Genomic DNA, 64,445 nt, shown 5'->3' with positions numbered 1-64,445 from the left:
ATATTTGTATATGTACAAATATAATTATATATGTATATATGTATATTTAATTAAATATAATATATATAATATATATGTATATATGTTTTTAAACATATGTATATGTATATTTATATGTATATATATTTAAATAAATATATATGTATATAGTATATGTATTTATATTTTACATAAACATTTATATATTTAAGTGTATATATATATATTATATTATGTGCATAAATATGTGTATATTTATATCTATAGATAATTATATATATATCCCTATATATATTTATATTTATATTTACATATAATTTTATGTATATTATATATATTTAAATATATGAGAATATATTTAAATATATGTATATATATATATTACTATATGTTTATATAAATATTATTTATATACATTTATATATATATCTTTATTTATACATATATTTATATAATATTATGAATATAATATAAATATATGGATGGAGCAAACTCAAGTCAATCTCAGTCAAAGGAGTGATAACAAGGAAAGCTCTTACTATGTGAGGAACAACATTTGACCGAAGTCAACAGCTCTTCCTCACTTAGAAAATTCTCTAAGTACATCACAGTGAAGACATAGCACTCTTGAGGCGCAACCTTTGACCAAAGTCAAAGTTCGTCCCCAAGAGATGAGAGATAACAGGGGAAGCATTACAATGGTGGAGCAAGTTCATATTTGCCTTAGAATTTCTCTAAGTCACCATATACCTCTTGCACACTCTATGGCGCAACATTTGACCAAGGCGCAAGGTTTGACCCGGGCGCAACATTTGACCCAGGCGCAACGTTTGACCCGGGCGCAACATTTGACCGGTCAAATGTTGCTCCTCTACTACCAACTTCCCTTGGCACAACTTTTACAACTTAGAATTCATCTAAGTCATGCACACAAGGGAACACTGTGAAGGCGCAACCTTTGACCAAAGTCAAAGGCGCAACCTTTGACTTGTCAAAGTTGGCGCTAACAATTCTCTTGAATTGTTTTGTTCTAAGTTGAAGAACTCCACAGGGCACAGAAGGAAATCCCCTGGAGCGCAAACTTTGACCAAGTCAAAGTTTGCGCCTCCAATTCATTTGTCCAAGGCGCAACTTTCACTTGGTTGATTCTAAACCAAGTCCCAGCCTAAGGAATGCACTGTGAGGCGCCACTGTTGACTGAGGTGGCGCCAAGTTTGACCTCAAGTGGAGAAAGGACATACTTGAGCGCAACTTTGTGTTATATGTATATATATATATACATGTATATGAAAGTTGCGCCACCCCTGATACACACTGGAGTTAGATTTATTTTTATAAATCGAATCCGTCCAGGACGAACTCAAGTCGTCCAGGACGAACTCGTTAACCATGGTTAGTTTATGAAAAGCCTATAAATATGTGAATTGTGTTCTCACAATTTACACATCATCCTTCGGGATGGATGGCCAAGTGCTATGCACAAACTCTCTCAAATATACACACACCCTAGCCTAGTTTTGTACCATAAATATTTGTAGTGGATAGGGCTTGTAATATTTAGAGGAGTGGTCATTGTAGCCAACCTTCGGGTTTGGATTTATAGCACCTTCGAGGTATTTATCAATATACAGATATACCTTGGAAAATATTGTGTGTTGGTTTAATATTTTCATATCCTCAGAAATCGACCCAATAAATATCCGGAACACGAAACCCATTACAGGACTGCAATTTATTTATCCGCAAGATTCGAAAGAATTTTAAATTGTAGTGAGTATCGTATTCAACCCCCCCTTCTACGATACTTTGGACCTAACATGAACATAACAAATAAGAAACAAAGTCAGAATAATAGAACAACAAGAAGAAATTCACACAACTATATAAACACACATTCTAAACAATCAATCAATTAACAAATAAAAACGGACACATAATTACACATCAAAGTTTAAATATATAAATGGCTATATATGCGTATTATCCCATAGTCATACGGTGTATAAAACAAATAAAATTTACATTAAAATGCTTATTAGGTGGAACCTGGAAATACTTACACTCAACAATTAACCAAGAGCTTACAAATATACAAGTTGATAAAAGTGAGTTGTCTAAGCAAGGTGTATGTTTTTTTAACTGATGGGTATAGACCTATCCGTTAATAAATTTTTACGATCTATAGCATTTTCTCTTTCTTTTTAACTTTAACTCCTCACCACTTTGTAAATCCTATCTACTTAAAGTAATGTGTTATTATGACCCTTTTTTTTCATGGAACTGATTTTTGTAGATACAAAAATCAAAATTTGCATTGCCTAGGTATACAAAAATCAAGATGTCTTGAACCAAGATGGTGAAATCAGACCAAAAGATTATATTTTCATCTCTTTTATCACTTTTTTGGCCCATATAAAATTCATAAACATAATAAAAAGATCACAAATAATAGACGAAAACAACATAAGATATGATATATGAAGTTAGTAAACAATATATATATATTAGGAGCAATTACGTAGCCCACACTATTGATATATAAATAATTATAAGGCATAAAGAACGTGCATATTAAGCACAAGAGAAATTCACTCGGCGAATAAAAGAGGATACTGGCTTTAATTAGGATTATGCAATAAAATTTCTCAACAACTTAATATATATAAAAAAAACCCAATCTTAGGAGCAACAGAGCATACACACATTTTAATGCAATACATGTTCATGCTTTGTATGGGTATGCTGCTATTTGCCGTTACCCGAAACTATTTTTATTAGAAAATTAAAATGTTATAGTATTATACTCTAATATACTATAGTATTATATAAATTTGTGATAGCATGATCTCAAATATGTTGTCTATCTCAAAATTTGAGGACGGTACCACAAATGAAATATCGCAGTTACATACATATATATATATATATATATATATATATATATATATATATTTATATATATATATATATATATATAGGGATAGGATCAAATAAATTTTTTTTTAAGTTACAAACTTACAAACTTTTTTTTATTCTCCCATCGTGTTAATCCTTAGTTATATAAAGTATCTATGTTGAGAATTCTTCAAAAAAAATCATAATTTTTAAAAATAACGCATAAATAAATCGCGTTTTCAACAAATTTATAACTGGGGTTCAACATCGGGTGTTGAACACTAATTATCATTGTGTTGAATATATCTAAAAAGATGTTTAAACTATACCTCTGGGGTTTGGGTAGGGTCTAGAAACATAAATATTAGTTATATAACATGTTTACCTTAGTTCTTACATTTAAAAATTGGTTTACGTACTTCTCCACCACTATTTTAATCGATGTTCAACAAATTATGTTAAAAAAATGTTGAACTCAAGTTATATATGTGTTGAACAAAAAAAGTTTGTAAGTTTGTAAGTTTGTACCAGAACCCTCCCCTATATATATATATATATATATATATATATATATATATATATATATATATAGCATAACTAAACAATACCTAAGAGAATCCACAATGCATAACCCATTTCTGAGTGTCATTTATATGCCACGTATGAAAAAACTGTCCTGGTCAAGAAGACATGTATTGTCTTCCAATGCGAGTGCCATTTACCACTTTCAGTAGGCCCTCTTTAATTGATTTTATAATATATTTAGTTCATTGTTATTATGTACTCAAACTAATAAGATGCATGTGAATCAATATAATATATATATAAAAAGTGTGTGCAGGAAGTGGCTCGGGGTCGCCTCGCCGGTCCTGCCCACTTTTTCCTCCTCAGCTCCAATGCAAAATAATGAAAAATCAGCTGGCCAGTTCCATTTCTCGCGGCCCGAGGCGCAAAGTGACCCCCGCTGGGGGTGCTCTAAATAGCTAGACATTTGATTAGACAAGTGATAGCTAGGCACAAAATTAACATTAACATTAGTCAATAGGGTATAAAAATTAAAGCAACATGGAAGCAATTGATTAATATGAACTATGACAATACATCAAACTGTGTAATGTTGATTGAAATAAATCATCTGTGTCTTCACTCTTTAATGTTTTGTTGGAATAGATAGGATAAAACGCTACTTCGTATAGTATTTTGTGATATATATTAAATAAATTTGTGTATATATTGAAAGGACAAAACACTATTTTGTTTAGCATTTCATTGGAATTAAAAAAACAAAACACTATTTCGTGTAGCGTTATGTTATTGGAGTAAAAAACTATTACAATTATATTAGTAAAAGATACTCAAAACTTATTTTACATAAAATGATATTTTGGACATTAATCGTCATATTTGTGATACTAAATTTTTTTTCACTAATTTGTAAGGGATAATAAAAGACAGATGGAGATGGGAGTAAACCGGACCGGCTCCAACCGGACGCAGAAATTTTCATATATAATTTATTCGAAAAGCTATGGTGATAAAGTAGTAGTAATCTGATAGAAAAATCCTTTAAAATGGGGGCCTAAATTGCAAAAAGTAAGCTGTGTGATTGCTGAAATAGTACCCATTCGATGAGTGGAAAATGGGTATACATGTTGATGAAGGTGCGATGGGCAGCAGTGATATTAGGATTGTTGAATATGGTAGTGATCATATTGGGAATCATATTGATATTCAAGATGGTGGAGGGAGAGAGATGCAGCAAAAGAGATGTATTGGCAATTGCTGGAATATGGTTGCTTTGTTTTCTCAGAATTATTGCGATGCTTCGTACTGCTATTGCCCAACGTGCTACTGCTCTTCTTGTTGTTTCCCAGACGGAGACTCCCATTGCTGATGCCCTCATTCGCCACCAAAAACGGGTAATTTCTCGGTTCTAAAAGTCGGTGATTAATCGCCGATTAATTTCAGTTCCGTAACTCGCTGAACTGATTAAATCTCTGATTAATTTCCCATAATTCAGTTAATTTCCGATTAATCCTCGTGTAACTTTAATGATAAAGTTCGAGTACTGCTTATTATGAAACTGGGTAATTCTTATAATTATAGTTATAATAAGCCTGCCTGCTTTATTTTATTCTTTGTTTGTTATTATTAAAATCCTTCCTTCCTTGTTCATCTTCACTGTCAGATGCGATACAAGAGATGGCTGTGGTGGACTCGTGCTGCTATGTTTATTACTGTCTTGCAATTCATCGCTGCTATTTACCTCTTCTTTCGCCTTTGGCAGCATTTTTCCCAACCCCCAACCGCGAACACTTGTACCAGCTCCCATAAACGTCTGCTCGTCGTCTTTATGATTGTGGTGTGTTTAATTGTAGTGCTGCAGTGTCTTGCCGGATCCGATGTTCTTCGATGGAGATCTTTTTACACTACTCAAGATCATGCATGGAAGACTCATTACCAGGAGGTCTTTGATTATGGCCTTCGCGAGGCTTTGTGCTGTATGGGACGTGCCAAATACTTGTATAACTACTTAACTCTGCTCTCAACCTTTACCTTTTAATTTTTTCTAAATCCAACTATTAACTGTTCATTTAGAACCGTGCTGGAGGAAGATGAAGTGTATTCAGTTGCGCAGTTACTGGGTGATCTTGTAGCTTATCGTGCCTCTGGAACTGGCCATTTAGAACTTTTGGCAGGTTTGCATAACTTTCTCTTCAACTTAATTGATTGACTACTTTTGGCAGGTTTTTCATAACTTTCTCTTCAACTTAATTCATATCAACAAAACACAGAGATGATATTTAACCCATTTCCTTTGATCACCCCAAAAAGGAGAGCAAGCATTAAATGGGAAAGTTATGTAAAATTAACAAAAGTTTGTTGTTTTATTGCTTGTTTTTAACTATGTATGCATTATGTTATATAGCCAGAGTTAAGACTTTAGCTTTTTAATAATTACTCTTGTCGATGTCTCAGACAGAGGGTGAGAGAATAATAACTCTTCCAATATGTTGGCGGGAGTAACCTAAAGGGAAGTTAGTAGTGTTTGTGTGTGTAAACTTAGTGAGAAATCAGAGTTTGAAATCAAGTCTTGCAAATTCTGTCCAAAATAGAATTTTTACCAATTATACTCCTGCCGGATTTACAAATTCTGGTTAAATTTGTAATCATTGTTCTTGAAATGTTTGAAAGTCATTCAGGATTCATGACTTGGGTAAGGGGAAAATTAGAATATAAACTATAAAGAGAGGTCTGGATGTGCAAAGAACCAAGCTAAGGGGTCATCTCTAGTTGGAAGAATTAAGAGCTAATTAAATGCTATCTATCTAATAGAGAAAAAAAACCAGATTAACCTTTTTTAAGTATCCTTATATCACGTCTATTACATATTATTTATCATATCTCTTTTCTAATAATAAGATATAATTTTTTTCCTATATTTTGCCATTTAATATATATATGTGTATAACCACAATTTAAGCATGTTTTAGTTTTGAGCAAATATTAACGTCTTCGATATTTCTAAATGTTTCAGTAATATATTAAAATGAAATTATATGAATTTTTAAATAGCAAATCTATTTTTTCATGTTGACTTGTTTTTTTATGTATTTTAACAAAACAAAATTTTATTCAGAAAAAGGAAAAAGTTATACTCCCTCCTAACTAATTCTGCCCACAATCAGGAATCCACCTTTAATACTCAAATAAGTAAACTGATAATTACCAAAAAGTTGTATTATTTTTCATATATATATTAACATAATTAATACTTAATTTACCATATTTACTAAATGTGGACAATAATGATGGGACAAGCAAAATAGGAAATGAGGGCACAATGAGTGGGAGGAAGGAGTAAAATTTTTTGGGAGACTTAACTTTTGTCAAAATATTGAATTTCAGGCATAAAAAGATTCTTAAATTTATTTTTGTTGAGAAAAACATTTGGTACACGACACAAGAATTTAGTGTTTGGTTTCAATCTTTGATACACGAAATACGAAAGTACACGGACATGAAATTACACGGTGATTCTAGTGTCGGAAATGGCTTTTCACTATATATACAGTTATACACGAAAGTACATAAATGTACATGATATAAATATGTTTTTATATAAAAAGTGTAAATTTAAATGTATATAATATATATACATCTATAAAGTTGTACACAACTTGTATGCAAATATAAAGATTTAATATATATGTTATAATATAATAAATAAAAATGTATTTTAAAAAATATTTTAAAAAATTTTATTATTATATTTATATTAAATGTACACGAAAAGTACACAATATGTTCTAATGAATATGGGTTTGAGATCAAGTGCATGAACCGTAAACGGGTCGGACATGGGTTCACTTCCAAGGACACGAAACATGAAAGTACACGATACGAAATATACGACACGATACGTGTGATAGGTCTATTACCACATATTATTTCTTTCTGTATCATATCTCTTTTTTAATTTATGATATTTTAATATTCATCCCTTATTTTTTACATCTAATATATATATATATATGTGTGTGTGTGTGTGTGTGTGTGTGTATAACCACAATTTAAACATCTGTTAGTTTTGAGCAAATATTAACGTCTTCAATATTTCTATGTGTTTTTACCAATATTTTAAAATGAAATTATATGATTTTAAATAGCAAAACTTTTCACGATGACTTGTTTTTTTTTTATGTATTCTAACAAAACAAAATTATATTCAGAATAAAAAAAGGATAAATGTTATAAATTTTTTTAGGAGACTTTACTTTTGTCAAAAATATTGAATTTTAGGCAACTCTTAATATTTATTTCTGTTGAGAAAATTCTAAATGCTACAAATCAATCCAAATTAACTGTTACTCTTTTAGTTGCACAGAAAATTATAGTCTAAAAAGAAAGTTAGTCATATACTTATGTACTTGTGGTTAATAGCATTGATGATATTATGTGGATACACTTAGTTTTGGAACGGTTATAACTAAATATATTTTTTTAATATTAAATTTTTAGTTGAGTTTATTCAAATTCTTATTTTTCTTAAATTGATATCTTTGAATAATAAACTTAGAACTTAATATATGAATTTCATTTTTTTAAAAATTATGTATTACTTCCTCCGTCCCACAATACAAGTCTCTTTAAGATGAAATTTTTGTCCCATAATACTTGTCTACTTTTTAATTTCCAATGGAAATATGTTGACAATATTCCAAAATTACCCTTCTTGACAGTTGTATAACAATTAATGAGGGTTGGATAAGAGTCTACATTAATGCATTTATTAGGGGTACAAGTGAGAAAATATTATCTAATTAATGATTTCTTAATATGCGTAATTTTTCGAAAAGAGACTTGTATTATGGGACGGAGGGACTAATATTTTTATTTCGTAAGACTGTATATTTTATTTAAGTCAAAACCATAGTAAAAGTTAATGGTGTAAAAAGCTCATTTAAAATTATGAAATATAAATTTTTTAAGTAATTCAAATATAAAATTCTAGTGTTTAACAATATATATGCTGAATGAGTCAGATTATAGCTCTGTTGGTCCGAGAGAACTTTTTCAAGGTGAAACAGCGTGAAACACAATTTTTGGTGTTATTTAACCTGAGTTAAGCAACTGAATGTATGAGGTTAATCTAATATCCCTTCTACTCTAGCTAATAAGACTTTTACATGAAAATACTTATGATCTAATAGTTATAAAAGTAAGATCAGCACATTCCCATAAAAAGTGTGTGATCTCATAATTTTCACAAATGATTAATACTCTGTAATTTTGTATATAATAAACAAAAAGATGGAATCAAATTTGTGCGGCATGCATATCACAATATAATTATTTGCAACAGTTGCAATTACAATCTGAAGATTAGATTCAGATACACTGTATTAGCTTATTCTTGAATATTCTCATTTTTTTTAAGAGATGTTCTTGATAGATTTTTCAATGTTCCAATCTTCACAATATATAAAATTATAAATACTTGATATGCATCACAATATCTGGAATGTAGGCCTGGCGTTGTTACAAAGGAATGATCACATCACTGAAATTCATCAAGATATGGTTGAGGCACCGGAAGAGCGTATTCACGAAGCTGTTGTTTACCATCCTTTTGCTGAAGCTGCATACACGGTCTTGTGATATTACATTCCTTATAGGTATTCTGGAAGTAGTTTGAAAAGCTTCTAAGACCAAAGTACTACATATTGCAGGGTCTGTTACTTGATTTTGGTAGAAACCCTGTATTATTTCCATGTGCATGGGCATGGCTTTATAGACAAGGAATATTGACTCCTTGGACCCGCAACAGGTCTGTACTTAATTATTCATGGTCACCGTACATTTATATAAAGATTGATGATACCTAATTACTGTTTGCATCCTTCATAGAGTCTCCTTTCCAGGATTTATAAAAGAGATTTATTTTTTCTTCAAAAGAGATTTATTTTTTGGCTTTCACTTATATGGAATTTCAAAATCTAGATTTCTTTTGTTGTTTTTCATCGCTGTGGTCTTTACGATTCTTCTTTTCTTTAGGCGACCAGTACTTGAAGGTGATAATTGGTGGCGGGGTCATGCTGCAGCTTTCTTGAAAGATCTTAACTTAACACCAGATGTGCTTCGGAAAGGACGTGTCAATCAAGTGAGATTTTGTGGTTTTGTGTTATCTTGTTTAGTAATTATTTCGGATTTTGATTCTGAGAGAACCAAGAGCTTCATATATACGTGGATAGATTATCTAGTACCATAACTCACTATATTGTTGTATGTAGATGTGAGGCATCCTCATTAACCTCTTGCTCCATTTTCCTGCATTAGTTCTGACATTCTTGTTGATTTAAGAGTACTTCTATTATTGTTTGTTGCTATGGGCATAGTAATAAGTCTTATACTATTTTCTATAGACACATTTTAACTATGTTGCACAGAGGCGCCAAACAGGTGCTGTACCCAAGTTTTGGGATGTCTAGGGTCCCTTTGATGATTTAGTGTCCCTTACAAAGAGATACTCATCTGGTCCTAGAAACTGGTGGACGAATTTTGGAGCTGAAACTCCTTTTCTTTAATCTTTGTATAATGTTTAATATTTTAGATGTTAAATATTACCTCTATTATATTTATAGGGTCCTGGTCCCCGGCAATCACAGGCTGGGGAGCTCTTAAATAGCCTACTGATGTTTAGCCGTTGGTGATGTATCCAGCGACCAGGAATATAACAAAAAATTTGCACGTCCAACACTTTTTAACACGGTCAGCTAAAAAAAGCGCCGGATGGTAGAAAAATTTGTTATAATCTTGCCTGTTGGATAGATCATCCAACTGCTATAAATCAGTAGGTTGTTCAAGAGCTCCCCAGCATGTGATTGCTGCCCGCCCCTGTATATGTTCCCGTACAGTCTGAGTGCAACATAGCATTTTAAAGTAGTATTGCTTACAATGTGACACGTAGAATCAGCAAAATGATTCTGATCATCCGAACCATACTAGTGTTTTTTTAATAGAGGCAGCTCAGATTCTTTTCCAAAATTGCATTATGAAGTTCAACCAAAAAGTGTTCAATATTTTTGTTCTCAAGCTATTCTGATATTTGTTTTTATATATTTTCTTATTAATCCATGCTCTCTGTTTATTCTTTATTTTATCGACTAGATGGTAAAGTGTAAAGCAGCTTACTTTGTTGTCGTACTTCATCATCTAAAATGTGTTGTGATTGCTGTTCGCGGGACTGAAAGCCCAGAAGACCTTATAACTGATGCATTATGTAGGGAATGCAATCTTACTACAGAAGAATTAGATGGTTTGAGCAAGTAAGTTTCTCCATTTACTGCCATACCTGTAACTGCAGGTCTACCTTGTTTGTCCATGCCTCTCTTTTTTCTGATGAAGTGTTTCTTTGCAAATTTTTATTATGCATATTCTTCTATTCGTGATTTTACATCTTAAAAGAAACACGGGGTTATCAAGCATGGTTACATCTTGTCTGATATACAAAATGGACTATAATTGTTAAATGTTCATTTTAACAAATTGATCTCCAGCTGATATCACATCTTGCAATTACAATGTTACAATATGTAGGGGAAAAGACATATTTATATGCTTGTTATATTGGCTATTGACTCATAAAAGATACGTGGACATCATCATGCAACAGTTTCATAGGCTTTTCTGATTGTTGGTTTTAAAGATTTTTTGAGCAAATCTCAGTTGGTTATAGGACGGTTATCTCGCTCAATCACATGCAGTAATGCACCTAGCCTCTCCATCTTATATAATATAAATACAAACAAAAGTTTTTAAAAAAATTAAACTGAATAACTCCAAAGGTGGCACCATGTAATATTCAGGCAGAGTATAAAAGGAGGCATGACCAAGAGCATACACTAGTCTATACAACTCGAACTCGGCAAGTATTCAGTTAATTCTGTTTCTCCCTTCAGTGGCTTGAGTTGTCCCAGTTATAACTATAGCTGGATTAATAAGAATTTCTATATTTACTTATTTTAATGTCAACTTTGATTATCTACAGTATATATGTGCTTTTATCATTGAGATTTTTTATTTATTGTAATTAATCTGTTTTCGTTGTAAGCATGGTAATGAGGCAGGAAACTCTACTTCAATACCCACCCTATATAGAGTTCCTTGCTCCATTCCTGACCGTTCTTGCAAATGCCTATGTCACATCCCTTCCCCCACTTTTATGCCTAATTTCTCATGATTTTGCAGTTGAGTTGTATAGCTTTTATTCTTTTACAATGATCAATTAAATTAAAATGGAAGACCATGCACAGGGTGCACAAAACTAAAATTAGTAAACAATATAAATGTTTCACTCGATCTACTTGCTAAACAGATACAATGTATGTGGTTTATATCATAATATTTTACATTTTATGTTTTCTTCTATGTGTTTTTTTTCTGTTTGTCCTCACTTGTTTTCAGCATTGAGTCAGGCATCACCAGGATTTAGGTCCATCTTTGTCACACTATGGACACTCCGGGGTAGTTGAAGCTGCACGAGATATCTTCATGCAAATTGAAGGTAAATAACCATAACTGTGAAAAAGACAGTATATTGTGTTTTTTCACTTCAGATCCTTGCAGCATTAAATCTTATTCTTTATTTTGAATGCACCACTTAGTGATGCCAAATTGCCAATATCTCCCTTTGTCTGCTGGAGATTCTTATACTTGTTTCAAGTCTTCAACATCAATAAAATTAACTAAAGAAATCTCAAGTTGTGAAACAAGGGCTTATCATATACCCGTAGAAGTAACTATAATGCTGAGAATTACATAATGAAAATGAAAAAGATATTATGCTGAAAATTATTTAGTGAAAATAAAATAGTACCATGCTCAGAATTACTTTCACAAAATTCAAATAGTATTATGCTGAGAATTACTTTGGGAAAAACAAAAGAGTATGTTCCTCTCTATGCGAAGCCAAAATGATACGTATGTATATAGTTGTGATTTGTTTTGCAGTTTTTTTGCTTAGTTGATAATTCTCAAAGCTTCGACAAATCTGTGTGAACCCCTTTATGTCAATTTTGCAGAAGAGTAGACTGTGTATAATTCCGTGTCTTCGGTATTCATAACATTGAAAAATATATAATGTGGTATGTTATTTATAAAGTTGGCCAAATATGATCTGATAATTTACATTTGTAGGTAGTGCAGCAGGTTCGGGTGGATTTCTTTCTTCGTTGCTGGGAGCTGGTTGTGAGTGTGAAGGTTATGAGATTCGTATAGTAGGACATTCCCTTGGAGGAGCAATAGGTGCATTGCTTGGGTTGAGGGTATGTGATCCTTCTACTTATAACTGATGATATCATAGATAAATTGTTTTTCTTTGTTCATTTTATCTTCACGAGTGTATCTTTTTAGATGTAGCAGCTATCTGTTCAATTGTAAAATTCATCTACTAAGTAGTCATGTGTAAACTTCATGGACTAAGAAGTCATCAACTCCAGTTCTTAAATTTTATAATGATAAAGCATTTACTCTAAACATCACATAATGTGTATTCTTTAGCATCTTTCTTGCAGTTGTGTTAGACATTCCTTAATGAATATGTATCTATCCTGATTGTGTTCTAAGGGCTATGCTTTTGTTTATTATAATTTATATATTCATATAAAAAGTCTAGGTTTTGTTTAATTGTTAAAAATATGATGGTTAATATTATTAGAGTGTACTTTTTCCATTCAGGAGCTCATCATGTTTTTCATAATGTGGCAATAATTGGACAAAGTTATGTCATTTGTAGCATTCTGCTATGAACACTTTGCCTTAATATTTTTGAAGAGACATTTCTAAAACACTTTTGCTTGAAACAAAATTACCATTTTGCATTAGGAGCATGAGATTGATTATATTTTTTAATGTTCACCTAAAAAACTTGATATTGATATGACAAAGCCTTGCAAAAGTTTGTTTGGGCTGTTTATTGGAACAACCTCTCCCCTGGAAGTAGTAGGGGTATTTTTTTTTTGCTTCTATCTAGGAGTAATAGGGGGTAATTTCCGTGTACATTTCATCCTTGGAACTTACTTGTGAGTGGTATAAACAATGTTTGCTTGGTTTTGTTTACTCCTGAAGTGTGTCAGTGTATATAAATACTTGTTTTACTAACTTAGAGAATTGGCCATCTTAATTTTTGTTGACATTGTGTACCTTTGTTGACAGCTATATGATCGATTTCCTAGATTACATGTTTATGCTTATGGACCCCTTCCTTGCATGGATGCAGTAATAGCAGATGCATGCTCAGGATTTATAACAAGGTGCAAAACATACTTTTTTCCCTCTATTTATGCTTTTGTTTATTTGGGGGTGTGTAGCTATCTGATGCCCATCTATATGGATGTTTTTTGCTAAACTTTCAGCTAGTAATACAAGTGTGTGTTTGTGTGTTTATGCAGCATTGTATACCAACATGAATTTTCAGCACGCCTTTCAGTAACATCTATACTTAGGCTTCGTGCATCTGCACTTGTAGCATTATCAAGCAACTCAAACACTGATTGTACTGCAATTTATAGACTTGCACGCCGATTTCTTGGCGAGAACAATCAACTTCGAGGGGACAACAGATTTTCAGCTTCAGATTTGACTGCAGTGGTAATGAAAGCCGAGGAGAATAGGGGCATTCATCACTCCGGTGGTAACAATGTGGAATCCTATCTGGCTTGCTGATATAATATAATCAATTGACCTTGCTACCAACTACTCGGTGGCAATTAACAAGCTAGTTCTGTAATTTAAAATGTAAACTTTTGTTTTTCTTTATGTTTATTATTGTTGCAGGGAGCATGGAACGGGCAAAAGATATATCTCATGGGAAAAATACTAAGATGGAAAATAGTTCTTGTGATGAAATTGATTGCAGTTCCTCTCATAGTTTTATGAAGCCATATTACCAATCCTCTGCCGATATAGTTGAGGACCCAGTCTCTCAGTTTATAGAAGATGTGCCATCAGCACCTGAAGATATTCCTGATTTGTTTTTACCAGGATTAGTCATTTATATAGTACCAGAGAGGAACAACTTAGAAACTACCCTTTGGAAGCTTTGGACAGCTCAAGACAATGAATGCAGCTATAGAGCTTATATAGCAAATAAAGATTCATTTAAGGATATTATTGTCTCACCAACTATGTTTCTGGATCATTTACCTTGGAGGTACCCATCACTTGCCATATTATATTATTTACTTGGTTAACAAATATACAATATTAGTCCTTTTTAATATTTCTTTTTGCTCATTATGTCAGATGTCACTATGCGTTGAAAAAGGTACTTGACACGCGGCGCTCCCAACTTATACCAGATGGATCTCAAGTGGTATAATTTTCCTTTTAGATTATCGTAAATGGGTTCAAATAGTTCTCTTTATTGTGTAAAATTCTGCCTTTGACATTGGTGAAAACAGTTAAGATGGTGCTACTAATTGTTTTCTCTGAGTACATAGTTTGTTAATGATGTCCTTGCAAGGAGAGATTACTGAGCATGGTTTAGAGATGAATTATCCCATACAGGTTGTAATTGAGCATCAAGGGAACCATAATTTGTGAAACAGCTATACAGGACATCTCTGCGTGTATCTCTTTTAACGTGGAATCCATCTTTCGACGTGGTTGTACTTGGCGGGGGTGTTTTTTTTCCCGGTTATATACTCTCTTTGTCCCATTCAATTCTATACATTTTTTTTCACTTCTCGACACGCACTCTAATGCTCCTATAAAGTATAATTCTATAACTTATTTTTATAAATTTCTTTTTCTGAATAAAAAATTAATGTTATATTTTAATTCAGAAAGAAGAAATGGTTAAAATAAGCTATAAAACTATACTTTGGAGGAGCATTGAAGTGCGTGTCGCGTAACTGTCCTCCAATTATACAACTTAAGGGGACGGAGGGAGTACATTTCACAATCTCATACTCCCTCCGTTTCAAAATGGATGACGCTTTGACTTTTTGCACGTAATTTAAAGTCCCTTGACCATGTATTTATATTTACTATTTTTTAAATTTTATTTTTTTAAATAAAAGTGTATAGTCAAAATTTTAAAGTATAATTTTTTTAAAGAAAAATGATGATTTTAGGTGCTTGGTCAAAACACTTTGAAATGTGTGCAAAAAGTCAAAGCGTCATACTTTTTGAAACGGAGGGAGTACTTATTAGTTGTTCATCTTTTAAGTATATTATTGGATTTGTGAAATGAACTTTATTAATCATTCTAATCTCGAGGATGGTATCCAGGGGTGATGACCCCCGTAAAATTTCCAAGTTAAGAATTTTTTGCGGGATATTCTCTATAATATACCTGTGTAGTTATTCTGTTAGTATCACCCTATTTTGTGACTTCCACACATGGTACATTCCTGGTATAGCTACACACTTTTGTTACGGTAAACGTTAGTCGCTCGTTAATTTCCAGATTATGCTAGCTTTTAGCATAATAATTATGTTAACATATACATACATACATACATACACACACATATATATATACACACACATTAAACATTGCGAGATCAGGCTGTTTTTTAGTGTGACGATCCCAAACTCAGTAAACATGTTGATCAACAACAATATCTTCCCTCCTCATCTTAACAAAACCTAACAACGCTTTCTGAAAAGCACGATTTTATGGCAAAAAAGCACCATTTTTATTATATCCATCAATTATACTTCCTCAAAGATCATGCAAGCTTCACCCATAAACCTGCATGTGTATTCATATCGACTAAATTACTATCCACAAATATTTCATCACTAAACCCACTTTTCAATGCAGGACAATATATTTGCTTCCCTGTTCTTACCAACTCAACAACATTACATGTCTAAAAAGTGATGAATTACATCCATAACTTTCAAAATCTAAGAAAGCTTTATATCGAAGCTGTCAAAGAGACCAAGTTTAATTAAGGCATTTTGTCATATAGTTGAGGCATTTTGCCAAACAACTTGATTACAAGTCCAGATTGTCACATCTGCAGTACATTGTGAGAATATGATTGTTGAGGAATGTGCCTATACAGTGAGCCTCGGGCTATTAATTGGGCGTGCAGTTGATTGCCCTTATGGATTTGTTTGATTTTAGCATATGTTTGTATAATGAGAGCTAAATCTTTTGGATCCTTGTTAAGATACTTGTTTAGATATTGAAATGAGGGACTACTTAAATATTGAATTTTCTCATTTCAACTTCAACAACATTAATGAGTTGGTTAAGAAAGACTTGGTGGGAGGGTTGTCAAACGCTCAATATACTCTTGACGGACTCTGTGATGCTTGTTAGAAAGAAAAACAAAGAAGGAACATCATTCAAAAGTAAAACCGAATCATTAATTGATGAACCATATCACTTGCTACATCTTGTTCAATTTAGACTAGTAAATGTCATGTCAATCCACAAGAAAAGATACACTCTAGTAATTGTTGATGAGTTTACTAGATTCACTTGGGTTTACTTCTTGCATAGGAAAGATGAAACTCCTCTAGTATTACTAGATCATTTAAGACTGATTAAAATGGCATAAAGTATAAAATCATTCATTTGGGTTTACTTTTTTGCATAAGAAAGATGAAACTCCTGAAGTATACTAGATCATTTAAAACTGATTAAAAATGGCAAAGCATAAAGTCAAGATACTGAGAAGTGATATTGGAACTGAGTTCAAAAACTAAGTGATATTGGAGTTTTTTAAATAAAAAGTACTCACTAAAAAATTCTCTGCTCCGGGCACTCCTCAACAAAATTGACTAGCAGAAAATAAAGAATAAAACTCTCATTGAATTTGGAAGAACTATATATGAAGAAAAAAAATCTACCAACATACTTCTGGAAAGAATTAGTCAACACAACATATTATACTAAAAATATAGCTCTCATTAAAGGCGTTGTGTACCTCCTTATCAGAAGATTAAAGAAAAGAAGGAAAGTCTCAAAATTTACATGTGTTTAGCTACAAATATTTTGTTCTTAGACCTCATCTTAAACAACTTGGAAAATTTGAAACAAAAGATAATGAGGGAATCTTTATTGGCTATCCCGTAACAAAAGACTTTAAGGACTACAATCTAAGGACAAAGATTATTATGGAATCTATAAATGTATCTTTTGTTGATAAGAATATTAAATTGATGAAGATACTTGATATTATGAAATTTGGAAATAAAGCAACCAATGATGGGCCATAATCAAATACTGATGAACCATCAGAAACTGATGAAATATCAAATAACGATGATCCATCAAATCATGATGATGTTTCACAAAATCTGGTGATGGGACTGAAAATGCATATGTTGCGGGGAGTAGCAACAAAGTTTTATCAATACTGATTCTAATCAAACTTCAGAAGGAGATTAGTTAGGAACTGATTCAATTCAAGATCAGTCAAATAATGACAACTCACCTGAAGGATATATCGATGAGTAAGGGGGAGCTTCAATTGATTCTAGCTCTTTTAAAGATAAATCCAATACAGGGCGAGTATCTAGTTTAAGAAACTAGTTACCATAATCTAGGAATGAACACAGGATCACACTCTTGATCTCATTATTAGGAATCTTGACACATGTGTTCAAACTAGAAGTACAACACAAAATGATTGTCTATTTCACACCTTTCTATCAAAGGAGGAACCAAAGAAGGTTGAAGATGCACTCAAGGATGATGATTGGGTAAATCAATTTTAGGCACAAATTACGTGAATATTTAGAAACAAGATTGAATTTGATGGAACTGTAATTAGGAATAAAGCTAGAAAAGTTGCAAATGGATATTCTTAACAAGAAGGAATTGATTATATGATGAAACATTTGCTCTTGTTGCAAATCATAAACTGAGACAGATGCATCCATATTCAAATTGTGTTGGACAAACTGTCCCAGAATCCTTAACAATTCATTGTATTGTTCAATCAGCGGTCTAGAATCAACCATGTTATAGTTCATACAAGTACTGACCAGAAACTTCTTATTGGAAGCATCTTCTGTCATGTACTTTGATTCAACAAAATCCCATAATTCTTTTGCTGAGTTAACATTTTGATATACATCAAAAACGGCATCAGACATACCGTTTAAGATGTGACCGCGACAGATGTAGTCATCATTTTTCCATTTGTAGCGTTTCCTTGTCTGTTCAACAGTTTCATCCTCAATCATTTCTGGCATTTGAGTACTCAAAACATACACAACCTTTAGCGTGGTCAATGAAAAATGCATAATCTTTTGCCATCTTCTAAAATCCCAACCCTCAAACCTGTCTAGTTCTGCAAACTTGTTTGTCATGTCTTTTGCAGATTCCCCATTCGTCATCTTTAGAATAAAATAACTTCAATCTTTATTGCAGATATGTGGTAGTAACTTGGATTTTTTTAAAGTCGTGTGAACACTTTCAGATTGAACTTATTTGTGTTTCACCAAATAATTCAATCGGATAAAGTCAGAAATTCTACAAGAAGAGAGAATGTGTTTGGTTGTGTATTTCAAATAAACCATTACATGAAATGATCAATGCAACATCTATATATAGATGTCAACAGATGTGTCTTTTGACAATAGACACATCTTAATTCAGATAGATTTGTCTAACGGCAATAGACACATCTTATCACAATAGATGTGTCTTGTGTCAATGAACAAATCTAATGCCAATAGACACTTCTTTTCCAATAGATGTGTCTAATGCAAATGAACATGCCACATAAGTAATAATACTAAAATCATAATAAACTCGAACAAAGCGTACACTCCACTCTCCTGACTTGTTCGATGTAACATTATGATTACATTGATCAACTATTCAATTCAATTACACTAAAATATCCAACATGATATATGTTAATAACAGTATTTTATTGTTAATATTAACTGATTATAAGTTATATTTTTCATATTTTCATTTATAAGAAAAAAATTATTTATTTTGTATCAGTTGCATGATAACTTCATGTTTATTTTTGGAGTAGAAGACATAGGAGTTAAGAAAATTCACACTTTTATTTTTAGAAGTTATACATCTATTTATAAGCACTTTTAATGTTAATATATGTTATTAATACTTCCTCCGTTATAATTTACATGTCCACTTTAAAAAAAAATTGTTTCAAATTAGTTGTCCACTTCAACTCTCAATACAAAATCATATTTCTAAATTCATTTCTACATCACATATCTCTTATTTATATTTCCTAGATCAATCTCATACCGCATATTATGATCATTTAACGCAATTAATTTATAATCATCCACTTTTCTTAAACTATGTGATTTTTTGAAAGTGGACATTTAATTTGAAACAGAGGGAGTATTAGTTTTACTTTTTTTTTTTGAATATCAACTAATTATACATCATATCAAAAATGATAATGATGAAGATTTTGTATTATTGTACATCACAAGTATTTTGAATATTTAAAACTAATTGAAATTTTTGAATAATTTAAGAGTAAAAGACCTGAATATGTTGTAGACTTGTAATCATAAAGGATGATTTTTTATTATTAAATTCTTCTCAAGTAATGATAAGTTCGGAATTATAAAAAAAAGGACCCAAATCAAACGTATATTGGCTTATGATACTTCTGTACACATAGGTAGGGCTTAGCGAAAAACCGATTTAAAACCGAAACCGAGAAAAACCGGAGAAAACAGATCCGAAAATAATCGAACCGAAACCGAAAAACTAAAAATTGATCCGATTTAAATGGTTCGGTTCCGATTATACCTTCCAACCGAACCGATAAAAACCGAACCGAACCGATTATTAAAATAATAATTAAATAATAACTATTATATATAATATATTAATAAATATATAATATATATATCATATTTAAAAGGGCATTATGTGAGGGGCTGCCTCTCTGTTAGAATTCCCCAGTTTCGAAAGACCTATATTCCAGTCACGTAACGCTTTTCCCATGCTAATATTGCTGGAATCTGCTATAAATTTACGCAGATTATACAGGCCAGTAGCATGAGCATTATTTCCTGTGTTTTAGGTGTAGCAAGATGATAGTTCCTGTGTTTTTGCTCTTGTTGATGCTACTTGTTTTCAGGTCTTGTTTTCTAATTTTAATTTTTGTGTTTTAATATGTGTGGCGTGGGCTTAAATGGTTGGAATCATTGTTTCTGGATTGCGCGGTTCATTTTGTTTTTCAATTTTGTACTTGTCGGTTTTTTAACCGAAACCAAGCCGATTAGAACCGAACCGGGTTTTTAAAACCGAAACCGAATCCGAACCGACGGTTGCGGTTTTCGATTTTAAAAACCGAGGATATATGGTTGCAATTCTGATTTTATCCTGAAACCGAGCCGAACCGGCCCATGCTATCCCCTGCACAGGGTTGATCGCTTTTACAAAACGGGAAAAAAAAGGAAATAAAGCCGTATCTGATGAGTTAGAGTCATCTAGATTCTTATATTAATCTTTGGGTCACGTCATATTTATCTAAAGTTTATAATCTCTTGGTCACATTTTAATATATAGTCTGTAATAATTTTTTATTTTTTTTTTCTAAATAAAGTTTGATATTTAAAATTTATTCAGAAAAATATTTATAAAAATTATAGAATTATAATTTATAAAAACCTTAGAATACAGGCAAACGAGCTTAATAAAATTATAATAAGTGGGTGTTTGTTTAGCACTTATAAGTCCAGCTTATGGGATTATAAGTTAGAAGTACTTATTCGTACCGTTTGTGTGATAAGTCAAGAAGCACTTATAAAAAGCTAGGAATGCTAGCTTTTGTTTCAGGGTTTCTACTTCTTTATCAACCATTTTAATCACTTATAAGTCTTAATTTGCTTCCAACTTCTACTCCAGATTTTTATTTTAAGTAATAAATACTTATTTTAAACTCACCCAAACGCCCCCTAAGTAATTTCTTAAAAAAATACTCCCTCCAACCCAAATTAGATGAGCCTTTTGAGAAAAAAATTTATCCCAAAATAGTTGAGCTTCTCTCTTTTCAATGAACATTTATCAACAATCTTCCACTCTCACCCTCTCTTATTTATCATTTCTAATGTACCACTATCTAATATACAAAAGAAGTCAACAAAATAAATATGGGTAAAAATGGAAAAAAGAGCAATCATTTAATACTAATATGTGTGAAATGAGCAAAAAGTTCATCTAACTTGGGATGGAGGTGGGACTATTAATAAGTAATGTATGGTGGCGCTAGAACAAGTCAAACACATTTATCCATGTGAAATTCAATACTTACAAAAAAAAAAACTTTTTCAAGGGTGAGATGAGAGTCCATACTCGAGAGACACAAACAGTAAGAGACAGATACACAGTGCAGGAATTATGGCATGAAAAAGATCAAAACTGCATTAAACAACCTCATTTACTCCTTCACCTACACTCGCCAATTTTCAGAAGCTGCAGTTTCTTTGCCTTAACACACTCTCTCTCTCTCCCTCCCTTTCTCTCTCCCTCATCTTATGCACCCTTCACTCAATAACTTCACTTTTTATGTATAGCAAAACCAGAACACAAATGTGGAAAAAATGAGCCAAAAGTGATGGATGGAGTTTACATTTCTAGCTTAAAAAAATGCCCATAAGCTAGTTTTCGATCCAGAGTGTCTGTTTCTGTTGATATTAAATCCTAAATAAGACGAATGATCTTGGGTTTTGACAAGGCTGCTGTCTTATTATTAGCTACCGGTGTAGGTGAATATTCTTGATTTTCTCATCTTTGTGAAATGCATTTTCTCTCCTCATACTTTGTTGTAAAAATATTGTATTAATTTCAATTTTTTCTTCTGGGAAAAATATTGGGTTTTGTGGAGTTGAGGTTTGACACTATTTAGTTATGGACTTGTGTAGTTGTTTGTTAGATGATATATTCATATGGGTGTCCAAGATTTATACATGGAAAGCTAGATTTCTTGCCCAAATGCTCATATTCTTTGTGTTGTTTTGTAACCTGTCTAGAGTGGTTGTGAGTCTAGGCTCCATGTCTTCAGTTTCTGTTTCTTATGGAGAAAAGGGTCCTGTTTTCTGTGGTATAAAATCAGATGGGTCTCATCTGGTGACTTGTTTTGGTTCGAATCCGGCTATAATTTATGCAACTCCTTCGAATCTGCAATTTATTGGTCTTACTGCTGGTAGTGGATTTGTTTGTGGACTTTTGATGGCTTCTAACCAACCTTATTGTTGGGGAAATAGTAATTTTATCGGGATAGGGGTTCCCCAACCAATGTCTGAAGGTTCGCAATACCTGGAAATTAGTGCAGGTGATCAGCATTTATGCGGTTTGCGTATACCTTTAAAGGGTAAACATAGGAATGTTTCTCTAGTTGATTGTTGGGGGTATAATATGACGAAGAACCATGTTTTTTATGGGCAAACTCAGTCTATTTCAGCTGGTTCGGAGTTTAATTGTGGATTATTTGCACAGAACAGAAGTGTTTTTTGTTGGGGTGATGAGACTAGTAGTAGAGTGATCAGTTTAATTCCTAACAAGAGGTTTCAGAGAATTGCAGCTGGTGGGTATCATGTTTGTGGGATTTTGGAGGGAGTTGATTCTCGAGCATATTGTTGGGGAACAAGTTTGGGTGAACAAGTGGAAATATCTTACACAAACTTAGCTGAACATAATGTGGACTTTGCTCCAAGTGATCCGATGCTTGCTGTTGTGGGCGGGAAGTTTCATGCTTGTGGAATAAAGAGTTACAATCGTGAAGTTGTTTGTTGGGGCTATCTTATTGAAGGAAGTACTCCGCCTCCCAAAGGAGCTAGGCTATATGGTATCACTGCTGGTGACTATTTTACATGTGGGGTTCTTGCGGAGACTTCTCTTAGGCCTGTTTGTTGGGGTTCTGGACTTCCGTCTTCGCTCCCTTTAGCTGTTTCTCCTGGTTTTTGTAAGCCTAATCCTTGTGTACCTGGTTATTATGAATTTAATAATGGCAGTGCACCTTGCAGAACTGGGTATCGAATTTGTCTGCCTTGCAGTGAGAGCTGTCCTGCTGAAATGTATCAGACATATAAGTGCACTTTAACATCTGATAGACAGTGCGGATATAATTGTTCTGATTGTACCTCAGGTGAATGTCATGCAGGCTGTTCTAGTTTAACTTCTGCTACTGGAAAGAAGAATTCAAAATATTGGTCCCTTCAACTGCCAGTGATCATTGCTGAGGTTGCCTTTGCTGTTTTCTTGTCAAGTATAGTGTCTTTGACTGCTATTTTATATGTTCGTTACAAGTTAAGGAACTGTCGATGTTCCTCCAAAGGACAAAAAATTAAGAAAAGTAATGCCAGCTCTTCTCCAAGAAATCGTGGGAAGGTGCAGCCAGATGTAGAGGAGATTAAGATTAGGAGAGCACAGTTGTTCACGTACGAAGATCTTAAAAATGCAACTCATGGCTTTAAAGAAGAATCACAAGTAGGAAAGGGGAGTTTTTCCTGCGTCTTCAAAGGAATATTGAAGGATGGATCGGTAGTTGCAGTTAAACGAGCTATTATATCTGCTGACATGAAGAAAAATTCAAAAGAGTTCCACACCGAACTTGATCTCTTGTCAAGATTGAATCATGCACATCTGCTTAATCTACTTGGTTATTGTGAAGAAGGCGAAGAGAGACTTCTGGTTTACGAGTACATGGCCAATGGATCATTGCATCAACACCTTCACAGCAAGAACAAAACCGTCAAGGAGCAACTAGATTGGGTTAAGAGAGTCACTATTGCTGTACAGGCTGCTCGAGGAATTGAATATTTGCACGGTTATGCCTGTCCCCCTGTGATTCATCGAGACATTAAGTCTTCAAATATACTCATTGATGAGGAACATAATGCTCGAGTAGCTGATTTTGGCCTATCTTTGTTGGGGCCTGCGAATAGTAGCTCCCCTTTGGCTGAGTTACCCGCAGGCACACTTGGTTATCTTGATCCAGAGTATTATAGACTGCATTACCTCACAACAAAGTCCGATGTCTATAGCTTTGGGGTTTTACTTTTGGAAATTCTCAGTGGTCGAAAGGCCATTGACATGCAATTTGAAGAGGGAAATGTAGTTGAATGGGCCGTTCCTTTGATCAAATCAGGAGATATTCAAGCGATTCTAGATCCAGACTTGACGCCTGCAACTGATATGGAAGCTTTAAAAAGAATTGCAAATGTGGCTTGTAAATGTGTCAGGATGAGAGGCAAAGAAAGGCCATCAATGGATAAAGTAACGACAGCACTAGAGCAAGCTCTTGCTTTGCTAATGGGGAGTCCAAGTATTGAGCAACCAATTCTGCCAACTGAAGTCATTTTGGGAAGCAGTCGAATGCATAAAAAGTCATCACAAAGATCATCAAATCAGTCGGTTTCAGAAGCCGATGTGGCAGAAAGTAGCGAGGATCAAAGGAATGAGTTCCGGGCTCCTTCGTGGATTACTTTTCCAAGTGTTGCTTCTTCCCAGAGGAGGAAATCTTCCGTTTCGGAGGCAGACGTTGATGGGAAAATAACAGAAGCTAGGAATATAGGAAATGTAGGAAGCATGGGTGATGGATTGAGAAGCTTGGAGGAAGAGATTGGACCAGCTTCTCCTCAAGAAAACTTGTTTTTGCAACACAACTTCTAATATGAAGTTGGTTCAAGGAAGAAATATCAGGACAAGTATGGGAGAAAATTAGAGTAATGTAATCCCCTTGATTACATATATATTATTAGTGTCGCCTCCACTTTCGCACGCATCTAATAATTCGTAACATTCACTTTTGTATTCGTAATATTTACTTTTGTATTTGGTTCGCAATGTCTTCTTCACTGCCTGACTCGTTTTTTAACCGAGTTAGGGGCACATGCCCAAGAATTTTTATTGAATAATTATATAATTTTCTACAATTGAGTTTGAGCTAATAGTTCATAGGCATAGATGAACACATAACATGCCACAAGTTCTACAATTGTGTATAAGCATTTCTAATACACTCTTCAAACAAGGTCTGGCAGGAGTATCAAATTGTACAAACCGCATAAACGCCGTACAAGTAGGGATGGGCGTTGGGGCATATCGGGGTCGGGGAGTACTATTCCCGCCCCCGATCCCCGAATTCAATATCCATCCCCGACCCTGTCCCGAGCCCCGAATGAGGATTCTTTTCATCACCAAAACAGGCACCACCGGTATACTAAATAGTACTTGCAATATAGTAATGATCTACACTTATGGTAAGTCATCACACATCACCACAAGAGTAATCCACTTATCATATCTGGTTGTGTGTTCCTTTTGTCTATATGAACCCCAAGCACTCACCAAATTTATAGCATTTCAAAGTTTTGAGCTTACACTATTTAGGCAAGTGACAGGGTCAAAATCAACTAAAGGGCTTGATCTAGTGGTATCCTTCTAGTCTTGGTTACGTCGTTGTAGTGTTCAAACCTCTAATATTCAGCCAGGCTGTGTGTGTGTGTGAAGCTAGCAAAGACAAGAAAAACAAGGTTGAAATTATGTATTTTTTCGCATTATGTAATTATATATTTTTAAAATACAAATTAATAATTAATAAATTATATATGTATATTCTAATATTATATTGTATATAATAATTAAGAAATAGAATGGTACACTACTGACTACACAATTAAATCTGGCAATCGTGTCGTGTACTTTCGTGTTTCGTGTACTTGAAGGTGAAACCCGTATCCACCCGAAATGAATTCGTGTACTTGAATGTGAAACCCGTATCCGCCCGAAATGAATTCGTGTACTTTTGTGTCGTGTTTCATATATATATTATATAAAATTAAAAATAAAATTTAAGTAAAATTTATTAGTAAATATTATATTCATATGAAATATGCATAAAATATTTTACATTTCCATATATAAATTTAAATACAACTCTATAAAAACTTGTAAATATGTATATTTTTGTGTAAAATATATATTTTTATAAAAATAATATTAATATATACATAAATTCTATAACTAGTAAATTATAAACATCTTTATTTCGTGTATTTTCGTGTAACCAAAATGAAAACCCATACCTGATACTAAATATATCGTGTAATTTCGTGTTCGTGTACTTTCGTGTTTCGTGTACCGCAAATCAAAACCCATATCCGTATTTTTCGTGACGTTTCGTGTCGTGTTCACGTGTCAAATTGCCGGGCCTATACACAATACAGTAATACACATTCAGTTTGGGTCATTTGGGCTTCTGATATAGTTTAAACTATTAAAGAATAAAACCTAGCCCATTAAACTCTACTCCATCAATTTCTTTCCATTCAGTCATTCACAGCCCCTCTACTAGAGTATAATATAAAATAAATGAACTATTGCCATATTTGAGACTCCATATAAACAACGGTTTTAAAAAGGGTTTTTCATCAGTAAGACTATCATTGATTTGTTTAGGACGGAGGCGATATTGATCAGTCTTCATCATATAAAGCATTTTTCTAGTCATGGAAGGTAATTTCTAGTAATTTTTAGTAATAAGTATTGATCTACTTATTGAATATCCCCAACCACTTTTAGAGCTCTCCAGAAAGGGGGCCTAGAATCCACTTACGTTTTCAACAATTTATATAGGGAACCCATTGAAAAATATTTCTGGGCCCGCCATTGATTTCTAGTAAATGTTCTGATACTATTTATGTTCTGCTATAATATTATCATAGATTTCATCTTGATTAAGAAGATTGAAGATTGTCTTATTACTTAATTTGATCTACTTATTGTTTTGAACTCTTTAATTGTTGAAAACTTAATCTTATTAATGAACTTTGATTGTTGGAATTTTTATACTTTCAGTTTTTATAGAATGTGATTGAAATCGTACATATTGAAATTGTTTGATAAGAGAAAAAAATGAGAAAAAATATATAAAAAATAGCACGGCCAAATGAAATTGTTGGACTACTGGACGTAATATTAACATATGCAGAGTCCGCTATTAAGTACTAACATATACAGAGACCAGAGTCCACACACGGAGCAACCTAGAAGTAAAACAGAGTGAGACACAGGGTTGGGTTGGAACATACCCACTCAAATGGCATGTAGGTGTCGGCCGACCCATTGTGCAGATTGTGTTTGTGTTTATATGTAGCAACTGCAATTTTGTGTTACCTACACTTGTCACTTGATACGAGCTCTCTTAAATTGATGATTAATTATTGATAAATTGTAATTTTGTGTCTGATGTTCTTGTTAATAAATTTGCACATCTTATAAATTGATTGTTTGTTTTATTTAAGTTTTTATGTACAAGCCTTTATTAATTTAATTATTGATGAATCCAAATTGAATGCAGGAGCCGCGATGACTTGTTCTCATATTTTGTGTCTAATGTTATTATTCAAAATTTTACATACATCTGATATCAGCTCTAGATTAATTTGGAAATTGATGTCTCTACATAGTGTATGTGTAGATCCAGGCAGGAAGTTTACAAAGTTACATATTTAATTAAACTCCTATTTTATATTTTCTAATACAGCAGAAAAGAGGCGAGTTCCTTCTCAAGTAGTTGAGTTGGCGGATGTGAATGTTTTACTCGTTGGGCATGAGGGTGAGTTGGTGTTAATCAATGACACTTATTTATATTTTCATTAGCTATTTGAACTCTCTTGTAACCTGTTTGTGACCGCTATCGATTAACCAATTACTTTCATGTTTGGTCTGCAGGTGCTGGCACATCAACATTTTTTAACAATTTTCTTAAGCTAGGTAAAAAGGATAAAAGTAGTCAAAGCATGTGAGACCTTTTTCGATATCATGACTAAATTAAGTAGTAACAGATTGTTGATCTAACTATATTCTTATGTCGACATTGTATAGTTTTTTTGTTGACATAATTGCATAGTCAATAATTCATAATTTTGTTACACTATAGTAGCGCATAGAGGATTACCTCTTTGAGTTCTTATCTACATATATGCTAGTTTAGTTTGAGTAAATTAGTCTGTATACATTTTTTATCTTCTCAATACCAATCACTGGTGGATAACTTTGGCAGTGTGGTTGGCCTTCTCGGATCTCACCTAAAATACACAATTTTAATAGTCATTATGTGTTGCATTTTTCTGTGATAGGAAGCAACCATGTGTGGAAGTGCCCGACAAGCTGAGTTTTTTTATTTTTTATTTGTAGTGTAGGCCACGGACGAAGCCAGCAAACATATGTAACGGGGGCCAAAAAATTTTCAACAACACAGTGAAATATTCGATAAAATAAATAATAAAAATACTACTAAAAAAATTATAGTACAATTCTAAGTTCTTTCAAATCACGAAATCAAATATATAATTGCATCGGTACAAATATATAATTGCATCGGTATAAATATGCATCGGTACAAATATATAATTGCATCGGTACTGTAATATATAATTATAGTACATGAAGTCTTATTTTAAAAAATAAAATAAAATAAGACTTATTGAGGTTTGTCTTTAACACATACCACATTCCATAATCTAATTTTTAAAGTGGTATAATTGCATATATGCATATTTTTGTTTATTTTTATTTTTAAATTTAGTCTAATTATTTATAAGAGAAATTTAAGAATTAAAAAAATTATTTTACAATACTAAATATTTTTTAGGGGCGGTCAAATATTATTTTAGGAGAGCCAAAATTTTGTATTTACATAAATATATAGATAAAATACAATTTTTTAAAAATTATATAATACATATCTTAATATATTATGGCAACCCTGGGGGGCCACGGCCCCTTCTAGCCCCTATGTAGCTTCGTCCCTGGTGTAGGCTTTAGTTAAATGTGCAAGCACCATTTTTTAAAGAATTTTTATATTGGTCTGGTTTTCACCATGGTCCAAAGGTGGGTGTCTAGGTAAGATTTGTTGAGTTTCCCTCTCTTCTCGGGCACAGTGAATGGGGATAGCCGGACAAGGGACTTGTATTGTTTTTTGGCTTATCTGTTGTTCTCTAGATGTTTAGGATTATTTCACCTTTTGTCTTCTGAAATACAATGGACATGCGTTATGTTTTTAATTAGTTTTGTTTTGATGCTAGGCACATGACACAAACTATTCGGTATTTTGAAACAAAGACAATGAGAGGCTACATTTCTGAGCACTTGGTACGTACGTTATTCTCTATATTCAACCTTCAGCTTTTTGTGATTAGATTTTTGATTAGTAGTTATAGTGGTGTTAGGTGTGTGTATGAGACAATAAGTAGTCTTTAACCGAACTAATTATACTTTGGCAGCTATTTTTAAAGTGTGACCTTATCTTTTAACTGGATTTATTTGCTTGATATTTTGTTAACCACTTCTTTGCATAAACTTAAAGCATTGCGAACAATGTTAACTAGAAAAATACAAATGATAATAATACATATATTACCATTCACTTAACTTGTGTATCTTAGCATACATACTTATTTATCTATTTACTTATCTATTCATAATTGTAGAGTTGGTATCACCATGTGCCCGATTTGATGAGTTGGGGATCTGGAGCTGGCATTGCCATTCTAGTGAGTATGCTTTTTATGTACCTATTTGAGTAACATATTGTTATTTTGTGTCCTTACCTTTTTCTTTTTCTTTGTAATATAGGTCATATCTGGTGCCGAAAATGATCCTCTTTCTGATGAGGAGAAACTGAAGCAAATAGTACAACGTGTTTACCTTATAAGGTTCTTAGGTATCCCCAAAATTGTGATAGTGATCAACAAAATGGATGATCCGACTTATTCACTAACAAGGTTGATTTTTTGTGTGATCACATCCTAATGATTTTCAGCTTGTTCATTACAAGGTGCCTTAGTATGTCCAAAGTTTTGTTTGTTCATTATAAATTTTTACTTCTCAGGTTTATGGAACTAAAAAAAAGTGTGGTAGATGTTTTGAAGCGTGCTGGGTACGATTATAAGAATGGTAATAAATTACTTTTTTTTTTGTGCCATTGTCACATGCTCTTATTTTTTAGTGTTAGTTTTTCATTTGTTGCAAGACTTATTTAGTATTTTTTTTTCCTTGACATTTTGTAGATACCATGAGTGTTCCTATATCAGGAAAATCAGGTTTGAACATCCAAACCATGACAAGACATTTGAGGTATTCAGGTAAATGCCTCTTTGAGACATTAGCTACTATTGATGTATCCCAATTGGCCATGAGAGTCACGTCTGATCAAACATGGTATGTGGCTTTTACCCCTTTTTAATGGGTAGAGTAGCATTCAAACTCCCTTTTTATGCTCTTGTCTCCTTTATCTCCTCTCCGACTATTATGTTAGATTATCCGGCCGTGGTAGGTGGTGGGGGTAAGGGGCCTAGTCATCCATTGGTTGGTCACCAGTTATAATTATATTTTTGGGATTAGTGAGGGATTGGTAGTGGTTCTTATAAGGGAATTATGTGATTATACGATAACATGTGTACTAAATGTAATGCTCTCTATGAGCAAATCTAGCACTCCACAGTCAATTATGTATTCATGAATAACATTTTAGAATATTCCTAAACTAGACAAACACTACTCTTTGGGACTTAAATTGAAAAAAAATAATGTGTTAGTTAGTTAGAGTTTGAGAAAGGAAATCTAATACTTGGTGATTAATGGGGGACGAAGCATTTTTGGTAATCAATTTGTATACTCATATGCTAGTTTGAGTATTGGCAGTTATGGCTATAGACATGGCCCCTAAATTCCAACCCCTCCAGAACAACTATTTATTATTTTAGTTTTGAACTCGGCTTATTTGTGGATGGTCTTCACAGGTCCCCCAAGGAGGTTGAGGAGTTGGGCCTCTTTGAAGAATTGTTCAAGATTGACACATCCATAGATAAAGACCAAACTGACCAAAGTAAAGCAACATTATGGTATAGGAGAGCTAAAATTGCAGGGAAGCTTCAGTTGTTTAACGGTGAGTCACTGTTATTTCTCATTATCAATATCGATATATGGATTGGTCTCTCGTTGCAATTTAATTATTTTATTTCTTTTGTTTAAAAGCATTTCAAGATGCGGATAAGGCAGTGGAATGCAATTTAGATTTGTCTAATAACCCGGAATACGGGGAAGAAGTCAATGATCCTTTTCTGTACAAAATTAAAGGGTAATACTCTCTAATGTTTATTTTATGTTGCAAATACACCTAATATCTAGTTGTTATAACTTTTAGTTGTATTAATTTATTTGATTCTGGTTGCTGCAATTTTTAGTTGTGTTATTTATTTGTTTATGTTGTTCAAGGGATCTTCATTATTCAAGACAAAGCTTCGATCTTGCCCGTGAAAACTATCTTCACGCATATGAAATTTTTAATAAACAAAGATGGAAAAAAGCCGTTGAAAAGTTACAAGAACTGATATGTACTTCTGAATTACTACAATCTGAGGAAGAGGAAAAGCTTAAAACTCAAACGAAGAAGAAAGGGAAGAATAAAGGGGAGAAGAAAGAAGAGCTTCTAGAGGAGAATGAAGAGCTTAAAGAGGAGAAAAAAGAAGAGCATTTTGACGAGAAGAAAGATGATGAGCTTAAAGAAGAGAAAAAGAAAGAGGAGATTGGCGAGAAAAAAGATGATGATTCTATTTTGAAGATATCAATTGTCACGGACTTTTCATTGGATGCAAAACCACAAGACGGTGTTTATTCTGGGTACAAGATTCGTGCTGACATTTCCTTGCCTATTTCTATAATTCGGTGTTCTGATTATCAGAAACAGAATTATCAGAAACTATTGTCTTTAGGAGACATTGGCCCTCATGTCTTGAGTATTCATGATATGTATGATTTCACAATTGAGGAAGAGTCGTCAACCTTTTTTGTAGTTCAACCCATCAAATCGGTTGATTACTACTACTTTTTGAAGTTTGAGGATTTTCGCAATCGTGTCAAAATCGATGAAGGTGATAAAGAAAGTATTCTAACTAAATGGTGGCTTTTTATCCAACCTGAATTCCAAAAAAAAATTCGGTACGTGTATTTATTCTCCTCTTCTTATTTAATATTAAAGTTGTATAATCATCTCTCATTTGAGTAACTTTTACAATGTATTTACAGGGATATAGTCTATGGATTGATTTTTTTATTTTTGAAAAGACAAAAATGTAAATCATCCATGTATGTTATGAATGACGCTGACGGTAAAGTGTTGCCATCAATGGATCCCAATGCAAGTGATGGTGATTACCTTGATGATTTGGTGAAAAAGATGAAGTCCATTGTGAAACAACCACATCTTGGCCACAAGTCTGCATCGAAATGGCTTCCGATTGATTTGGTCCATCTTTTCAATTCCTTTTCTAAGGAGTGCTGTATGTTTTAAAATTGTCAAATTTATTATATGTTTAGTATATTTTTTGTTGATAAAAATGCTTTGAGCTTTTCCGTAACTGAACATATTTGTTTCTAAAGTTCTAGTGCCCTTTTTATAATGCATTCTGAAATTACTCGTTTAAATTGCAGGAATCACGTTCCTATGTGGTGGTTGCTTGATCATCAGTATTTTTGGTCACCTGATAATTGTGTGGACTTTGTTATCAAGCTGAGAGGCTTACTGAAGACGCCCCTCATGCATAAATTTCGTTGGGAGTTGCAATATGAGATGATGAAAGATGTTGGGGGATTTTGGGCAGATCATATTCCTGATGGCATACTGAAAGAGATTTGGAGAAAAGGTGACCCCAATCAAGATCCGTCTGAATCATCGACATCAGATGCATCGTCGACATTAGATGCTCCGAAAGAATCAGATGCACCATCGACATCAGATGCTCCGAAAGAATCAGATGCACCATCGACATCAGATGCTGTGAAAGAAGATGGGTGGATAAAAGTTGCTCCATATACACAACAGTATGATATAGTGCGATATATGACAGCAGTTTACTCACATTATAATGATGATGAATATTCAGCTTTTCGACCCGGAGGGAAGGTAAGCACATTTGTTATCGTACATTAAAATTGTTGACTTTAAATGACAATTTTCAAATCGAAAAAGTAATGTGTATATTTTGTACAGACTGTTGACAATGTAGAGATTGAGCAACAATTAAGAGTGTGTTTTCCAAAGATCTATGGACAAATCGCAAATGCATTATATCGTTGTCCCAAGACAAAACAGTGAGTGTTTATCTATAACAATATCAATACCAAATACTAGATTTTTTTGCATAATGTAGTATTATTGCTAAATTTTTCTATTTGTATTAGGTATGACAACTTTGAAGGTAAAGTTTTGAAGGTGTTATCTCGTCATCATACAGAATAAATGGTGAGTTGAAATATTAATAAATTATTAATAGAGAGTAAGTATAAAGAGTATTGTTGAAGTTGACATGTTAACCAATGTACTAACTTGCTAGGAGTCGCGTAACTTATATTATGACTCTTGAAGATGCTCTTATAGAAGGTTCTAAATATCCAAATGGTAATACTAATACAGTCTGAAATCAAATATAGCAAATCCTCGAATTTATTCTAATAACTGAATCTAAGGCCTGGGAGACACTCATCCCAATCCCCGCTTACCTCTGATTACCTGCAAACAATGATTACCTGCAAACAATATGCGTGAGCCAAATCTTCAGTTCTCAAAGCTTATATATAACCTAGTGGTTTGGGTTTTACCAACACAGTTTTTAATAAAAGCTTTTGAGTAAAATGAAACAAGATAACAAACAAGAAATAATAATTCCAAAGAAAAGGAATTTGAAACGAAACTGAGAATGCATACTATACTATTAGCTACACATGGAGCACAAAGGGATCACAATTTTAAGAAAATGACACAACAATAAATACCGAGTAATTACAAATAAAATGGATCGTACCTGAATAGTGCTCCTAAAATTATAGTTCTTTAACCAAATCTGGATAAAAATTAAATTACTAATATTATTAGCACCAGGACAAATATAGCCTTTCTTATGCATTTTAGTCACCCTTGGCAGTAAATATTAGTACAAAAATTTATCTATGTCTTGTCTAATTATATTTATGTAATATATAAATCAAGACACCGTCGGTTAACAAATTTTTAGTATCTGACCATCTAACATAACATTTTGTATTCGGATTGATTAAACCTGTACAGAATGGTACATTACAGCCTTGTTAATGTGCCAGCTAATTAGATTAGTAAACTATTTAACGTAGTACCTGTTATTTTACACCAACTAAGAGAAAGATTGTAGAAGGGGGGGTTGAATACAATCTTTTACAAGTTTAAAAGATTCAAGAATAATATACTAAGAACACAGTAAACAGAAAAACACCAAGTATTAAAAATACGGGTGGATTGAATGATCCACCCGTGAGATTTTATATCGAAGAATCTGTGGATTGTTTACAATTCGCACAGCTGCTGGTTCATCACTCAAACAAGTTCTAACTCTCAGATTTTTCTCTCAAGTAATTTGAACAAGTTCAACTGATGCTACTAACTTGGTTATATACTCCAAGTTTTACAAAGCTTTTAGCTAGATTACAAAATGCACTCTAATCTAAAAACAATGCTGCACAACTTTGTCTTATGCATGCTTTCTGAGATGTCTTCATCTTTGACCATCATCTTGATTTGATCCAGATTGCACTGCATGAGATAAGTATGTTTCTGCTTCTTCTTTATTTTCCTAATTAGGCTTCCATGTCTATTTTAGTGTAATTCGATCCATGTGATTTGTCAGACTTAAGCTCTAGTCACTTTCAACTGCTCTTTGCTTCATCAGTTGAAAGTTCTGGTTTCTTTCAACTGCTCTTGACTTTATCAGTTGAATGCCCGGCTCATCAGTTGAATGAATTACAAACTCCATCAGTTGAATGCTGTTCCAGTCTCATCAGTTGAATTCCTCAGCATCATCAGTTGAACACTTTGTCTTCAGTTGAATGCTTGATTTTCATCAGTTGAAACATCATCCAGTCTTCATCAGTTGAATAGTTACATCTCATCAGTTGAATATCCTTCACTTAGATAAAATTACATGGCATTGGATATTTACAATTAGCCATCCTATTCTACCCATCCGTTGATAATTCCCAAAGACAAGAAATATAACAATTACAACTGAAATTTGATAAAGATTCTAAGTAAGACATGTTACAAAATGTTTATGTTATCATCAAAAATTATTGATTCCTAACAGTACCTAACCAAAACTAAAAACTAAAATAAACTTATCATTTGCTAAGCTAATCACAAAACGGGCAAATATCATTAGTCAATATATAAGCTATTAACACAAACCTATTTCTTTATTATATAACTGCAGAATTCAACAAAAATTGGTAGAAACTTGTAAGCTTTAGAATTTTTACAGTTAATTATGACAATCATAACAATATTAATAACAAAACCCTAACTTGTGATTGGTTTTTGAATATAAGTTGATTAGGGTTTTGTATTCATAGTAGTTGGTGTTTTGGATTTGTATTCTCTAAGTTGATTTTTCTGATTCGTACCATATGAATTGTGTGTCGTAATTATTGGGCTTTTTCAATATCCAAGCCAAGTTCATCAGACCAAGTTAATTGATTAGGATATAATTAGTGGCAAGAATTTAAATCAACTCAATGGTCTTGCGGTGTGAACATAGAGTCATATGAAACTCTACTATCTTCCTAGTGTAGTATGTAGACGATTCAGTTGTGATGTGTGTGTGGAAGTATCTTTGTATTGCACCAGTTTCATCTCTGAATACATTGAATATGGGGTTTTTTGGTTGATGAAATCTGATAATAGTGCCTATATATGTAATCTGTGTGATCGGGGCTATTGCTTTAGAAAAGTAGCTAGATATACTCTTTACGCACAATTACTACGTCTGACCACATTTTTATAAGTAAGAGTGGTCATTTGATTAATAACCATGAAGATGGCTGAATAAATCCTATTTAATGATGATGAAAGTTGCTCAAAAAAACAGAAATTGTTTGCTGATTGTTTCAACTGTATTTAAAGCAAAATATGTTGTGTCCTCATTGTAGTAGCTTTAGCTTATTCATGTATGCGTCTTATGCGGAGTTCTGATCAAAGAATGCTAATTCAACCATCTACAGGACTTGGATATTTCCGATGTGACAGTGTTGATGAACCAACTTGCTGACCAGATTCTTAAGCTCGTATCAAATGTCGAGGTTCTTGCAGACAGACATTTTTCTTTTACTTAGCTTGTGCTCTAGGTGCTATGTAAACATGTGGACTTGTGCAGTATTTTAAATCATTTTGTAATATAGATTAGAGCCAAGACCAAAGACCTTTTACAAATTTTATGTTATCTTAGATGTTGGATTAAAGTTGCAATTGTTTTGGTTGTAGCTAGAATGATATCAGTGTTGAAAATATTATTTGTTTTGGTTAGTAGATATTTAGTTTTACAATTTGATTTTCCCCTCATTATTTAGTTTAGTTCCATTTAATAATTATATAACGAGAATCAGAGTTGTGAAAATTTGAGGGTGAAAGACAAGAGTACCTGGTTTTTTTTAATGAAACTAACGAAAATAACCAGTTTCCGAGCGCTAACAAAACTACCCGATCGATTATGCATTTTTGGAAGGGTTATTTCTTAATACGCATTTCAAAGAGGAGTATAATGAGATGTTACGCAAGTGCCAATGGAGTAATGCTTATTATGCACTACCCAGTGGAGTATTACTATTTTATTAATATAACTCTATACTAGATACGCTGTTTGAATTGCTAGCAAATTGTGGCACACATCTATTTTTTCTTACACGAATATGGGGGTGGGTTGTATTACGCAATTGCAATATGGGTATCTCAAATTAAAAAATTCTTCAACAATTATTTTACTTAATTTAAAATTCAAATTATTTTTATTACTTAAAAACAAATTTAATTAAAATTGCATTTTTTTAAAATTTAAAATTTTTAGTTAAAAAATTGAATCTGGTGGCCCGATTTTTAAACGATGATATGGGCTAAAAATAAGCCCTAAAGATACAATTAATGTTGCATTAATTAGACCCAGCCTGGTCTAAAGATGAAGCCCATTAATGAGGCCCGAACCCCCAATTAAATATTAATTTCGTAATTAATATTAGGGGTTAATTAACAGCTCAGCAATAAGAGCCAAACAAGGATGTTATCTCTAAAAACAGTAGCCTCCAAGGCATACATTCATATAAGGAAACAAACTCCTACAAGTTAGGAGTCTAGAACCTTCTCCTTGGCGGTGGCTTGCCCACCAAGACACCTAAATCTACTCTAATTCTAAGGCTTCCCAAGCCTATATAAAGGGTCCGACCCCTCATTCTCAGAACTACGTCTTGGCTTGATTCTCTAGCAATACAGAGATACGTAGGCATCTTGTGAGGACTGTTCAGTCTCGAAACATAAGAACAACCATTAAAGCTCGAAGCTCACTAACCCTAGCATTAAATACGAGCGAACTCTAACCTCAATTTCAAACCCTCGTTTTATTCCACAACATTTGGCGCCGTCTGTGGGAAGACAACATCAACCATGATGAACACATGAAGAACACTGGTGACTATACACACCACCACTAGCACTTCTGTTAGTTCTACGGAACAAGGGTCTGTACCCCTTTAAATAAATTCCCAGATTTCGGGTTCTAAACCCCAAGGACGAATCTCCAAAATCACCGAAACACATGTCGAGGGATCGTAGCCCATAGGGATGAATCTCAAGGCAAGGAGTTGAATCTCTTTCAATGGTTGTTTCCCTTCAGGAATACGGCCTACCCCCATGAAGCACAGACCTCCACCATTGTGACTCTCGCAAGAGCGAATATAGCCTACGGGCTACCTGTCCACCCCTCAAATGTAGGAGGCATTAGAGGAAGTGGTTATGCGTATCGAGTGCACAAGCCAAATAAACCCCCATGCATCACAGGCTTAGGCCCTGTCTATGAAGGAGGGTACGAGGATTATTCTGAACTCTATACCGAGGATTCATCATCTAAGAATGAATCCTCGAGGGATTACATGAAGCGGATCACCAAGGAAGCCTTGAAGGTCCTGAACCTGGATGATAGAGTAGCTATCAAGGTAGAGGAAAGTGTAGGGGAAGCCTCAACCCCTGCTGAAGGCAATAGAGGTAGTGATAAGAAGTGAAGGTGGTCACGAGTAGAATGTTAAGGATATATATCCTCGAACAAAGACTCTGACTCTCCCTAGAAGAAGAGCAATCAAGGACCGAGGTTGATTCCTCTTCCAGCTCAATAGCATACCTTTCATCAACCTCTATTTGATTCAAAGAGAGTTGAGATTCAAACTCCTCTTTTTCACATTCTCTGGCCACCTCTTCAGCTTTTGCAAATGAGTAGTGAGGATGGCCAGTTCCAATAAACAGCTTCTGGCCTTCTCTGTAGATGATGGCAAAATGAGCTTTTAAAGCCACATCTGTATAGTCTTTGTAACTTTTGATCTCTTGGCCCAAGAGCTTGTATTCATTTTTGTCAGGCCTGGCTAGTGGAAAGTAGATTGAGCTTGAATCCTTTCCAGGCTTGGAGTAACCACAATTGACTGGAGATAGAATGGCCTTGAACTCATTCAAAAATGATGGCTCACCCTTCTCTGTCTTGGAAGGAATAACAATCTCAGGTGTAATCACCCTGAGAATTGTAGTTGTGGTTGGAAAGGAGATTTGAGCTGTAGTGGCTGTAGAAGGTTTCTTGCCTAACTGAGCCACTCTCTTTGCAATAGAGTCTAATTCTTTCATCCTTGCAATCTTTTGCTTTTCTCTTTCAGTGTGGAAAGGAGGAGGAATTTGACTGATCAATTCTGCAGGAGTTGGTAATTCTTTCTCCCCCTTTTTGTTAGCAGCAAGTGTAGGGGATGGACTGGGAAGTGAAACACCAGAGGCAAGAAGAAGATGTTGAAGAAGTCCAGTCTGAATTCTTTGATGCTGTAACATCTCATCCATTCTAGAGTTTAAGATATAGACATTTCCTTCCAGAGCTTCCACTTGCTTTTCCAATTGGAGTTGTTTTTGTTCAGATTCAGAAAGAGCTGATTTGACCTGAGCTGGAAGCTTTTCATCAATTTGTTTGGTCAGATCAGTCTTAACAGAGGCAATGAGAGAATTGAGATGCTCTATCTCATGCTGAAAGTGGAGAGATTGATATTTGTGAAGCTTGAGATTGTCCAGAGCTTGACTGGCAATTGTGGCAGAGATGGCTGGAGAGGAGGATGAGCTTCCAGATTGTGATTGAAGAATGGTGGAGGCTTGCCTTTCCAGCTCCATGCTAACAACAGTGGCATTGGCAGACTGCATGGAGAGCCATGAAGGAAGAGAAGTTGAAGGTTGTTCAACAAAGGATTCCTCAAGAGCATCATTGAGGTCTTCATCACTATCATCATAATGAAAATCATCTCCAGCATTGGCAGGCAGAGCTGTAAATGCCTCCTTTGCTCTAAGCATAGAAGATGTAGTGTGAATCAGATTGAGGTGCCTCTCAGCTGCTTGATTGTCCAGTCTGGCAAAATCTTGAATGGAGGACATCCCATGAGTAAAAGTCTCAGGGTCTAGTGAAACACTATCCAATATGGATCTGTATTCAGCTTGAAACTCTTGTTCACTAAACCCTTCATTGACACCTGCATTTCTCTCAATTTCTCTCTTTTCTTGCATCAAGGGCTCCCCTTGGCTCACCACACCACTTACCTCTCCCTCACTTACCCTTACTAAAGGGTCACTCTTATCCTCTCCTTTTTCCTGGCTAGAAGAAAATGCCAGACTCTCCACACCCTCTCCTTTTGCCAGCTCACTAGGCTGCCTCTCCACTCCATAGCTCACTCCACTCAATCCTAGAAGTGTTTGTGCTACCATGTGATCAACTGCTATAGAAAGAGGTAAATTAATTGAAGTAGCAGCAGTTGTCAACTGATGAGAGACATCAGTTGAAACATGAGTAGAGGAGGCATTCAACTGATGAGAGCTGTTAAGCAGATCAGTTGAAGGACAAACACTGTTCAACTGATGAGGGAGATCAGTTGAAGAAAATGAAGAAATAGGTTTAGAAGCTGTGATAGTTGAGTCTGTGGTGATTGATTTTAAAGGAAAATCCACAGAACACACTGTCACAGAAGAAGGAAATGGAAGAGAAAGATCCAACAAATCATCAAAATGATGATGATCAATCTCAGATGGGGGCTTCTCCATGAAATCCAAAGATGGAGAATTTACAAGTGTGGTGTGAATTAATTCCACATCCACAGAAGAGGTTGGGGATTGTGTTTGAGTAGTAGAGATGGTAAGATCATAAATATGGGTGATTGGTTGAGATGAAGAAGGGGGCTGTGACTCCACATTTATTGGAGTCACATCAATCTGACTTTGAGAAGTTAAAGGCATAAAATCCAGAATGGATGCCTGTGTGTGTGCAGAGTGCTTAAGTTTGTCACTTCTCATCTTCTTTCTCCCATAAGCTTTTATTGGTGAAGAAGTGGTGTCCCTCCCCCTTTTTAACTGTGTCCCTGGTTGAGGACTATTTTCAATAGCAACATCCTTTTGGGAGGATGCTGCTAGGGATGAGTTTAATTCCATATTAACATCTACAGTCTTTTGGGAGACTGCAGAGTGGCCAGGCTGGTCAGCACACACCTTTCCTTCCTTATTCTTAGGGCTTCTTTTATGTTCACCCTTTCCCTCCCCCTCACATCCTCCAATCACACTCCCCTCAGGTTTGTGTTTCTTGGATTTTACAACAGATGCCTTTTGGGAGGCATCTGAGGTTGGTTTAGAAGACTTGGTTTTAGAAGGTTTTGCCACTTGTGTGGACTGTTGATGGGCCTCTTCAACAGCCCTGATGGCAGAAAGCAAAGAAGTTGAGGGTTGAGAGAGAGTAGTAGGAAAGCCATGTACCTCCTTTTCTTTTCCAGCCTCCATTATTGGCAGGTACACCACCTCCAAGGAGGGGTATAAATTCATCCTAAAGAGGTCTTTAAAGACTCTCTTTTCCTGCACAAAACTGGGAAGCTTGGCTTCCTTGTTAGTAATAACTAGCTTTTTGTTGAGATGATTAGCTAGCATCATGAGAAATCTGACATAATAAATATTCCTAGGTCTACCAGTTTTATCACCTAGTTTCTCCCCAATTTCTTGGATCATCAAACCACCAAAGTTGAAATATTCATTAGTTAGGTACATGTAAAGCATTTGTAAAATCTGGGAAGTAAGTGCATTGAAATTACTAATTTTACCAGAAAATGCCTTAATAAAAGCATCACATAAATAACTCCATTCTCTCCTAAGACCCCTTCTTTCTATTTTACCTAAGGCATCAGTTGGCAAAACATAATTCATGGCATAAAGTAAATTAACCAACTGATTATCACTAGGCAAAGATAACATCAGCATGCTTTCATAACATCAGCATTGACAGAATGAATTTCATTATTGACAGAGAAGGTTAGAGTTTCATGCTCACTATTAAACTCTGCAGAGGTCCACATCTCCTCCACTATTTCATGGTAGATGGTAGGAGCTTCAAGCATAGCATAAGAGAGCTGGCTTGACTTGATGAACTCCATCATCCTGTGATACTCCTTCTCCTCTACTGCCTTGGTATCCACAAATGATGCGAAGTTGTTCTTCTCATAAATGGACCCACTTGGTGCAGTATACTTCTTCATTGGTGCCATTGTAGTTACAGAGAAAGCTTGAAGAGAAATTAGAACTTGCTTTTGCACAGAGAGAGAAGAGAGCTTTGAGAATTCGAAAGAGTGAGATGAAAAGAAATGAAAATAAATTAAAACACTTAAATACTTTCTCAGGAAATTGCTGTGATTGGCTGAGAAATTACCGTTGAGAAGAAATTACTCTTATTGAACTCTACAAAAATTACACACACGATCGTGTGTATAAAGTAGGAGAGAGACAAAATAAATTTCAACGGCTCAGATCTGATAATACTTTCAACGGATGAAATAAGCGCCTCTTTAAACTTCCTATTCAACTGATGAAGATCAGTTGAAAGCGTCTTCAACTGGTGTCATCAGTTGAATGAAAAACAAAGCAAGAGGATATTGTTTCAAACATCAGTTGAAACAATTTCACTAGTTCATCAGTTGAAATATTATAGACTTTATCCAGAATTATAACTAATTCAATTTTGATAAATCAAAATTAATCAAATTCTGGCTGCCAAATTACAGAAAAATTCACTCTAAATTAGGAGAAATTTAACATACCTAATTTACTTACCAACCTTGTGAATGTGGATTCATCAAGAGGCTTTGTGAAAATATCTGCAATCTGTTCTTCACTTGGAACAAAATGCATTTCAACAGTACCAGCCATCACATGTTCTCTTATGAAGTGGTATTTGATGTCAATGTGCTTGGTTCTTGAGTGTTGTACTGGATTTTCAGTTATAGCAATAGCACTGGTGTTGTCACAAAATATTGGGATTTTTGAGAGATTTAATCCATAATCAAGTAATTGATTTCTCATCCACAATAATTGTGCACAACAGCTTCCAGCTGCAATGTACTCAGCCTCAGCTGTAGAGGTTGATACAGAATTTTGCTTTTTGCTAAACCAAGAAATCAATCTGTCACCAAGAAATTGACAGGTGCCTGTTGTACTTTTCCTATCAATTTTGCATCCTGCAAAATCAGCATCTGAATATCCAATTAGATCAAATCCAGAGTCTTTAGGGTACCAAATACCAAGATTTGGTGTTCCCTTAAGATATCTGAATATTCTTTTTATAGCAATAAGATGTGATTCTTTAGGATCAGATTGAAATCTAGCACAGAGGCATGTAGAAACATAATATCTGGTCTACTAGATGTCAAATATAAAAGAGAACCAACCATGCCTCTATAATTAGAGATGTCCACAGATTTCTCATTAGGACTTAACTCTAATTTGGTGGCTGTTGGCATGAGAGTCTTAGCTTCTTTGCAATCCAATAAATCAAACTTTTTAAGTAGATCATAGATGTACTTAGTTTGATTTATGAATATACCTTCCTTTACTTGTTTAACTTGTAAACCAAGAAAGTAGGTGAGCTCTCCCATCATGCTCATTTCATACTGACTTTTCATTAGATTAGCAAACTTCTTGCAAAGTTTCTCATCTGTAGAACCAAAAATTATATCATCTACATAAATTTGAACCAGAATAAAGGCACCATTTACATTTCTGTAAAATAGTGTTTTATCCACAGTTCCTCTGGAAAAATGATTATCTAACAAGAATTGAGACAGAGTGTCATACCATGCCCTTGGTGCTTGCTTTAGTCCATAGAGTGCTTTTAATAAAAAGTAAACATACTCTGGAAATTCTGGATCTTCAAAACCAGGAGGCTGACTGACATATACCTCCTCTTCCAGTTCACCATTTAGAAAAGCACTCTTGACATCCATTTGATAAACTTTAAAGTTTGCATGAGCAGCATAGGCCAGGAAGATTCTTATTGCTTGCAGTCTTGCAACTGGTGAAAAGGTCTCATCAAAATCAATTCCTTCAGATTGAGAGTATCCTTTAGCAACAAGCCTTGCCTTGTTCCTGGTGACAACTCTATTCTCATCCACCTTGTTTCTGAATACCCACCTTGTTCCTACAATTGTTCTGTTTTTAGGTTTGGGTACCAGCTTCCATACATTGTTTCTCTCAAATTGATTTAATTCTTCTTGCATAGCAAGAACCCAATCAGCATCTTTGAGAGCATCTTCTATGACTTTAGGTTCATCCTGTGAAAGGAATGCACTGTACAAACACTCATCTTGAGTTGCTCTTCTTGTTTGTACAGATGCATTTGCATCTCCAATAATTAGCTCAAAAGGGTGATCCCTTGTCCACTTTCTTTGTGGTGGAAGTGATTGTCTTGATGATGTGGCTTCATTATTGAAGTTCAGGTTTCCATGTTGGAAAGCTCCCCCTAAATTTGACATCTCATTATTTCTAGACTGATTGAAACTTTGAGACATTCTTTCAACTGATGATCCTTGAGGTGTTTCAACTGATCCCTCCAATGTAGTTTCAACTGATGCTTCAGTTGAATTTCTAATTGCAGTTGTTTCTTGCACCAGAGAGTCATCAGTTGGAATATTAATTCCAGGATTAAGTCCAACATTTTGAATAACATCATCATCATCATCACTATCATACAGATCACCTTCACCTTCATTTTCAAATCTGAGATTATCATGAAATCCTTCATCTGAGAATCCTTGAATCTTCTTATCATCAAAAACTACATGGATTGATTCCATAACAATGTTGGTTCTCAGATTATATACTCTAAATGATTTTCCATCAGAGTATCCAACAAAAATAGCTTCATATGCCTTGGCCTCAAATTTTCCAAGATTTTCACCTTGATTTCTTAGAACATAACACTTGCATCCAAATACATGAAGAAAGCTAATTGTTGGCTTCTTTCCTTTGAAGAGTTGGAAGGGAGTTAGATTATGAGGTTTGGTAATTAGTGAAATGTTTTGAGTGAAACAAGCAGTGTTCACAGCTTCAGCCCAAAAATAGGTTGGAAGTTGAGCTTCATTAATCATGGTTCTTGCAGCCTCAATAAGAGTTCTATTCTTCCTTTCAACAACACCATTTTGTTGTGGAGTTCTTGGTGCAGAGAACTCATGAATAATTCCCTCTTCTTCACAAAATTCTTTCATCACAGAGTTCTTGAATTCTGTTCCATTGTCACTTCTTATCCTTCCAACTTTGACATCTGGATTGTTGTTTAATGCCTTGATATGATTGATGATGATTTTCCCAGCTTCATCCTTAGAATGCAGGAAGAAAGTCCAAGTAAATTTTGAAAAATCATCAACAATCACTAAGCAATATTTCTTCTTTGAAATGGACATTATGTTGACTGGTCCAAATAAATCCATATGCAAGAGCTGAAGGGGCTTCACAATTGATGAAAGAGTTTTGCTTTTGAAAGAGCTTCTCTTTTGCTTTCCTAGCTGACAGGCTCCACATAATCCATCTTTGGAGAATTCCAGCTTGGGTAGACCTCTTACCAAGTCCTTCTTTACTAACTCATTCAGGGTTTTGAAATTTAGATGAGACAATCTCTTATGCCATAGCCAACTGTCATCTGAGCTTGCTTTGCTGAGAAGGCAAGTGATAGATTCAGACTTTACAGAATTGAAGTCAGCTACATACACATTTCCTTTCCTTTGTCCAATCAGAACCACATTGTTGTCATCTTCTTTGGTGACAACACAGGCTGCAGGAGTGAAATTAACTTTGTAACCTTTGTCACAGAGCTGACTGATGCTAAGCAAGTTGTGCTTAAGACCAGACACCAATGCAACTTCATCAATGATGACATTCTCTTTTGCAATCAAGCCATATCCCATAGTATATCCTTTGCTGTCATCTCCAAAGGTGATGCTAGGGCCAGCTTTCTCCACAAACTTTGTGAGCAGGGAGGAATCACCAGTCATGTGCCTGGAGCATCCACTATCCAAGTACCACAAATTCTTCTTGTGGTTTCCCTGCACACATTTTACAAACAGATCAAGTTGATTTTGGTACCCAAATTGCTTTGGGTCCAGATTTGTTAGTCTTAGCAGTCTTTTCCACTTTCTCAACCTTTTCCTTGGATTGAATTGGTTCAATCTTTGGTTTTGGTTGAGAAATTGGAATATCAACTCTGTTTTCAAACACAGGCCTTTGAGGCATGCATACATTGTTCATTCCATGCAAATTTGAATGAAATTGAGGCATGTTAAAGGCATTAAAATAAGGATTGAACATATATGGCATGTTAGGCTGAGAATAAGGATTGTGAGGCAATAAACCAGGCATCATATTCATAGCAGATAAATTCATGTGAGGAACAGATGTCATAGGAATAGGCAAAGACAAATTAGGAGCAATCACAGTTTTACAATTGGCAGATAAATGATTTACACTACCACACTTGCTGCAGGTTTTCCTAAGAGCACTAGCATTGGGAGTGTAATTGGTGTGCTTGTTAACTCCTATTTTGCCATTTCTATTTCCTTTCTTCTTTTTAGTCTCCTCAGATTTATGCTCACTAGTATCCAACTTCTTCTTGTTCTTGTTACTGGAATTAAGAGTGTTATTAACACTATCACTGGTCTCAGAAGAACTATTCTCACCTTTAACAAAATTCTTTTTAACAGGACCATATTTCTTGTTAAGCTTCTTGAGAACACTCTTGTCAACTGATGAGTTTTTGTTCAACTGATGACTCTCATCAGTTGAGACTTTGCTTTTCAACTGATGATCATCATCAGTATTCTCATCACCTGAACTGTTCTCAGATATCTCAAGCACTTTCTTATTCCTCTTCCATTCATTCTCTACAAAGGTCTCTCTACCTTGCATGTTAATGATATTGGTGGAAGCATCCCTACCAGATTTCCATTTGGCAATAATCTCTTGTTCCTTATCAAGCTGCTTTCTTATGATCTCTTCTCTTTTCAGAACAACCAAGAGATCATTCTTGGCTGTCTGACACTCAATTTTCAGCTTCTCAAACTCAATAAATTGAGCTTCTAAGACACTGTTTCTATCACTAAGAAAGGTGTTAGCTTCCTTAATTCTACTATTTTCCTTAGTGAGAGATTTTAAAGAAACATGCAAATGATACAATTCTGTAGACATTTCATTAATGGTAGCATTGCATTCATCTTTAGTTAACTCAACTAGGTTTGTAGTGAATACCTGACTACTGCTTCCAGTGTTTTCTTCTTGATCTGTGGAGTTGGCCATTAGAGCTAGATTGACAAACTCCTCCTCTTCATCAGAATCATCTCCAGCTGCCCAATCATCCTTTGTGATGAATGCTCTTTCCTTTTGTTTGAGAAGTTCATAATATTTCTTTTTGTAGTCAATGTTTTCACTTGACTTCTTCTCAACTTTAGGCTTTCTGCACTCATTTGCAAAGTGACCTGCATTCCCACAGTTGAAGCACTTGAATTTTGATCTGTCTACCATGCTTCTATCAGACTTGGGATTGCCTTTAAAAGATTTTGCAGAATTAAAATTCTTTTTGAATTTCAGTTTGGAGAATCTTCTTGACAGGAAGGCTAGATGCTCATCAATTCCATCACTTTCTTCACCAGAATCAGCTACTTCTTTCTCCTTTCTTCTTCCTTTGCTTGACTCTGAGCTCTCCTCTTTGACCAACTTCTCAGTTTCTTCAACTTGAGACTTTCCCTTGTCCTTGACAGTATCCTCCAGAGATGCAACTAGAGCCACAGATGAATGCCCTTTCTTTTGGCTTTTCTCAATCTCTTCATCTTGCTCCATTTCAAGCTCATAAGTCTTTAAGGTTCCATACAGTCTCTCTAGAGTATAGTCTTTAAACTCTTGTGTATTTCTGAGAGAGACTGTCATGGGTTTCCATTCTTTGGGAAGAGCTCTTAAGAATTTCAAGTTTGAATCCTTAACTTGATATACTCTTCCAAAGAGCTTTAGACCATTTAACAGTTTTTGAAATCTGTTAAATGTATCACTCAAACTTTCACCAGCCTTGAAATGGAATGACTCATATTGTTGAATCAAAAGCTGCATTTTGTTCTCTCTTACTTGCTCATTCCCTTCACAGATGGTCCTGATGGTGTCCCAAACTTCTTTGGCACTTGTGCAGCTAATAACGCTATCAATCATTTCTTGATCCAAACCATTGAACAGAAGGTTCATGGTTTTCTTGTCCTTGTGCACTTCTTCAGTATCTTCTTGAGAATATTCATGGATAGGTTTTGGAATCATCTTACCTACCATGTCTTCACCATCAGCTCCCATACTTGTGCAGACCTTCATGGGGACATGAGGTCCTTTTTCAATGCAGTTCACATAGCTTTCATCAATGGACAACAGATGCAGATGCATTCTCACTTTCCATTGAAAATAGTTGTCTTTGTCAAGAACAGGAATCTTCACTCCAGCATCCTTCTTTCCCATCTTTCTCTAGCAGTGTTGATCTTTTTCCCTGTTTGTTGGGAACCTCGCTCTGATACCAATTGTTATTTTACACCAACTAAGAGAAAGATTGTAGAAGGGGGGGTTGAATACAATCTTTTACAAGTTTAAAAGATTCAAGAATAATATACTAAGAACACAGTAAACAGAAAAACACCAAGTATTAAAAATACGGGTGGATTGAATGATCCACCCGTGAGATTTTATATCGAAGAATCTGTGGATTGTTTACAATTCGCACAGCTGCTGGTTCATCACTCAAACAAGTTCTAACTCTCAGATTTTTCTCTCAAGTAATTTGAACAAGTTCAACTGATGCTACTAACTTGGTTATATACTCCAAGTTTTACAAAGCTTTTAGCTAGATTACAAAATGCACTCTAATCTAAAAACAATGCTGCACAACTTTGTCTTATGCATGCTTTCTGAGATGTCTTCATCTTTGACCATCATCTTGATTTGATCCAGATTGCACTGCATGAGATAAGTATGTTTCTGCTTCTTCTTTATTTTCCTAATTAGGCTTCCATGTCTATTTTAGTGTAATTCGATCCATGTGATTTGTCAGACTTAAGCTCTAGTCACTTTCAACTGCTCTTTGCTTCATCAGTTGAAAGTTCTGGTTTCTTTCAACTGCTCTTGACTTTATCAGTTGAATGCCCGGCTCATCAGTTGAATGAATTACAAACTCCATCAGTTGAATGCTGTTCCAGTCTCATCAGTTGAATTCCTCAGCATCATCAGTTGAACACTTTGTCTTCAGTTGAATGCTTGATTTTCATCAGTTGAAACATCATCCAGTCTTCATCAGTTGAATAGTTACATCTCATCAGTTGAATATCCTTCACTTAGATAAAATTACATGGCATTGGATATTTACAATTAGCCATCCTATTCTACCCATCCGTTGATAATTCCCAAAGACAAGAAATATAACAATTACAACTGAAATTTGATAAAGATTCTAAGTAAGACATGTTACAAAATGTTTATGTTATCATCAAAAATTATTGATTCCTAACAGTACCTAACCAAAACTAAAAACTAAAATAAACTTATCATTTGCTAAGCTAATCACAAAACGGGCAAATATCATTAGTCAATATATAAGCTATTAACACAAACCTATTTCTTTATTATATAACTGCAGAATTCAACAAAAATTGGTAGAAACTTGTAAGCTTTAGAATTTTTACAGTTAATTATGACAATCATAACAATATTAATAACAAAACCCTAACTTGTGATTGGTTTTTGAATATAAGTTGATTAGGGTTTTGTATTCATAGTAGTTGGTGTTTTGGATTTGTATTCTCTAAGTTGATTTTTCTGATTCGTACCATATGAATTGTGTGTCGTAATTATTGGGCTTTTTCAATATCCAAGCCAAGTTCATCAGACCAAGTTAATTGATTAGGATATAATTAGTGGCAAGAATTTAAATCAACTCAATGGTCTTGCGGTGTGAACATAGAGTCATATGAAACTCTACTATCTTCCTAGTGTAGTATGTAGACGATTCAGTTGTGATGTGTGTGTGGAAGTATCTTTGTATTGCACCAGTTTCATCTCTGAATACATTGAATATGGGGTTTTTTGGTTGATGAAATCTGATAATAGTGCCTATATATGTAATCTGTGTGATCGGGGCTATTGCTTTAGAAAAGTAGCTAGATATACTCTTTACGCACAATTACTACGTCTGACCACATTTTTATAAGTAAGAGTGGTCATTTGATTAATAACCATGAAGATGGCTGAATAAATCCTATTTAATGATGATGAAAGTTGCTCAAAAAAACAGAAATTGTTTGCTGATTGTTTCAACTGTATTTAAAGCAAAATATGTTGTGTCCTCATTGTAGTAGCTTTAGCTTATTCATGTATGCGTCTTGTGCGGAGTTCTGATCAAAGAATGCTAATTCAACCATCTACAGGACTTGGATATTTCCGATGTGACAGTGTTGATGAACCAACTTGCTGACCAGATTCTTAAGCTCGTATCAAATGTCGAGGTTCTTGCAGACAGACATTTTTCTTTTACTTAGCTTGTGCTCTAGGTGCTATGTAAACATGTGGACTTGTGCAGTATTTTAAATCATTTTGTAATATAGATTAGAGCCAAGACCAAAGACCTTTTACAAATTTTATGTTATCTTAGATGTTGGATTAAAGTTGCAATTGTTTTGGTTGTAGCTAGAATGATATCAGTGTTGAAAATATTATTTGTTTTGGTTAGTAGATATTTAGTTTTACAATTTGATTTTCCCCTCATTATTTAGTTTAGTTCCATTTAATAATTATATAACGAGAATCAGAGTTGTGAAAATTTGAGGGTGAAAGACAAGAGTACCTGGTTTTTTTTAATGAAACTAACGAAAATAACCAGTTTCCGAGCGCTAACAAAACTACCCGATCGATTACGCATTTTTGGAAGGGTTATTTCTTAATACGCATTTCAAAGAGGAGTATAATGAGATGTTACGCAAGTGCCAATGGAGTAATGCTTATTATGCACTACCCAGTGGAGTATTACTATTTTATTAATATAACTCTATACTAGATACGCTGTTTGAATTGCTAGCAAATTGTGGCACACATCTATTTTTTCTTACACGAATATGGGGGTGGGTTGTATTACGCAATTGCAATATGGGTATCTCAAATTAAAAAATTCTTCAACAATTATTTTACTTAATTTAAAATTCAAATTATTTTTATTACTTAAAAACAAATTTAATTAAAATTGCATTTTTTTAAAATTTAAAATTTTTAGTTAAAAAATTGAATCTGGTGGCCCGATTTTTAAACGATGATATGGGCTAAAAATAAGCCCTAAAGATACAATTAATGTTGCATTAATTAGACCCAGCCTGGTCTAAAGATGAAGCCCATTAATGAGGCCCGAACCCCCAATTAAATATTAATTTCGTAATTAATATTAGGGGTTAATTAACAGCTCAGCAATAAGAGCCAAACAAGGATGTTATCTCTAAAAAGAGTAGCCTCCAAGGCATACATTCATATAAGGAAACAAACTCCTACAAGTTAGGAGTCTAGAACCTTCTCCTTGGCGGTGGCTTGCCCACCAAGACACCTAAATCTACTCTAATTCTAAGGCTTCCCAAGCCTATATAAAGGGTCCGACCCCTCATTCTCAGAACTACGTCTTGGCTTGATTCTCTAGCAATACAGAGATACGTAGGCATCTTGTGAGGACTGTTCAGTCTCGAAACATAAGAACAACCATTAAAGCTCGAAGCTCACTAACCCTAGCATTAAATACGAGCGAACTCTAACCTCAATTTCAAACCCTCGTTTTTATTCCACAACATTTGGCGCCGTCTGTGGGAAGACAACATCAACCATGATGAACACATGAAGAACACTGGTGACTATACACACCACCACTAGCACTTCTGTTAGTTCTACGGAACAAGGGTCTGTACCCCCTTAAATAAATTCCCAGATTTCGGGTTCTAAACCCCAAGGACGAATCTCCAAAATCACCGAAACACATGTCGAGGGATCGTAGCCCATAGGGATGAATCTCAAGGCAAGGAGTTGAATCTCTTTCAATGGTTGTTTCCCTTCAGGAATACGGCCTACCCCCATGAAGCACAGACCTCCACCATTGTGACTCTCGCAAGAGCGAATATAGCCTACGGGCTACCTGTCCACCCCTCAAATGTAGGAGGCATTAGAGGAAGTGGTTATGCGTATCGAGTGCACAAGCCAAATAAACCCCCATGCATCACAGGCTTAGGCCCTGTCTATGAAGGAGGGTACGAGGATTATTCTGAACTCTATACCGAGGATTCATCATCTAAGAATGAATCCTCGAGGGATTACATGAAGCGGATCACCAAGGAAGCCTTGAAGGTCCTGAACCTGGATGATAGAGTAGCTATCAAGGTAGAGGAAAGTGTAGGGGAAACCTCAACCCCTGCTGAAGGCAATAGAGGTAGTGACAAGAAGTGAAGGTGGTCACGAGTAGAATGTTAAGGATATATATCCTCGAACAAAGACTCTGACTCTCCCTAGAAGAAGAGCAATCAAGGACCGAGGTTCACCAGCTATGAACGTTCGAATACTCCCAACACCCGAATCCTAATGGACATTGAGAAACACAAGAATCTCTAATGGCCGAAGCCAATAAAGGCTGATGCCGGGAAGAGAAACAAGAATCAATACGGTCAGTTACATAATCCATTGGGGAATAATACTCACGATTGTAGACAGCTAAAACACAAGATCAAGTTTCTGATCCAAAGAACCAGGTTTTATAAGTTCACCAAGGATGGCCAATAGGGTAACCTAAGGCAGGATTATGAAGTAGAAGATTATAAAAGGAAGGATGGCGATCAAGATCGCAATCTATAGCCCCGGGGGGCCGGTGATAAACACGATTTCTGAAGGCCCAACAGTGGTCGAGAATGCAAAGTGTTCTCGTAAAGCTTACACTCAAGAAGTTATGCACATTATAGGAGAAGCTCCATAACGAGCAAATACCAAAATGACAGTTGCCTTTCATAATTCTGACTTGGAAGGGGTGAAGTGCCTCCATGATGAGCCGTTGGTCTCGATAGATAATGGAACATCAGTGGATATCTCGTTTCATTATGCATTCTCGAAGGTAGAATACAACGATTCTCAATTGACCCCCTCCAACATGCCCGACTATGGGTTTGATAGAGTTGAGTCAAGAGTTAAAGAAACTATTCGTTTGCCCATGATAATAGGACGGGAGCCTAGGGAGGCTACTCAGATGTTGAACCTTTTTGGTGGTTAAATCAAATACAGCTTACAATGTTATCCTCGGGAGGACAGGCTTGCCTCAAGATAAGACTTGATGATTAAATTTCCTACATGGAAGGGAGTTGATGAAGAGAAGGGAGATCAAACAATAACAAAAAATTGTTACCCAACCACGTTGAGGCCAGATGGAGTTGGGGGGCAGGACCACCCAATTGTAGACATGGATGTCCAAGAAGATGATAAACGAAGAGGAAAACCCATTGAGGACTTGGTTTCCACTCCCTTAGTTTTTGAAGAACCTGAAGAGTTACCCGCGTAGGGCATTGCTAAATGAACCCTTGAAGGGAAAATTGTGTGTATTCCTACATGAGAACGGTGTTGTGTTTGCCTGGACAGTAGCTGATATGCCAAGGGTCGATCCCCATTTGATTACGTAAATTAGACGTCCACCCGAATAGGGAGATGAAGAAACAGAAGAAAAGAAACTTTGCTTCCCAGAGCCAGGAAAGCCGATGGAGAATAAAGGATGTGTATAGAATTCATTGATATGAATCCCCATGCACTCACTAACTTCATGGTTGAATGCACCATTGACAACCAAGAAGTCGGGGGGCAGGAGGTAGTACCCCGAAAGGGCAAAGGATTTGAAAAGGAGGATCCAGAGGTAGTACCTAAGGAGTATTGGATCAATTTTAATGGAGAATCAAAAACAAAATTAAGTGGGAACATACCCCGATGGGTTCATGATCTCCCAACAACAAACAATGAGGCTGAACGCAAAGCTGTGATAGCTATACTTGGTTTGGTCGGAGCCCCGAGGGTCAAAACCTTAAAATCTTTGGAGACTCAAGACCAAAAGTGAATGGTGAGTTCGAGGCCAGGGATGGAGCCGTGATAAAATATTTGATAGTTGACTTAATTCAATGGGTGTTACGAGGGAGGAAAACGTAAAGGCTGATGTCCTATCTATGGTTGCTTCCTCAGAGATATAGAACTATGTTGAAAGTTCTTACTCCCAAGTCTTGGAGACCCGAAGTCTTGGAGACCCGAAGCGTTGATATAAAAGATGATAACACCTGTAGGTATGGGAAGTCGTTGGGTAGTTCCTACAAAAGCTCACCAGGAAACCGATTGGTTACCCGACAATGCCTTAAAGGCATGGAAGTTGTCAGTATGAGCGCTAAAGCATCAAAATGTGAATTTAGCCTTGAAAGAATCTCATGCAAAAATATGTGGACAGCACTCGGGGGGCAGGACCCTTGCCTATAAATGGCCCAATCGGGATTCTACTAGCCAGAAATGGATGACAATTCAAAAAACGAGGCTCTTACAAGCTGGAATTGTTTGAAAGAAATGTGATGCCTAGACTTAGCACACCTAAAACCTCAAGGCTTATCGTATCTGAGCATCCGGTTAGGACACTCACCCTGGTCAGACTAAGTAGAAATAAGGTTTGATGAAACCATAAGCTTCTAGCTCTAAGGAATTGAAGGCTCAAATAGGCCGCGTTCAATGTAATTGAAGGCTCATCAAGTAGGCAATCGAACTAGGAGAGTTCGATGTTAAGTACAAACCTAGGATGGCCACCAAAGCCCAGGCTCTAGCTGACTTCGTGGTTTAATATACCGCTGACAACCAAGAAGTCGGGAGCAGAAGGTAATAGACCAGGAAGGTCAACAAGGTGAGAAACCCCTGGAATAGAAGAAGGAGTATTGGATGCTCTATTTTGATGGGGCATCAAAAATAAAAACCAACGATGCGGGTTTAGTTATGCAAAGCCCCGATGGGTTCGCACTTGAGTATGCTTTGAAGTTGGACTTTCCTACCACCAACAATGAAGCTGAATATGAAGCCTTGATAGCCGGATTAGGCTTGGCCAGGATGATGAGGGTGAAGAACCTCAAAGTTTGTGGAGATTTGAGACTGGTAGTCTCACAATTGAATGGCGAGTTCGAAGCCAAGGATGAAACTATGGCAAAGTATTTGAGAGTTGTGAAGGATGTTATGACTCAATTTGATGGGTGTTATGAGGAGCACATTCCGAGAAAGGAGAACGTTAAGGCCGATGCCCTATCTAAGTTTTCCTCTTCTAGGATAGAGAATTATGCGGAGAGTTCTTACTTTCACGTCCTGAAGACCCCACCATATATTCAAAATTGGTAGCACCAGTTGATGAAAGCTGAAGGATAGACCCTCTTAAAGCTCATCTTGTGACTGGTTGGCTCCCTGATAATGCCTTGAAGGCACAGAAACTATTAGTGAGAGTGTTGAGATAAGAGGTCCTTTGTCATTCCATACTTAAAATCTTGAATCTCGAATCCAGACACAAAATTTAAGCCTTGATGGCCAAAGAGGCTACCTGCCTCAATCGAGCTAGTCGTTTGAGTTTAAGGACTTGAATCAAGAGCCATCAATCGAATTCAAACCAAAAAAAGGTCCTGTGAGCAACTTAGAATCAAGATAAAGGGTTAACAACCAGCCAAGGCACACCAGACTTGAAGTCAAGTGCTGAGTGGCAAGGGAACTTCTTGAATGATTAACTGAGAAGAAAGACCTCCACCATATGAAGTAAGGGGGGCAAGAACTAAGGGACTTCATCATTTCTACATCTTAGAATGAGAGTTAAAGGTTGAATGGTTGATGATAACCAATAACCATGAATGAATTCACGTTTTCAAATCAAGGACTTAGCAAACGAGTTAAGGCCCTGAAGGTCAAGAAAATTAAGAGACAGGTCATTTGAAGGTTTCACAGAAATCTCAAAAATCCTGAAATAATAAGGCTTGGAGCCCGACAAAAGCCAAAGAAACGGCCCCTAAATGAAAATTGGCCCGAAAGATAGGAGCCTAGAACACCAACGCTTAGGAAGCTAAATCTCTTAGACATTGGATCAAATAAGGTTTCCTTGGCGGGGATACCCCCGCCAAGGCTGGAGTAACAAGTGAAGGGTATTAAAATACCTACGCCAAGAAGGCTAAAACTCCTAGGCGTGGTTCACAAAAGAGCCTCCTTGGTAGGGGTACCCACGCCCAGGGTACCTATACAAGTGAAGGAAGATAAAAAACCAACGTCCAGGAGGCTAAAACTCCTAGGCGTGGTATCACAAAGTGCCTCCTTGGCGGGATTACCCATGTCAAGGTTGTACGAATTGAGGGTGAAAAGACACTCACGCTCAAGAAGCCATATTTTCTAGACGTGGTTGGCAAAAACATCTCCTAGATGGGGATACCCATGCCTAGAGTGGTTGTACAAATAAATTCATGAAACACCCATGTCCAGGAGGCATAATTTTCTTGGCGTAGCTAGGGAAAATGTCTCCTTGGCGGGGGTACCACGCCCAGACTAACTTAAAGAAATGAAGGCACGAAACACCCATGCCTAGGAGGTTAAATTTTCTTGGCGTAGTTAAGGATATGGTCTCCTAGGCGGGGAACCTACGCCCAGCACTCCTCTCCAAACGACAAGCTATTTTTTAGGAATTAAATAAGGAATATAATCCTTTAAAATTCTGAAAATAGGCTAGAAATGATGAAAAAATAGGTAAAAAATGCCTATTAAATCAAGAAAAGATTATGAATAATTATAAAATTATTTATGAGGCATGAGGCCCAATATTTTATTTTTTTATCAAAAATAAAAATATATAAAACCTGAAGGTTCAAAAAAAAAAATGAAAATTCACCGCGTGCCACGCTTCCGAGGCCAAATGCCCTGCGCGTGGAAAGGAAAAGACCTCCTGGGCGGCCATAACCCCTGGAAGGGGTGAATGGCAAAAGTGCAGTTTGGTACCCCAAGTTGTGCTGAGTTAACAAGTTGGTCCCTGTAATTTACATATTGACAAAAAGGCTACTATGATTTATAAAATTACAAATAGGCTCCTGAACTTTAATAATTGATAGAAAATTCCTAAATTATTAGGAAAAATTAAGAAAAATACCTGTGGGTACAAGAAAATTCCTAAATTATTAGGAAAAATTAAGGAAAATACTTGTGGGTACAAGAAAATTCCTAAATTATTAAGGAAAATACCTGTGGGTACATAAAAATTCCTAAATTATTAGGAAAAAATACGAAAAATACATGTGGGTACATAAAAGTTCCTAAAATGTTAGGAATAATTGAAATAAGTACATGTGGGTACATGGAAATTCCTCAAATATTAGAAAAAGTACAGAAAAATATGAGGAAAATTATAGAAGTATTTTCTTGACAAATTGAGCAATAATTTATGCTAATAATGCATAAAAGCCCTATGAAAGTGCCGAAATTGCTAAAAGTAAGCACAAATTAAAGCCTCAAATAAGGCAAATCGTCATAAATGTGTAGGTCACACCACACTTTACAATAAGACGATATATGTGAAACACTAGTGTAAACCAAAATCCCCATATAAGGGTAGAAAAATTAAGAAGTCCCAGCTGAGGGATAAAAACGACCCCGAATCTCGATGAAGGTAAATATAACTTCTACGAAAACCTGATCAGTTTTCCTAGAAGTTGGGGGGAAAATGATATGGGCTAAAAATAAGCCCTAAAGATACAATTAATGTTGCATTAATTAGACCCAACCTGGTCTAAAGATGAAGCCCATTAATGAGGCCCGAAACCCCAATTAAATATTAATTTCGTAATTAATATTAGGGGTTAATTAACAGCTCAGCAATAAGAGCCAAACAAGGATGTTATCTCTAAAAAGAGTAGCCTCCAAGGCATACATTCATACAAGGAAACAGACTCTTACAAGGTAGGAGTCTAGAACCTTCTCCTTGGCGGTGGCTTGCCCACCAAGACACCTAAATCTACTCTAATTCTAAGGCTTCCCAAGCCTATATAAAGGGTCTGACCCCTCATTCTCAGAACTACGTCTTGGCTTGATTCTCTAGCAATACAGAGATACGTAGGCATCTTGTGAGGACTGTTCAGTCTCGAAACATAAGAACAGCCATTAAAGCTCGAAGCTCACTAACCCTAGCATTAAATACGCGCGAACTCTAGCCGCAATTTCAAACCCTTGTTTTTATTCCACAACAAACGCTTTCAGGATATGTTAGGCTCTAGGGTTTAGGGTAGTAAACAATCCTAAAACCCAAACCCTAAACCCTAAGTTCTTATACGATTTATTCTTCCTTCCGAATATTTTTAAAACCCAAAATGGAAATGTTGAATCCCAAAAATTAATTCTTGAACCCCAAAATTTAATTAAAATTGTATTTTTTAAATTTAAAAATTTAATTAAAAATTGAATCCGGAGTCCTGATTTTTAAACGCCGGCCTAATTTTTAAACGCTAACGCGTTTAAAAATCAGGATATGTTAGGGTTTAGGGTTGTAAACAACCCTAAACCCCAAACCCTAAGTTCGTAACCTCTTTATTCGTCATTCTGAATATTTTTAAAATCCAAAATCGTCGTTCAAACTGTTGAACCCTAATGGTTAACTGTTGAACCCATATAATATAGATACAATTAAAAAATTGAATATTTCTAAACCTCAAATGTAACCCGTTGAACCCCAAATAAAAATTATTTTATTCCAAAGAATACACTAATAATTAAAAATTTAAAATATTTATTGTAAAATTAATATAGAAACTTGTCAAATACTAAATAGGCATTCTTCTCTAGGGTATTCTTCTATATTAGTGTATGAATCCAACAGCTGGGGTATGGTATGATATACCATACGCATTCCCCGTTGGGGTGTTCTCAATGATACGCAAAATGGGGTAGGTTATTACCTGGGATACGCAATTGTATCTGGGGTATTGTCAGTGAATATTGTGTACGAACCCAATCTGTCATGAGTAACTGGTAAATACATAAATGGCAACGATGTAAGATAGATGTGAGCCGTTCTGTTTGATTTTAAGTTTGGGTAGGGTTATGTATAATACGCATATGGCAGCGGCAGGTTCAAGAGGGGAATATTGGCCAATTTTATTAAATCGGGTATTTTAAGGTTATTTTATGAAAAAAGAGATATTTTTGCCATTTTTCAAAATTTGATATCGGATTTCAGTTTGCGAATAAGTGATTTTGTTAATCGGTTTGGTTATGGTTGCTTTCAGATCTCATATTTCATTTATTGCAATCGTAGGCTCAGTGGAGAAACCATGGTATTTGGAGACAATTTAATTTCTGTATCTGTGCAGGTGACCAATGACCAGGTCTTCTCTCTAAGTTGATAAATGTATTCTTTTAAACATAGTCCTAAGGGCTATGGTTAAGAATTAATGTAAGTGGATAAATGTCAATTTTGCACTTAATATATCAAGTTTGCACGAATCCCAATGTAACTATTTAAGAATTTTGGAAGTTTTTATTAGTAGAAATTAATATGAATACGGGGTCCACTATAAATACTTGGGAAATTAAATTGATGTTGTAAAAAAGCATTGAAAAATCAACAATCAGTTAAATAACTAAAATAAATGTTGACAATATATATGAGATTAGTTAATGCTTAACCATAGCCCTTAGGGCTACTGTTAGTGTAACGCCCTGACTTTCCAATACTGAAAATATACTTTTTGTAATAAAATAGTCTTTGGTATAGGGGAATTTTAGAAAATTTCGGCATGAAGTATTTGAAAATCAGACTATCCACCTGTATATAAAAATTTAATACACCAACTATTCCTCACCGAGGATCAATTCCAGGTTATGGCATGAAACAAGAAACCAATTAATACAAATTATTACAACTTCCATTTATAATCTAATCTCAACTATTGTACCGTCAAATCTGAAGCTCATACCAAATCTGTGCCTGCCCGCGCTGGCTCTGAAATCTGTCTTGAATAGAATGCCTCATCGCTCTGATTCGAAAGGAAAAATATAGGTAGATCATCTTTAAGCCTAACTGCAAAGGGTTAGGTAGAAACAAAGCAAGAGTGAGCCAAAGAACGCTCAGCAAGTTAATAATATAGTGAAACAATGGTGTCACGATAATTCATTGATGAACAATATCAATGAATACTTTACTTCAAAAGATCATTCAATTTCCATTATAGGATTAAGCTTTCCATTTTCTTCAATCATAACATTTCATCAAAATATTCTTTTCTTTAAAACCATTCCATCATTAAAACATACTTTTCATAGAATCTTTTAAAAACATTTTAAGCTGATTGGAGTTTTTCCTTGACAACGGACAATACGGGTGATCAGCCACGTAAAGTCCCCATACCGGACACGAAGTCCCTCTGGACCTTGAAATTGGGTTCCCAATTAGGCAACACATTGGCCTTCAATGCTGGACTAGGGGAACCACCCCTAGCCTCTTACGCTAAACAAAATTTGGACTAGGACCACCCTAGCCTCTTACGTCTCCAATCTGAAGGAATCCGTGAAAAACATTTAACGAAAACCCCCACATTAAAATCTTTAAAACCTTTAAAACAAATCACTTTTAAGTCCTTTATACTCACTGATAACAGATCAGCCCAGTATAAGGAATTTTTAAAAACATCTTTAATTAATTAGACCATTTTAGGGAGCAACATTAAAGATTAAGAAATAGAGAAGCATTCGATATAAAGAATTATGAACAACACAACAATAATATTAAGATTCAGGGAAGCATTCGATATAAAGAATCATAGCAACAAAGCAATAAGATTGAACTAAACATAGTAGGATTCAGCAAGACAGAATCATATATCAAGGAAACATATATCAATTAAATAACGAAGTAATTATTGAGATTCCAGAAATTGAACAGCAATTATATGAAAATCAGGGAATAAAGAAATCTGAAGTTCAATTGAGAAATTGGGTTACTGCATTGGTCACAATCTAATGAAGAGTTGTTAGTTAATAAGGAACAAAACAAAGGTTAGGGTTCTAGAATTTAATTCAGGGGTTATGAGATCTGGTTAGGCTGGTATGGTTTAAAAGAATGAGAATAAGGAATAGACTAAGATAAAGCAGTGCATAAATTGTAAGTCATGGTTTATGGTTTAACAAGAAATAGGCAAATAATAGGGTACATAAGTTTAAATAATGATTCATAAGGAAAAGCAAGGTACATGTGTTTCAATAGTAATTTATCAGGGATAAACAAAAAGGTATAAAAGGTTCGATAATAATTTAAAAAGGAATAGCAATAACGTACGAGAATTTTAAATACAATTCATAAGCGATTCAAGAAATCTGAATTTCAATACAAGGTTCGAGCTTGAAACAAAAAAAAAAGGGTATAGACCCTGGCAACACGAATTGGAAGAACACTTTATGAATAATAGAAACAGGTTCACATCCTTCAAAATAAATATGGAGAGTAAAAATACTTGCAGGAAATGATTTCGAAAGAACGAATAAATATAAAAGAAGGTTTCACATCACTTGAACAATAAGTGAGGTATAGTAAACTTGCCTCAATATACGAAGTTTCCTTTTCCATCACATTGATTCGTCATTCACCTTACATCAATCTCTACTTCCTTATACATTGGCCTCTGCTCGGCTATACATTCATCTTTCCTCTACAATTTGTCTGTCACTCTGTTATTATACTCGTCTATTTCCAATGGTTGTCTCCTTCCTCTAGATTCTTTCTACACGTGCGTTGGCTCCCAGTCGGCCTCCTATTTCAGTGTGCTTATAACCTTAACCGTCTAACTCATTCTACCCAAAACGCATCCTATACGTTTTACCACTTAACATATACAGCACGTATTGTTAAAATAGTAATATATACCCACATAAATCACATAACAATTAGCACATATTATTTAGTTACACTTATACCTGTTAACATGTACCTCATATCTATTTACAAATAATTGTCATCAATTTACTATAAAATTTACAAATAATTCTAACAAAAAGTGGACAGTACCCCCTCCAAAATATAACTTAACCTATGAGAAATACTATTAACCCCCGTCGACAACCAAATATCCTTTGCTTCAATACACTACTCAATCATATCAATTCACACTAATGTACCTGGTTTGTACATCTCTGAAAATCCATAAACTTGATAAACAACGTACATATACCACAGTTTCAACAAAATGTACATCCAACTTCTTTTATCCTTAAAACAGGTTAATATCCACAATAGTAATTTAACAATTATAATTATCACTCTAAATACAATTAACAATTTAGTTTACTACAAACAGTCCGAGCTCAATTAACAATTCTACTAAAATCGCATACCATTAGTACTTGACCAAATTTTTAATCAATAATCCTTAAAACAACAATTACATCTTTAATCGTCCATAAGGGTATATATTCCCATCTTACATTCTGTCAGTACTAAGCAAACAAACAATTAGCCCTTTTTATTTAAAACAATCTATCCACATTTAGTTATCCATTAAAACTCAGCCAACACTTGTACATACCCACACTTGTACCCAAACAAACATCTACAACAAAATAACACCCTCACACCAATATTATACATACCACTCCCAACACATATACGCATAGCTTTTACACCACTTAACCAGTCACCCCATATCATCCTCCAGTTCTTGACACTCCTAAAAACACACACACACACGGACACCAGTACATTTAACTTCACACATCTGCACAGACTTCTCCCCTGCTAAACACTTACTAAAACTCCTAGATTTATTACCAATCGAACTCCTCCTCCAAAACTGCATACACACACGCACAATAGCAGCAACTCACAACACTTCGATGTCAAGAACAGGGGAGGGGGAGGAGAAAATCAACACACACAGCCACGACCTCGATTATACACGCAGTAATCACAGAGGTAAAATGAATAGAGGGAAAGGGGGAATTAATTTCAACAAGGTCACATAAGCTCGAATTGATCTTACATGAGAGAGGAGAATCGAGATTAACGAGAGAGAGACAACAGATTGTGATTTTCAGTAAGAGGGAGAGAACCGTGAGGAAGAGAAAAAGATTGAGAGAGATTCAGAGAGATTAGAGAGGGAGCTCGAAATCTCCAGAAGCTGTAAAAAAACAGAGTCGGGTTACTCCATTTGGGGGTTAGGGATTTAGAATAAAAAACAATTTCACGTTGCTAAAAATCCAACTAAAATGGACTTGATCTTAAATTCATTTTCAGCAATTTGGTTCCTTAAGAAATTTTTTACTTCCTTAGCACAAGCAATATCATTCTTCAACCTACCATTTTCTTGAGCTAGCGAATCTAGTGGACTGGTTTTAAGCAATAGCATTTCATTCTCAGATTTGAGTGTTTCATTCTGTTTAGTTAACTTAGCAATTTCTTCATTAGCAGCAGATAAACTAACATGAATGTTAAACATCTCAGCACTTAACTCTTCAATAGTTTGCTTATACTCAGTTTTAGACATATCAAGTAGAACGAGAGATGGTACCTGATTTGATGAGCTTGATGCTTCATCATCAGATCTAGCCATGAGAGCTAGGTTCACAAATTTTTCCTCTTTCTCATTATCAGAATCATCCCAACACTTCCCTTCAGCCACATAGGCTCTTCCTTGATTCTTCTTGAACTGACTTCTAGATCCTTTTGATTCTGCTTTGGCCTTGTGCACTCAGTAAAAAAATGGCCTAGCTCATTGCAGTTATAGCATCTGAACTTCTATCTGTCCACCATCCTTGTCTTGTATCCTCCTCTTATTGCACTACCAATAGCCTTTGATGAGTTTCCCTTGTTGACCATGTGGCTTATATGACTTGTCTCTTCTGAACTTTATATTTTTGAATCTCTTAGCCATATATGCCATGGTTGGATTGTCCATGCTTTCAATCTCTTCTAGAGAGTAAAAGTCTTCATCCTCAACATCTGTGAGCTGCAGAACCACATTCTCTTCATCATCTAACACCTCTTCTACTTGAGGCCTAGTAAATCAATTTAAGCCGATATGGAACGCTCCAAGTGGATATAAAATCCACTTATCAGAAGCCAAGTGAAATACGTAAAATGCAAGATACATTTTTGGTAACTTGTCACACACACAAGCTTGAAGTCACTCTATTTCTGAAATTATCTTGAAAGTCATCTTTCCTTGATTTGGACAATCCCAACATGCTCCAAGTCAGTGCATGCTTCTTTCTTCGTAAGTTTCCAAGTTCTTGAATTGACTTAGCTTCCAAGCTCACGTCATGCTTTATGCAAAAGAACCTTTTGCTTTCAATCTCTATATCTGAAAAGTGGCTTTAATCAAAAAGATAATCTTTTCGAAAGTCAATAAGCTTTTCTGCTTATTGAGCTATGCTTGAACTTCCCAGATAAAATAGCTGATCCTTATGCATTCATCAAGATATCCTTCGAATTTCTCAGTAGTAGAGTAATCATGTTGGAGGTTGCTTCCACTCTTATTGTTGCCCTTGAAACTAGATAAACAGTGACTGATTTCACCTTTCACTTGGAAGAGTTTGAGCCTTCAAATATCTACAATTTGACTC

The 64,445-nt window shown here is 35.0% G+C and overlaps 3 protein-coding genes across 8 annotated transcripts; all 3 read left to right on the top strand.

The window, feature by feature from the left end:
- The first annotated feature begins 4,392 nt into the window (after positions 1 to 4,392).
- Positions 4,393 to 15,076, top strand: LOC108198145 (uncharacterized). Of its 2 annotated transcripts, none has more exons than XR_010286349.1 (13): positions 4,393 to 4,793; positions 5,063 to 5,397; positions 5,473 to 5,573; positions 8,906 to 9,027; positions 9,108 to 9,205; positions 9,433 to 9,538; positions 10,546 to 10,703; positions 11,853 to 11,941; positions 12,574 to 12,701; positions 13,591 to 13,688; positions 13,827 to 14,076; positions 14,212 to 14,587; positions 14,680 to 15,076. XR_010286349.1 is itself a non-coding variant. In XM_064082901.1 (13 exons), exons 1-13 carry the CDS (start codon positions 4,503 to 4,505, stop codon positions 14,753 to 14,755), a joined length of 2,220 nt encoding a protein of 739 aa, XP_063938971.1. In that variant the 5' UTR covers positions 4,395 to 4,502; the 3' UTR covers positions 14,756 to 15,076. The 2 variants fall into 2 exon arrangements, 1 of the variants encoding a protein (XP_063938971.1); XM_064082901.1 differs by having other exon boundaries at positions 4,395 to 4,793; positions 13,827 to 14,068.
- Positions 15,077 to 21,634: 6,558 nt separating this feature from the next.
- LOC108197223 (serine/threonine-protein kinase-like protein ACR4) lies at positions 21,635 to 25,284 on the top strand. Its single transcript, XM_017364782.2, has one exon. The coding sequence runs from the start codon at positions 22,259 to 22,261 to the stop codon at positions 25,019 to 25,021; it is 2,763 nt and encodes a 920-aa protein (XP_017220271.1). The 5' UTR covers positions 21,635 to 22,258; the 3' UTR covers positions 25,022 to 25,284.
- A 1,442-nt stretch (positions 25,285 to 26,726) lies between these two features.
- On the top strand, positions 26,727 to 36,760 carry LOC108198886 (uncharacterized). Of its 5 annotated transcripts, XM_064082616.1 has the most exons (16): positions 26,727 to 26,866; positions 27,897 to 27,968; positions 28,085 to 28,154; positions 29,440 to 29,506; positions 29,845 to 29,907; positions 29,990 to 30,138; positions 30,246 to 30,310; positions 30,424 to 30,574; positions 31,156 to 31,301; positions 31,391 to 31,493; positions 31,631 to 32,353; positions 32,441 to 32,694; positions 32,846 to 33,317; positions 33,405 to 33,505; positions 33,596 to 33,656; positions 36,440 to 36,760. In XM_064082616.1, coding segments are annotated over exons 1-13 (1,872 nt in total). In that variant the 5' UTR covers positions 26,727 to 26,859; the 3' UTR covers positions 32,848 to 33,317; positions 33,405 to 33,505; positions 33,596 to 33,656; positions 36,440 to 36,760. The 5 variants fall into 5 exon arrangements, with proteins under 5 accessions (XP_063938686.1, XP_017222144.1, XP_017222145.1 ...); XM_017366655.2 differs by lacking the exons at positions 32,846 to 33,317; positions 33,405 to 33,505; positions 33,596 to 33,656; positions 36,440 to 36,760 and having other exon boundaries at positions 32,441 to 32,824; XM_017366656.2 differs by lacking the exons at positions 32,846 to 33,317; positions 33,405 to 33,505; positions 33,596 to 33,656; positions 36,440 to 36,760 and having other exon boundaries at positions 26,739 to 26,866; positions 27,900 to 27,968; positions 32,441 to 32,824.
- Positions 36,761 to 64,445: the final 27,685 nt, after the last annotated feature.

The sequence above is a fragment of the Daucus carota genome, chromosome 8 (assembly GCF_001625215.2).
Source record: "Daucus carota subsp. sativus chromosome 8, DH1 v3.0, whole genome shotgun sequence".
Taxonomy (NCBI): Eukaryota; Viridiplantae; Streptophyta; class Magnoliopsida; order Apiales; family Apiaceae; genus Daucus; species Daucus carota.
Note: the sequence above shows the minus strand (reverse complement) of the source record. Positions and strands in the feature narration are given on the sequence as shown.

Bases quoted from the DNA above. Each gene is read 5' to 3' on its own strand.
- LOC108198145 (XM_064082901.1), top strand. From the start codon at position 4,503: ATGAGTGGAAAATGGGTATACATGTTGATGAAGGTGCGATGGGCAGCA. The intron at 4,794-5,062 runs GTAATTTCTCGG...CTTCACTGTCAG, and splicing joins TCATTCGCCACCAAAAACGG to ATGCGATACAAGAGATGGCT. The intron at 9,539-10,545 runs GTGAGATTTTGT...TTTATCGACTAG, and splicing joins GGAAAGGACGTGTCAATCAA to ATGGTAAAGTGTAAAGCAGC.
- LOC108197223 (XM_017364782.2), top strand. From the start codon at position 22,259: ATGGACTTGTGTAGTTGTTTGTTAGATGATATATTCATATGGGTGTCC.
- LOC108198886 (XM_017366655.2), top strand. The intron at 29,908-29,989 runs GTGAGTATGCTT...TTTGTAATATAG, and splicing joins GAGCTGGCATTGCCATTCTA to GTCATATCTGGTGCCGAAAA. The intron at 31,494-31,630 runs GTAATACTCTCT...ATGTTGTTCAAG, and splicing joins TTTCTGTACAAAATTAAAGG to GGATCTTCATTATTCAAGAC.